The sequence below is a fragment of the Prorops nasuta genome, unplaced genomic scaffold, assembly GCF_024137725.1.
Source record: "Prorops nasuta isolate Cenicafe-Biocafe unplaced genomic scaffold, Cenicafe_Pnas_1.2 PNAS00051, whole genome shotgun sequence".
NCBI classification, from domain to species: domain Eukaryota; kingdom Metazoa; phylum Arthropoda; class Insecta; order Hymenoptera; family Bethylidae; genus Prorops; species Prorops nasuta.
In genome coordinates, this window is record NW_027116848.1 from 283,793 (window position 1) to 355,881 (window position 72,089).

The 72,089-nt window shown below is 35.0% G+C and overlaps 2 protein-coding genes and 3 long non-coding RNA genes across 5 annotated transcripts; 3 read left to right on the top strand and 2 right to left on the bottom strand.

Annotated features, from left to right (window-relative positions):
• The first annotated feature begins 18,931 nt into the window (after window positions 1-18,931).
• Window positions 18,932-19,547, top strand: LOC136784325 (uncharacterized). Its single transcript, XR_010824405.1, has 3 exons — window positions 18,932-19,079; window positions 19,172-19,345; window positions 19,437-19,547. It is a non-coding gene; the product is annotated as an uncharacterized lncRNA (long non-coding RNA).
• Window positions 19,548-24,316: 4,769 nt separating this feature from the next.
• Window positions 24,317-25,244, top strand: LOC136784322 (uncharacterized). The gene is made up of 3 exons (XR_010824402.1): window positions 24,317-24,445; window positions 24,583-24,728; window positions 24,809-25,244. It is a non-coding gene; the product is annotated as an uncharacterized lncRNA (long non-coding RNA).
• Window positions 25,245-25,894: 650 nt separating this feature from the next.
• LOC136784304 (uncharacterized) lies at window positions 25,895-28,074 on the top strand. The gene is made up of 5 exons (XM_066744884.1): window positions 25,895-25,998; window positions 26,092-26,313; window positions 27,000-27,357; window positions 27,439-27,639; window positions 27,709-28,074. The coding sequence occupies exons 1-5, from the start codon at window positions 25,895-25,897 to the stop codon at window positions 28,072-28,074; spliced, it is 1,251 nt and encodes a 416-aa protein (XP_066600981.1).
• Window positions 28,075-28,864: 790 nt separating this feature from the next.
• On the bottom strand, window positions 28,865-29,843 carry LOC136784320 (uncharacterized). The gene is made up of 3 exons (XR_010824400.1): window positions 29,664-29,843; window positions 29,381-29,526; window positions 28,865-29,300 (listed from the first exon to the last, which is right to left on the bottom strand). It is a non-coding gene; the product is annotated as an uncharacterized lncRNA (long non-coding RNA).
• Window positions 29,844-37,788: 7,945 nt separating this feature from the next.
• LOC136784286 (E3 SUMO-protein ligase ZBED1-like) lies at window positions 37,789-40,467 on the bottom strand. Its single transcript, XM_066744867.1, has 4 exons — window positions 40,322-40,467; window positions 39,902-40,083; window positions 39,639-39,831; window positions 37,789-39,389 (listed from the first exon to the last, which is right to left on the bottom strand). Exons 2-4 carry the CDS (start codon window positions 39,977-39,979, stop codon window positions 37,870-37,872), a joined length of 1,791 nt encoding a protein of 596 aa, XP_066600964.1. The 5' UTR covers window positions 39,980-40,083; window positions 40,322-40,467; the 3' UTR covers window positions 37,789-37,869.
• Window positions 40,468-72,089: the final 31,622 nt, after the last annotated feature.

The following is a 72,089-nucleotide window of genomic DNA, read 5'->3' on the forward strand; positions in this document are numbered from 1 at the left end:
CAATATTCTTTTTGGTGTTTTGAACCTAGACCCTAAGCTCAAAACAGCAAATTTTCTTTGCAAAATACCAAAACACCTCTCCACCATGCAGCGAGTACGAATGTGAGCTTCGTTGTATAATACTTCTGATGATGTTTGAGGATTTTAAAGTGGCGTCAATAAATATGGCAAAGAAGGGTATCCAGAATCACCTAATAATATTCCGTCTCCAAATTCTAGGTTTTCAAAGCGTGCTTTAATTCTTGAGTTGTCAAATATTGTTGAGTCATGTGCAGATCCAGGCCAACGGGCAACCAAGTCTAATATTTGTAATTTGGAGTTTACAATTGCCTGCACGTTTATCGAGAAATACCCTTTTCTATTTCTGAAGAGTTCACTGTTTTCTCCACCTGTAATTAACAAATAAATAATTTTAATAGATTGGTGTTATACACTTAATGTTAGTAATTATACAAAATTAATATTTTCCAAACCATAAGATTGAATTTTCACATGAAAACAGTCTACTGCTCCTATAACTTTGACGAACCCAGACAATTTAAAATTTCCTATTTGACACTGTCGAATATCATTGTTGTTTGTTGGAAACTTTATGAATTCCGAATGTAGCTCAGCAATTGCAATCGAAACTTTATGAATACTTCTCAGTGCACTTGAAACACTTATGCCTATAAAATCTGCTATAGCTATAACAAATGAGCCTGTTGCTAAAAATCTAAGAGTTACCAATAACTGAATTACTGGTGGAATGAAATTATTTCTAGAATTTTGAAATGTACGTAATATTAATAAGAATTTTATTATTTTAAATGAATGGATTTACAATATTATTTTATTACCTATTTGTTCTATTAATTATATTACATTCAATTTTATTTAACACCATATTGAATTCTTCTTTGTTAAGCCTAAATCTATTTTTAAAATCAAAATTATTCAACATTTGAAGCCAATTGTTCCTTATCCTTATTACTCTAGGTCTTCGTGCAGATATTATTTGAAAATTATGATCGTCTTCGTCCAACCAATCTTCAGCTAAATCTTCTATCCTATCCAAAATATCCATAATGCGAAAATAAGAGCACCTACAATGTTTATTATATTAATTACTTTTATAGTTATACATAGGCTATTTAAAATTATACATTAAACGCAGTATTAGTCCTTTTTTTAATTTACCTGTACTTGTTGTCAATTTAAGGGGAAAAGAAATTGAAATTAAGAAGCAAAATTTCAATTTTTCTATAATTTATATTTTTTACGATTTTGGCCAAAGTAAGAAAAATCTATGTGAAGTACAGTTCTTATCAGTATTTCGTGATTGCCAACAAAAATTTCTATCTTTTTCATATGTTGGTAGCCCTTTTTAGCTGGCTAACCGTAAGCCGGGCTTGGTGGCGTTGGGCCTTAGAATTATGCTACGCTGTATTCGCTGTCGCACGCAAAGGTCAGCGCCAACTGGTGGTGAATTCAGAACTGACTTTGAAAGGAAAACATTGGAAAAATTTTTCACAGAAATTAATATTTAGTGTGTCCAACATATTGCAAAAGTAATTCCATTAATGGTGACCTAATAATTATATTTATTCTATTTTTTCTAACTTGCACTATCTCTTTTTCTCTAATGATTTCCTTTTTAAGCGGCCATTTTTTCACGATTCGATGCGCCACCTAGTGAGTGTTGCGATGGCGAATAGTACGTGGCTATCGATCGAGAGTAGCACAAGTCTCTATAATAATCATGTCTATGGTTTTTGTATGTTTTATTCTCTTAGGTTGGTAGCGCTTAGTTAGAAAGGAAATGACGTAAAATATAACCAGGTTCGAATTAAAAGCGAAAGTAGCAGAAGTATATACAGGGTCTTTTCCTAACGGCGGGACATAGGAAGATCGTGTTAGTTGACTATAGCACTCGGAATGATGGAATCTGAGACCGCTGATTGGTCAATTTCATGTAGTGCCAACCTAAAATAGGTCACTACCAACAGTTTGGTACGAGAAATGAGACCCATACGCCATTTTGGTGTGAATGAGTGTTTTCATACTCATCGTAAACAGAGAGAAGTGTAAAACGAAGAACTGTCAAAAATAAAGAGGTTATCTGTCAAACGAAAACAGTAAAGCCAGTGATAATAATGTAGTGTGTGGTGTTTTGGTATTATTTGCTGATGAATTGATTGATTCAAACGTTAAATTAACAGCAATAAAATCTCTTGTTGGAATCAAGCTTGGTGTTACATCGTAAATGTTCTCTAAAACTTACCAAAGAGTTGACAAAATTTGTTTTGAATATAGAGAGAATACAGTGGTTGAGAATAGTCATTCGATGATTGAGCCATTAATCAAATTATTACAATAATAAAAAACCTTATTTTAAGCAAATTGTAGTGCTTGAAACATTGTTGCTAATTATAATTTACTTTATTATAGGTACTTAAAGTGTGATGCTATGACTGCAAGATTAGCCCAATTAGTTAACTGTGGAAGATTAAAAATTATACTTGAGTATTATAAGATTTTATGTCGCTGGATGGAAGATACACACAACTATGTTGTAAAGAACGTTAGCTGTAACGAGGCCTTAAAATCTCTGTTAATAAAATCAGAGTTGAAAATTTGTATACTATTAATAAGGTAATCGCATCAAAATAAAAGTTATAAGTTTTATAATAGGACTAGCCTATTTCATTTTTATAATATTCTTTATTATTCTTTGTTTTTAGTGAACTATATTTGCATTTAGCAGCAAGGATCATACGTGTTAAAAAAATTAATAAATTTTTGTCCAACGCAATTGGTTTAATGGATGTAAAAATAATAATTTTGTTATAGGTACTTATATATCACTTAATATAATTGATTTCTTAATTGTTTTTCTAATTTTTATAAAAATAATTGAATTTTATATAGGGTCTATGCAAACAATTCAAACGTTAAACTGCAATTTGAATTCCAAAAAGCTGAAAGTGCTAGGTATGATGTTAAAATGCGATCATCCAGAAGAAATTTCTACAAGTGGAACAGATGCAATACAATCTGCACCTCGTGTTTACACAGTTCACAGTGACCGGTCTTATTATCAATTAGGAGTAAGCACACACGTACACACACACACACACATACATTTATATATTTACAACCAGAACTTCTAATGCTATATTTAATTTTTAAATAATGAATTTGTATACAATATGCCTCTACAGGGTGTTTCACGTAAGGCGCCCCAGCTCGAAAAGAGGACTTAGAGCGCATGGTGGGGGCAGATGCATCTTATTGGCCGCGGTTGGAGAGAGAGTAAGAGAAAGAGGATAATAGTTGACCAAAGATGACTGATGTGAGCGGGGAAGGGAGGGGCAGCGATACGCTAGGCGTATTGTCTAGTAAAGGATAGCTGTATCCTTCTCCACGTTAATCCTTCTCTCTCCCTCCGCGGCCAATTAGATGCATCTGCCCCCACCATGCCCTCTGAGTCCTCATTTCGAACTGGGGCGCCTTACGTGAAACACCCTGTATAGTAAATACATAGAAGATGTTTTAAAACGAATTTTGATTTTTAGGATGTAGAAGGCATAATAACTTTTATATATTCCTGCCAACAATATGCTGTTTTCCCATGCATTATATATTTAATAGCTTATTGCATTTTACTTTATGGAATTTTACAGAAAGAAAGCATGTGCTTGATGTATCTGTTTAAGAGATGTTAATATGTTAAAGAATTTTAATGTATTCTAAACAATTTTTTTTTGTCGGTAAATTAACTTAAGAAGCCTGATTTATTAAATATGCGTTTTTATATAAATAAGTGTTATTGTTCATATAAAACACACATATTATACTTTATTAGTAATTTCTAAATTAATATAATTTTAATGAAAACGAACAGATCATTTGGAAACACGTAAATACATAAATTATTCTTATTTACAAGTATTGTTCAAATACACCTCCAGCAACTGCAGAACAGAATTCTAGCCTTTTTTCAAAGCCTTCTAAAACATTTTGCAGTTGCTGAGGTGTTATCCTTTCGCATCGTGCAACAATTGTTTGTCTTAAATCCTCGAGGTTTTCTATTTCAATACCACTATAAATGGAATCTTTTAACATTCCCCATATCCCAAAATCAAGGGGTGAAAGGTCCGGCGATCTTGGAGGCCATTCAATAGGGCCTTTCTTTCCGATCCACCTTCCTGGATACTTGGTGTGCAAATATTCTACAACGTTTCTTGCTGTATGGGGAGGAGCGCCGTCTTGTTGGAACATTATAGGCCTCTGTAAGGTAAACAGAAATTAAACAATCATTTTAAAATTTATTTAGTAATATTATGTTAGCTTAAATATTTTAAAAGTAAAATTACATTTGCCGCTATCATTCGGAGCCTAGGGTCTACTTCTTCTCTCAGCATTTGCAAGTATTTGTCAGCATTCAAATTCCCGTCAATAAATATTGGGCCAATTATGTTATCTCCCAATATGCCAAGCCAAACATTTAATTTTTGCTGATATTGGCTGTGAGATTCTATACATTCGTGTGGGTTTTCTTGAGCCCAAAATCTGGTATTCTGTTTATTCGGCGATTTTACCAGTACGAAAGTAGACTCGTCTAAGAATACTATATTTTGCAGCAAAATAGACTTATCATCTATTTTTTCCATCATCGTCTTACAAAATTCCAATCTCTTTGTATAATCTGTCTCCTTTAGCTCCTGACAGTTGAAAATCTTGTATGCATGAAATTTTTCCTTTTTTAAAATTTTGTGCACGGAAGATACGGAGACTCCGATTTCTCTGCTCATATCGATAAGTGATTGGCAAGGATTATTAACAGCAGAATTTTTAATAGTATTCCTTACATACTCGGATAATGCTCTTGTCGATCGTTTATACCTAAAGTGGCTGCAATCAAGGCAGCCTGTATCTTCAAATTTTTGAATAACTCGATGAATTGTACTCTTAGAAAATGCTGGTCGGTTAGGAAATTCCCTTTCAAACAATTCCATTATTTTATTCAAGGAGGTGCCACTATAGTACCATTTTACTATTGCAATTTTTTCTTTCACATTCATTTTTTATCAATGGAAAAATTGATTAAAAATTTGTTTACACGATGGAAGAAAAAATGTAATAAATTTCTAGTTTTTACGTGTTAAAATTAGAACCAAAGCAATAATTATCGAATATTTTTCACAATTTTATGAATTTATTCAATAAATCAATGAAATGCTGCAGTAGCAACTTCATTTGTTTAAGCAATTTAGTACTACTGCAGCATTTCATTGATTTATTGAATAAATTCATAAAATTGTGAAAAATATTCGATAATTATTGCTTTGGTTCTAATTTTAACACGTAAAAACTAGAAATTTATTACATTTTTTCTTCCATCGTGTAAACAAATTTTTAATCAATTTTTCCATTGATAAAAAATGAATGTGAAAGAAAAAATTGCAATAGTAAAATGGTACTATAGTGGCACCTCCTTGAATAAAATAATGGAATTGTTTGAAAGGGAATTTCCTAACCGACCAGCATTTTCTAAGAGTACAATTCATCGAGTTATTCAAAAATTTGAAGATACAGGCTGCCTTGATTGCAGCCACTTTAGGTATAAACGATCGACAAGAGCATTATCCGAGTATGTAAGGAATACTATTAAAAATTCTGCTGTTAATAATCCTTGCCAATCACTTATCGATATGAGCAGAGAAATCGGAGTCTCCGTATCTTCCGTGCACAAAATTTTAAAAAAGGAAAAATTTCATGCATACCAGATTTTCAACTGTCAGGAGCTAAAGGAGACAGATTATACAAAGAGATTGGAATTTTGTAAGACGATGATGGAAAAAATAGATGATAAGTCTATTTTGCTGCAAAATATAGTATTCTCAGACGAGTCTACTTTCGTACTGGTAAAATCGCCGAATAAACAGAATACCAGATTTTGGGCTCAAGAAAACCCACACGAATGTATAGAATCTCACAGCCAATATCAGAAAAAATTAAATGTTTGGCTTGGCATATTGGGAGATAACATAATTGGCCCAATATTTATTGACGGGAATTTGAATGCTGACAAATACTTGCAAATGCTGAGAGATGAAGTAGACCCTAGGCTCCGAATGATAGCGGCAAATGTAATTTTACTTTTAAAATATTTAAGCTAACATAATATTACTAAATAAATTTTAAAATGATTGTTTAATTTCTGTTTACCTTACAGAGGCCTATAATGTTCCAACAAGACGGCGCTCCTCCCCATACAGCAAGAAACGTTGTAGAATATTTGCACACCAAGTATCCAGGAAGGTGGATCGGAAAGAAAGGCCCTATTGAATGGCCTCCAAGATCGCCGGACCTTTCACCCCTTGATTTTGGGATATGGGGAATGTTAAAAGATTCCATTTATAGTGGTATTGAAATAGAAAACCTCGAGGATTTAAGACAAACAATTGTTGCACGATGCGAAAGGATAACACCTCAGCAACTGCAAAATGTTTTAGAAGGCTTTGAAAAAAGGCTAGAATTCTATTCTGCAGTTGCTGGAGGTGTATTTGAACAATACTTGTAAATAAGAATAATTTATGTATTTACGTGTTTCCAAATGATCTGTTCGTTTTCATTAAAATTATATTAATTTAGAAATTACTAATAAAGTATAATATGTGTGTTTTATATGAACAATAACACTTATTTATATAAAAACGCATATTTAATAAATCAGGCTTCTTAAGTTAATTTACCGACAAAAAAAAATTGTTTAGAATACATTAAAATTCTTTAACATATTAACATCTCTTAAACAGATACATCAAGCACATGCTTTCTTTCTGTAAAATTCCATAAAGTAAAATGCAATAAGCTATTAAATATATAATGCATGGGAAAACAGCATATTGTTGGCAGGAATATATAAAAGTTATTATGCCTTCTACATCCTAAAAATCAAAATTCGTTTTAAAACAACTTCTATGTATTTACTATAGAGGCATATTGTATACAAATTCATTATTTAAAAATTAAATATAGCATTAGAAGTTCTGGTTGTAAATATATAAATGTATGTGTGTGTGTGTGTGTGTATGTGTGTGCTTACTCCTAATTGATAATAAGACCGGTCACTGTGAACTGTGTAAACACGAGGTGCAAATTGTATTGCATCTGTTCCACTTGTAGAAATTTCTTCTGGATGATCGCATTTTAACATCATACCTAGCACTTTCAGCTTTTTGGAATTCAAATTGCAGTTTAACGTTTGAATTGTTTGCATAGACCCTATATAAAATTCAATTATTTTTATAAAAATTAGAAAAACAATTAAGAAATCAATTATATTAAGTGATATATGAGTACCTATAACAAAATTATTATTTTTACATCCATTAAACCAATTGCGTTGGACAAAAATTTATTAATTTTTTTAACACGTATGATCCTTGCTGCTAAATGCAAATATAGTTCACTAAAAACAAAGAATAATAAAGAATATTATAAAAATGAAATAGGCTAGTCCTATTATAAAACTTATAACTTTTATTTTGATGCGATTACCTTATTAATAGTATACAAATTTTCAACTCTGATTTTATTAACAGAGATTTTAAGGCCTCGTTACAGCTAACGTTCTTTACAACATAGTTGTGTGTATCTTCCATCCAGCGACATAAAATCTTATAATACTCAAGTATAATTTTTAATCTTCCACAGTTAACTAATTGGGCTAATCTTGCAGTCATAGCATCACACTTTAAGTACCTATAATAAAGTAAATTATAATTAGCAACAATTTTTCAAGCACTACAATTTGCTTAAAATAAGGTTTTTTATTATTGTAATAATTTGATTAATGGCTCAATCATCGAATGACTATTCTCAACCACTGTATTCTCTCTATATTCAAAACAAATTTTGTCAACTCTTTGGTAAGTTTTAGAGAACATTTACGATGTAACACCAAGCTTGATTCCAACAAGAGATTTTATTGCTGTTAATTTAACGTTTGAATCAATCAATTCATCAGCAAATAATACCAAAACACCACACACTACATTATTATCACTGGCTTTACTGTTTTCGTTTGACAGATAACCTCTTTATTTTTGACAGTTCTTCGTTTTACACTTCTCTCTGTTTACGATGAGTATGAAAACACTCATTCACACCAAAATGGCGTATGGGTCTCATTTCTCGTACCAAACTGTTGGTAGTGACCTATTTTAGGTTGGCACTACATGAAATTGACCAATCAGCGGTCTCAGATTCCATCATTCCGAGTGCTATAGTCAACTAACACGATCTTCCTATGTCCCGCCGTTAGGAAAAGACCCTGTATAAGTATTTGTAAAGTGAAGTTATTTTAAAACACTTGAGAATGGTTATTCTAGCTTCTTGGTAGCAAGGATCATATATTACATTGAAATATCAGCTATTTACATTTCTGTTATATTGCATTTTGATAAATATGCCAAGAAAATAAGAGAAAGGAGAATTAAACGGGTCTATTGTCTTTATTAAGTTAAGAGATTCATAATTTGCATTATCATTTGATTATTATAGAAAGAGTTAATACTTTGTGATGATTTAATTTCAGATATAAATTTCTTATTGCTACATCAATTATAAGTTCAATTTCAATTTGACGACAACCAAATGGATTACTAACAATGAAAGCTGGCACAACAAAAGTCCAATTTAAAATAAGTAAAGTGTAAAGTGAAATGTTGAGATAGGAATCTGCACATTGCAAAGCCGACTCTTCACTAACATTAAATATCATTATGTATTTAATGATTGGTATAATTATAAGCTTAAATTATTCAATCTAGTTTGAGTGATTATATTTAGAAGTGAATATTTTATATATACTGTTTATCAAAAAAATATTTGCCATATACTATTATTTAATAGGTCTAAAAATATTCCATAAATAATTTTTTTGTTTTAAATAGAGCTCCCGAACTAGTAGAATCATTTGACTCCTTATACACTGTCTTACTAATGAAACGATTTACTGACTGTTTTAAAAGCTATTAACTTGTCTGTATTTATTGATCTCTAAACCCAATAAATTTTTTGTAGTATCATTTTGATCGACATGTTGACTGTTTTATATGCATCATAGCTTTGCAGATAACCAAGAGTTCAATGGCTTTAATTAGTGCCTATTTGTAGTACTGCTTATTCGATGAAACAATAATCGTAGCAAATTGCTTAGTGAATATTAAGAGTTTATTTTTTGGAAGTGTAAAGTTGGTAGATTAGTTGAAAAGTCAAGCCCAAACTTTGCGGACACTTAGTAACAAGATGATGATAGATTGAATATATTAAGGACTGATTTGCTTCACAAGGATGTTACAGTATTATCCAGATAAGTATTTCATTAATTATATTTATATATTTTTATAGATTATACGAAAGTTACTACATTATAATAATTTCTTTTTAGATATCAAGTTCTGTATTGACTTAAATCTTTCAATAATAGTCATAAGTTGTAATCTATCATTATATAAGCTTCAATCAGACAGTAAATGAAGGAATCGGGAAAGAATGCAATTTGTTGGAAGAATAATCCAATATATTCCCAGTGAACCATGTTATATAACATATCTGTATATGCTACAGTATAGAAAATTTCATGTAATACTGCTTGTATAGATAATTGTAACATACTGGTACAGCTCTACTTCAGCATCAATCAACTGGATCAGATACGTATGATATACAGCGCAATGTTACATTGCTGTAATGTAGGATATATAGATATGTTATATAAAATTCCTTTTATTTGTTGCATAATATAAACGTATATGTTCTATCTTCTTGTAAGGGAATTGTAATATATGTATACGTGCGTGTGTGTTTGCATTTAAAGATTACAAAAATAAATGAGCCAATTCTATAAATTGGAAAAGTTGAGAAAACAGCCTAAGAAATTATCAGCACCATTCTAAATTTTTATATAATTTTCCTCAACTATTCTAATCTAAAATTAACTCATTTATTTCTGAAAAAACAAATGAATTATATGTATCAATTTTTTTATTTTTCATTTTTCGGAAAACTAATTAATTATTACATTTTAAAGTGTCTTAAAACAGTATATATGTATGTGAGACAAATGAAATTTATAAATATAATAATTAATGTAATACTATTTGTTTTGAAGAAACTATGAAAATGCATACGAAATTATATGAAAATCGCTTATGTGTTAGTTATATGAAAACATAACATTTTTTAATATAATAGTCATTTTTAAAGAAATTATAACATTGATTTAAAACAGTTATCACTCCAGGTAGGTACTGCACTAGTCAGACATGTGGTAAGTTTGAAATAAATGATTTCCTGTTTTCCATTTAAATAATTAATCCAGAAATATCAAATAGTCCAAACACAATATATAACAAAATTTGTCACTTTTATTCTCGCATCAAATGTCAATTTGTCATCTATATTTATTCATTCTCTTTTAGAACTTAGTTTTTCTCTTCAAAAATTTGTAGTTTTTAAAAGTCATTTTAATCTTTAATATATGTACTCTACAAATTCACTGTTTCGATTTTTCGATTATTTTACGAAAACAAATAAAACTTTTATTTTTCCATTTAAATAACTATACTAAACAAAAAGTAATACAGACTGGTAATTACATTGAACATTACTTTAAAAAATCGAAACAGTGAATTTGTGAAGTATATATTAAAGATTAAAATGACTTTTAAAAAACTACGAATTTTTGAAGAGAAAAACTCAGTTCTAACACAGACTGAATAAATACATACAAAGATTGGCATCCAATGCGAATATAAAATTACAATTTTTACTGTACATTATGTTTCGACTATACTTCTTGATATTTCAGCATTAATTAACAGACAAATAGGAATTCATTTATTTCAAATCTAAGAAATGTTTGGTTAGTGTAATAGATATCTATGGTGATTGTTCCTATTTGAATCCGATGAGGTTATACTCATTAAACGAATTTTTTACAGAAAGGAATCAACAAATTAGATAAGCATAACAATGAATTTTATAATATTAAATGTAATATATTTTGTGGTACTTTGTGGAATTTTATTTCAGATTAAATTATTGTGATGTGTTTATTGTATCATTGCTGAGGATACAGCTGACGGGATGAAGTAAGATTAATTTTCAACACTGTGCCAAGGAGAAGTATACTTTCAATATTTATGTGCATCGGTGATTGCCAAGATTGTAAGAAATTGTTAAGGTATTTGAAAATCATATGCTAAATTTCCAGGTACTGAAATCATTAACAAAATACATGTTTAGCTATTTATTTTCTTTAAACTGATGAGGATATCAACTGTTTAATAGGTTTCAGATTAAATTAAGGTAAAAAAAATGCTTATTTGGATGATGTGAAATTCCAAAAAAATATTATTTACGTAGAATACAAGTTGACCAGTACTTGGATTTGAGCTAATTATATGATAGTACATTTTACAAAAGAAACAAAGATATAATATATATGTCAAGAACAAATATTGAATGCTTTGTAACAATTAATTAGATTAAATAAAAATATTACTTCATTTGAACAATCTTAAGATATATATCAGTTTACAAACTGATCAATTTGTCGTGTAAGATTATAAATTTCTAAATTGCAGGAATACAGTGGATGAAAATAGGAAATTGGCAGCAGAATATTTATGAACTAGAGGCTTCAATCATCTTATCTGTGGTATTTCCTGATACAGAATGCTAGAGGAAGATAAAAATGATCTTAGTTTGGCAGAGGATATGTCAGAACTCTTTGGTGATGTTGAGACCTGGAGTATATAATAATATGAAAAAAGGAGTAAATTTAAAGTAAAATTTTGAGAAAAGAAGAACTTGCAATCAGTTTGGACTGAAATTCTTTAGAATATGAGGCTGATAGTTTACAAATATTATGACCAGAACATCTGGAAGCTTATAATTATGAAAATACTACCAATTTATCATTTTTCATATTATAGGCATACGGTAGATAAAAGTAGGAAATTGACAGCAGAATTTCTTAGAAACTGAGCCTGCAATGATATTCTCTTTGGTATTTCCTGATACAGAATGCTCAGAGGAAGATAAAAATGATCTTGGTTTGGCAGAAGATATATCAGAACTCAATGGTGATGTTGAGACCTAGAGGTCAAAACAATATGAAAAAAGGAGTAAATTTAATGCCAAATCCTAACAAATAAAGCACTTCTAACGCTTCTAACTCAGTTTGGACTGAAATTCTTTAGAATATGAGGCTAATTAGTTTACAAATATTATGACCAAAACATCTAGATGCTTATAATTTTGAAAATACTACCAATTTATTATTTTTCATATTACAGGCATACAGTAGATAAAAGTAGGAAATTGACAGCAGAATTTCTAAGAAACTGAGGCTTCAATGATATTCTGTGGTATCAAGAGACACGGTAGTGTCTCGACGGCAAGTACATATAAAAGTAGATAATGACATGTCTATACCGCCGAGCACTACCATTTACTTATACAGTAGGTTTGGCCGCCTCATTTTTCAAACCGATTTATTTCCGTGAATGATCCACTGTCATGATTTAAGTAAAGCTTTCCTTAAACTAGTTTGGAACAAGCTTTCATTTAAAACCATGAACATTAAAAACGGTTCATGCAATCCAGAGATCTTATACAGTTGGGTGCAGAAATCTTGCGTCAGGCGAGGGGTACTAGGGAACTGAGGAGAGAGGGGTTATCTAGGGAATTATTGTCGGCACCGTAGAATTCTAGTGTTGTCCTTCTCTTTCACAGTTGCGCCATGTTGACAAATTTTAGTATCTGTCAAATTAACTGGATTAACCTCAATTAACCTGTTATCGAAGCTTTGAAGAAGATTGACAATTTTTTAAAATTGAAATAATGACAACGATAGGAAAGACAAATAAATAATGCAAAGGAAGAAGATATCAGATGAGTATTAATTATAATAAAGAATTGTAAAAGTAATTGTAAATTGTAAAGGAAATATGCTTTGTGGTTATTTAACTTTTGTTACAGGGATTAAAACTTTTTTCTGACAAGACAATTATTAGAAAGCAGTATTTTTCTCCTGTTTAATGGAAAAATTTCTATTATTGAGTACTCTGACGTGGCGCAGTCATCCTAACACTTTCAAACTACATATAATATTGAAAGTGGTAACGTCTACCTGTCAAAAGGAAAAGAAGTTTTATTATAAGTTCATAATAATAAGGTCATTTATTTTTTATTGTTTTTAGTGGTTGAATTTTGTTAAATTATAATATAAAATTTACATATATTTATATCATACAGCATATATATTATAATAATTTTTTTTTATTTTTTTAGATTCAAGTGCATGAGGAAATGCTTTTACGCATACCCTAGCCTTGGCAGACTAGGAGTATGTGGAAAGACCCCATTAAAGGTCAAGACTCTCCTGGAGGGAGTGGTTTTTTGGTTGTCTTGAGAGAGACATCCTCAACCAAGCCGCCACCTCCAGGAATACCCACTAAAACCCCCTGCACCATCTGAAAGTAGGAAACCAACAAGAAACATTACGATTAATAATGTGTAAGCTCGTTGGACTCATGCTAATATTTTAAAGCATACCCATTTGTTGTGATGACCTCATGGAGTCGACATGGCACAGAAAGAACTAAATTTTCACATATATGTGGCTGATTTGAAAGCTCGTCCCACATTCTTGTTACATGCGCTTTCAGTGCTTCTTTTGATCTTTCATTTTCTGGCCTCCAGCGTTTAACAATAATTCCCCAAATGTTTTCAATCAGATTTAAATCTGGTGATTTGGCTGGCCAATTAATTCTTTCAATGTCTGGATGCTTAGCAAACCACTGTCTTGTTATATTGGATGTATGTACACTGGAATTGTCTTGGATGAACTTGATGGTGGGTACATCCTCAATCGGATATCTTCTTCGTACACTTGGAAGCATATAGTTTTCTAACATGTTTGTGTACACAATCGAGTTCATTTTGGTATCTATTTCAACTAGATCACCTACACCATGTTTGGACATCCATCCCCAATAAGCTACACTTATTCGGTTACTTCGATTCATAGGTAACACATATCTGTCTTCATATCTTGTTTTAACCGGTCGCCAAACATGTATCCTGCCATCTTCGCTGGACTGAAAAACTTTTTCATCTGTCCAGATGACATCTTCCCAGAAAGTTTCGTTTTTAGACAGATATTCTAAGGCAAATCCTATTCTTTGCTGTCGATGTTGGTCGCTCAATTTAATTTTATGTGCTGCAGGGTGGCAATGAATTCCTGCCTCGTTTAATCTTCTTCGCACAGTCCATCGGGATATATTAACATCCAATTCGTTTAGCACAGTAGACGAAGGTCGAAACGGATCCTCGTTCATGACACTCACAATATGCCTGTTTTGTTCTTGAGTTGTTTTCCTAGGCCTTTTATTATTACTTCTTTTATCCATTAGACCTTCATATCCCTCTTCACCATACTTTTTGATCCACCTGTTAATGGTAGATCTATGAACCTGTAGCTGTTCAGCAATATGTTCGGAGCTTTTTCCTGCCTCCCACAAACCAATTGCCTTTCCCCTTTTAATTAAATTTATACTGTTATCACACATATTTTGCACTGAATTTTTCCAAAAGCAGTTAAGGAGTTTTATAATAAGGTTAAACAAAAAAACAAGTGAATAAAGCAAGCAGTTTGTAATTTTATTTTCTTATAACAATAATTATAATAATCACTCATATTAGTCTGTCATTTGATTTGCTTAAACATTGTAGAAAGTTTTATAAGTGTTTCTCAAAAAAATCAAGATAAAACATGTCAGATAATCATTAAATATTAATTAAAAGGAGAAAGGCTACTGCTTGTAGAAATAAGGAAAAAATTTAGAAAATATTGCCGAACAGCTCTGCAAATTCATATATCTACTATTAATTGACGGATTAGAAAGTGTAGCAAAGCATTTAGTTCTTTCTGTGCCATGTCGACTCCATGAGGTCATCACAACAAATGGGTATGCTTTAAAATATTAGCATGAGTCCAACGAGCTTACACATTATTAATCGTAATGTTTCTTGTTGGTTTCCTACTTTCAGATGGTGCAGGGGGTTTTAGTGGGTATTCCTGGAGGTGGCGGCTTGGTTGAGGATGTCTCTCTCAAGACAACCAAAAAACCACTCCCTCCAGGAGAGTCTTGACCTTTAATGGGGTCTTTCCACATACTCCTAGTCTGCCAAGGCTAGGGTATGCGTAAAAGCATTTCCTCATGCACATGAATCTAAAAAAATAAAAAAAAATTATTATAATATATATGCTGTATGATATAAATATATGTAAATTTTATATTATAATTTAACAAAATTCAACCACTAAAAACAATAAAAAATAAATTACCTTATTATTATGAACTTATAATAAAACTTCTTTTCCTTTTGACAGGTAGACGTTACCACTTTCAATATTATATGTAGTTTGAAAGTGTTAGGATGACTGCGCCACGTCAGAGTACTCAATAATAGAAATTTTTCCATTAAACAGGAGAAAAATACTGCTTTCTAATAATCGTCTTGTCAGAAAGAAGTTTTAATCCCTGTAACAAAAGTTAAATAACCACAAAGCATATTTCCTTTACAATTTACAATTACTTTTACAATTCTTTATTATAATTAATACTCATCTAATATCTTCTTCCTTTGCATTATTTATTTGTCTTTCCTATCGTTGTCATTATTTCAATTTTAAAAAATTGTCAATCTTCTTCAAAGCTTCGATAACAGGTTAATTGAGGTTAATCCAGTTAATTTGACAGATACTAAAATTTGTCAACATGGCGCAACTGTGAAAGAGAAGGACAACACTAGAATTCTACGGTGCCGACAATAATTCCCTAGATAACCCCTCTCTCCTCAGTTCCCTAGTACCCCTCGCCTGACGCAAGATTTCTGCACCCAACTGTACTGAGTTAGCTATACAGGGTGAGGCACTTAAGCCGCCCCAGAATACGAATGCCGAAAGAGGTGTATCTCTTTAACTATAACAGATATTCAATTTTTCCATAGGACATTTTCGAAGCCTCTTGTTATTTGCTTTCAGAAAGGTTGTATGCAAAAATTGAATATCTTTTATAGGTGAAGAGATACGCGCCTTTCTGCATCCATATTCTGGGGCGGCTTAAGTGCCTCACCCTGTATATATATATCGAAAATTGAGATTCTTCTCCTTCATAATCTTCTTCTTCTTCTTCTCCAGCCAGAGTGTATGTCTCGGGCTGAAGTTGGCTGCTTAACGTAGGTTTAGTGACGTCAGTAGACGTAAACGTAAATATAGTTGCACACAATCGTAAACAGTGTGTCTGTGTGTATCTCCTAGATATATGTTTTACTTCGTTTATTACGGTAAATCAGGTTAAGCTGCAAGATTGACAGTATTAACCTTAAAACAATTTGAACCTAATTATGAAATAAATAAATGAAAAAATATGATTAGACTGTTCTTATTTAAATTTGATGAGGTTATACTCATTAAAAGGATTTTTAATTACATAAAGGAATCAACAGATTAGATAAGTATAAAAATGAATTTTATGATATAAAATGTAATATATTTTCTGGTACTTTGTGTGATTTTATTGCAGATTAAATAGTGATGTGTTTATTATCTGCCTGCTAAGGGTCGAGCTGTGTGGAGTGAAAGATTAAAATATAATATACACCGTGTCTCTTGATTGCTGAGGATGAAACTACGTGGATTGAGTTGCTGAGGATAGAGCTGACTGGATGAAGTAAGATTAATATTTATATATTTTTAACACTGCCAAGAAGAAGTATACTGTCAACATTTATGTGCATCGGTGATTATCCAGAGTATACATAAATTGCAAGAAATTGTTAAGGTATTTGAAAACCATATGCTAAACTTCCAAGTATTGAAATCATTAACAAAATACATATTTAACTGTTTCTTTTCTTTAAATTGATGTGGATTTCAACTGTCCGATAGGTTATCATATTGGGGGTGAATAGAGTTGACTGGATGAAGTAAGATTAATATTTATATATTTTCAACACTGTGCCAAGGAGAAGTATACTTTCAACATTTATGTGCATTGGTGATTATCAAGAGTATATTAATTGCAAGAAATTGTTAAAGTATTTGAAAACCATATGCTAAACTTCCAGGTATTGAAATCATTAACAAAATACAGTTTTAGTTGTTTCTTCTCTTTAAACTGATGTGGGTTTCAACTGTCCGATAGGTTATACCTTTGTCAAGAATTAGCAGCATAAATGTGACAGTAATTGGTGCTAAAAAGAAATGTGGTATGCAAAACGACAATGTCAGCTTTAATTATATGCTTGATTGTAGTCAAGGTTGCCAAGTGTAGTACTTTCGGTACTACCGTAGTACCCAAAAGCGACATATCCTATAGCGTAGTACTATTTTGGGTACTACGCTATAGTCGCTGCTGATACTACTGGTCGGCGGAAATACGTCAGAGGGTAGAGACTGTAGAGGGACCGCAATATAGATATTTCTAATTACTAATTTCAAAATACATAATGCATGGTCCGTGAGCCAAGACAAATGTTAGTATATACATACCACAAGTTATAAAGTAATATAAAGAAATAAAGTGACAGTTTTAATCTTACTGACAGCTGATGTACTGATGGTATAAGTGAATAAATAAAGTGACGAAATTTGTAAAATGTACATAAAAATAATTTTTAAAAGTATATAAAGGACTGAACATTTTAGATAAGTATAACAATAAATTTTATAATATAAAATGTAAGATATAAATATTTTGTGGTACTTTGTGGGATTTTATTTCAGATTAAATTATAGTAATGCGTTTACTATGTCACTGTGCTGAGGATGGAGCTATGCAGATTTTCAAAATTAAAATAAAGGAATAGACTAAACATAATGTGGTTATTGTGTCATCGTTGAGATTCAAACTATGTTAATTGAGACGGATAATAAAATAAACGAGTGAAAAAACTGGGTAAATACAATAATAAATAAAGAAGCTGACAAATTAGATATATAATATAAAATGTAAGATATTTTATAGTACTTTCTGGGATTTTATTTCAGATTAAATTATAGTAATGTGTTTACTATGTCACTACTGAGGATGGAGCTATGTGGATTGAACATTAAAATGAAAGGAATAGATTCACCATATTATGGTTACTGTGTCATCGCTGAGGATCAAACTGTGTTAATTGAGATGAATATTAAAATATACAAGTCAACACATTGGGTAAATACGATACAAATAAAGAAGCTGACAGATTACATTTGTAATTTCAAATGTAAGATTTTATATAGTACTTTTTGGGATTTTGTTTCAGATTAAATTATTGTAAAGTGTTTACTATGTCAATGCTGAGAATGGAGCTATGTGGATTGAACATTAAAACAAAAGGAATAGATTCACCATAATGTTGTTTCTGTGTCATCGCTGATGAGGATCAAACTGTGTTAATTGAGACAGACATTAAAATAAATGAGTCAGCATTTTGGGTAAATACAATAATAAATAAAGAAAATGACAGAATAGATATATAATATAAAATGTAAGATGTTTTATAGTACTTTGTGGGATTTTGTTTCAGATTAAATTATAGTAATGTACGTGTGTTTACTGTATCACTGCTGAGGATGAAGCTATGTGGATCGAACATTAAAAAAAAATAATAGATTCACCATAATGTGGTTACTGTGTCATCGCTGAGGATCAAACTGTGTTAATTGAGATGAATATTAAAATATACAAGTCAACACATTGGGTAAATACGATACAAATAAAGAAGCTGACAGATTACATTTGTAATTTCAAATGTAAGATTTTATATAGTACTTTTTGGGATTTTGTTTCAGATTAAATTATTGTAAAGTGTTTACTATGTCAATGCTGAGAATGGAGCTATGTGGATTGAACATTAAAACAAAAGGAATAGATTCACCATAATGTTGTTTCTGTGTCATCGCTGATGAGGATCAAACTGTGTTAATTGAGACAGACATTAAAATAAATGAGTCAGCATTTTGGGTAAATACAATAATAAATAAAGAAAATGACAGAATAGATATATAATATAAAATGTAAGATGTTTTATAGTACTTTGTGGGATTTTGTTTCAGATTAAATTATAGTAATGTACGTGTGTTTACTGTATCACTGCTGAGGATGAAGCTATGTGGATCGAACATTAAAAAAAAAGAATAGATTCACCATAATGTGGTTACTGTGTCATCGCTGAGGATCAAACTGTGTTAATTGAGATGAATATTAAAATATACAAGTCAACACATTGGGTAAATACGATACAAATAAAGAAGCTGACAGATTACATTTGTAATTTCAAATGTAAGATTTTATATAGTACTTTTTGGGATTTTGTTTCAGATTAAATTATTGTAAAGTGTTTACTATGTCAATGCTGAGAATGGAGCTATGTGGATTGAACATTAAAACAAAAGGAATAGATTCACCATAATGTTGTTTCTGTGTCATCGCTGATGAGGATCAAACTGTGTTAATTGAGACAGACATTAAAATAAATGAGTCAGCATTTTGGGTAAATACAATAATAAATAAAGAAAATGACAGAATAGATATATAATATAAAATGTAAGATGTTTTATAGTACTTTGTGGGATTTTGTTTCAGATTAAATTATAGTAATGTACGTGTGTTTACTGTATCACTGCTGAGGATGAAGCTATGTGGATCGAACATTAAAAAAAAAGAATAGATTCACCATAATGTGGTTACTGTGTCATCGCTGAGGATCAAACTGTGATAATTGAGATGAATATTAAAATAAAGAAGCTGACAGATTAGATATATAATATAACATGTTAGATATTTTACAATACTTTGTGGGATTTTATTTAAAGTTAATATATGTAAAATAAAATTTTTGTTTTCTTTTTACAATTGTATCTATATTAATTACTATATGTTGCAATCTCTTAAAATTAAGCCTCTGCTTTTATTAGCAAACTAATAGTTCCACACGGCAGTGATGCCAGAATCAAGCTTTTAGCAACAAAAATGAAGATAAGCGCTAGCCAGCAGGAGTATAGAAAATTTAAAGGGAAGCGGTACAAACACAACTATGCCTGGAGAGCATAGGTGTGATTTAGACTTCAGGCAACATTGGCTTTAGAAGAAGAGCGACTACCGCTAACCGTGACGTTTTTACGTGTTATCCGTGTGAAGTGGTGCTGCGTTTACCTAAAAACTCAAAGCAAATAAAAATGCTTTTCCTAAATTGATTTGTAATATTGATAAAATGGTCAAATGTAGCCATTAATTAATTAGATTTGGTAATAAATACAGAAAATGCGTTTTATTATAACAAATGAGTTGAGGTAAAATAAACTCAATGTTTTTATATTAATCTGTTAACAAATGCATTTTTTTATTTATTATTGAGTCCAATAAATTAATGGTTATTAAAAAAAAAATTCCTTGTAATGAAAAAAAAAATGAAAAAATTTTAAACTTCACCAAGACTCGAACACGAGCCCACCGCATGACAAACGACAACCTTACCACCTGCGCTACAGCGCTCACTTGATGTACCAAGAGCAAAACAGCCTTTTAAAGACTGACTACAATTCTTTCACTAACTCGTCATAAACGATCAAGAATTAGCTGCAATAATAAATACATTTATCTCCACAGCATTATTGCACTAAATTTATTATGTTTTTAATTTGAAGCATACATTTTACATGAAGATACGATACTTTAAGGATGTTCATGCAATACTTTAAATACAAAACTATTCATATGCTGGTTTATCATAGTTATTCGACTACATATAACAAATATTATAATATTACTTAATTAATTTATGATTGTTGAGCATATGAATAGTTTTGTATATAGAGTACTGAATGGTTTTAAATTATCATATCTTCATGCAAAATGTATGCTTCAAATTAAAAACAATAAATTTAGTACAATAATGCTATGTAGATAAATGTATTTATTATTACAGCTAATTCTTGATCGTTTATGACGAGTTAGTGAAAGAATTGTAGTCAGTCTTTAAAAGGCTGTTTTGCTCTTGGTAAATCATGTGAGCGCTGTAGCGCAGGCGGTAAGGTTGCCGTTTGTCATGCGGTGGGCTCGTGTTCGAGTCTTGGTGAAGTTTAAAATTTTTTCATTTTTTTTTCATTACAAGGAATTTTTTTTTTAATAACCATTAATTTATTGGACTCAATAATAAATAAAAAAATGCATTTATTAACAGATTAATATAAAAACATTGAGTTTATTTTACCTCAACTCATTTGTTATAATAAAACGCATTTGTTGTATTTATTACCAAATCTAATTAATTAATGGCTACATTTGACCATTTTATCAAAATTAAAAATCAATTTAGGAAAAGCATTTTTATTTTATTTATTCACTTATACCATAAGTACATCAGCTGTCAGATAGATCAAAGCTGTCACTACTCCTTATTTCTTTATTACACTTTATTTTTCCGTATAAAAAACATTTGTCATCGTTCACGCCGTTCACGGTGACAGGCTGAGAATATAATATATATAATTTTTGATATATTACGTTCTGCATTTAAGATGGCTACTGACGTATTTCCGCTGGCAGTATACTTTGTGCAGTCTGCATTCCTTATATCAAAATTCACTTACTATAGAGCGTAGTACTATTCAAGATGGCGGACTTGGCAACCTTGATTGTAGTTTATTTAAAGCTTTGCGAATTGCTTGTCCAGTCATGCCCCTGTATCACCCCAAGCAGCTGATGGAGTTACTGAAGTTTCGCAAAGTCAGATGTTGGTAAAAAGTCAAATGTTGATTAACAAATGGAATGATTCATGTTTCTTTAAAATATTATTTTCTTTGAAGAATTGAGATTTTTAAATGATGAATTTGATTTTAGGTTTACTCAGATGTTATCATTTAGTATTTTACAGTCACTGTGCAAGTGTATTATAGCAAATAGTAATACTTGTGCTTTGACTTAAATACATTTGGTATAATTGAATTAAAAATCCAAGGAGGAAGGTTCGCACACATACTGACTATTGGAGTTGAATCAACAATTGGGCTTTTCACTCCTGCATTCTGGTACTAGAAACAGGCAAAATTGCAAGCATTGAAAGATTGGCAAAGTAAGAATAAGCCAATATTCAGAAAAACGTCATCCATTGCTCAGCCATAATTTAAGGATGAGACTCATTGGATTATATTCTGTAAAATTGAGTTAATAACTGTTGATTGTTTTCCTCTGTTACCTATGCTAGTATTCTAGGCCAAAGGCAGTATACTGGTCATTGGTATGGATGAAAAAATGCACGTTTATTCTCAATTGAAACTCAGTCCAAAAATTAATGGTTTCCACTCCATTTTGCAGCACCAGAAATCCGACCAGTTTCAACAGTGTATAGAAATTAACGAAACGAATATTTGAGGACTCTGGCACAGGAAATGTTATAAGGACGACTCGCCAATGTATCTCCTATATCACCTTTGTCAAGAATTAGCAGCATAAATGTGATAGTAATTGGTGCTAAAAAGAAACGTGGTATGCAAAACGACATTGTCAGCTTTGAATATATGCTTGATTGTAGCTTATTCAAAGCTTTGCGAATTGCTTGTCCAGTCTTGCCCCAATATCAACTCAAGTAGTTGATGAAACTAGTGGTCTGGCAAGGTCAGATGGTGGTAAAAGTCAAATGTTGATAAATAGAAAATGTAAATTAATTAAAACATACATTTTACTTAATTATTTTTATATGTTTAAAGTATGTTTATTGATTATGAAAAATTTAATCAAACTTTTATTATAGTGAAACTGAAAACATTAAACAAGTAGCCGGGGCATTAATTATGAAGTTCATTTATGCAGAATGCATTACAAATATCAATAAATTCAATGTGTTGACTGTGATATTTTTTCAATATTAATATATATTATTTTATTAGTTAAGCGCTGCTGTTTCAAAAAATGAGAAGTGTGGAAATTTTCTTTAAATTCTGTAGGAAAATTAAAAGAATTATTTAATTTTTTAAATATTATACTCTTACAAAAAGTTATGAAATCCCACAAAAAACCGACTTCGCCTGTAAAAAAAGGCGGCAAGTACATAAACCATTTAGCATAAATAATATAGTAAAATTATCCAATTAAAAAAAGTAGTGAAATCCAAATATTAGGCAAGTGTATTTTTTCACCTTAGCAAAAGTTAAATTTTTGAAAAAAAAAAAAAGGAACAACAAAGTTACTTGCCGGGCCCGTAATGTCCATGCACACTGCACAGTGAGAAATAGAATCGTCTGTGGTTCGGCTAACTTCACTCTGTATTTTAACATGAAATTTGCTGTACACAGTGGGAAATTGGGTACTCGGAAATCAGACCTACAAAATTTTTTAAGCGGAGTAGTCTTTCTATACATCCTATGAATATGACTGAAGTAGAGGGATATTCGAGCATGCGCATAATATTAATGGAGGAGTTCCATAGGAAAGAGGCAGTTTCATGCTGCTTTAGATGTGTTGGTTAAATTCTGTTTACATTTACGTCAATGTGTGACAGGTACATTTTGACAGGTCTGTTATGCTATATGAGAGTTAAAGTCAGATAAGTAATTTACTTTCATTATTTAAGTCTAGCTTATTTAATGTAAAAGAAGTTGATTCTTTGCTTTATATACTTTTAGATTATTTTGATAGAACGTAATGTATTATATGCGTAGAAGAAATCGTTATTTCTACTGAGTTATAATAAACTCCTTGGAACTGGAAGATTCAAAGAAGGAATAAGATTAAGGAAAGAAATACAAGGTATAGTATATTATTGTTTATTAATCATGAAATTTCACAAAACTTTCTTACGCTTTATAATTATTCAGTTTGCAGATTTATTATGAAAAGCCATTGCTCCTTATTTATGAATAAAAAATGATAGAGAATTGGGGAGTAGATAATTGTGCGATGGCCCAGTGATATAATATTAGTGAGAAAAAGTCAACTGTCAGGCAACTATATACAAATTTTGCTGGTTTATTAATTACTTATAAGGAAAACTTTGATTACGTCATCACTTTCTGTAAACGTGCATACGTTTCAATGTATAAATATCAGATAAGGGTTTTATTTATTTATTAATGTAAAATTTTAACTTTACAATTTGAGGAATATTTGATTCTTTGTATTATATCTCTTTTGCAGATCTAGTGTTTATTAAACCCTGATACAGAGGAAATGCAGGTTGATTATTTTCATGTATAGTTGCTTTCATTAACACCATGCAAATAAAACTTCATAGGGAAAGGTTAAAATAAACAGCATAACTGGTCACTGGTTCGAATGGATGATGGATGATCTGGTTTAGTAAAATATACCACAGTCATAACGCAGCACTTGAGGCATGTATCAATTTTAAAGCGAAACTGATAAAGTTAGTATTAATAAAGTAGTTTGTGTAATTATTAATCTATTTTCTATTGCTATTTTTGAGAATATTTTAACACTCTTTCAATATTTTTTATTGTACTATTCGTAGGCTTTATCTGAAAGACTGCTACGGATGGTACATTGCAAAAACTGCTGTTTCACATAAATTAAAGCTGGAACCGACAACTAATGTGCAATTTGTCAGTTGGATCAAAGGAGCTTTTTTGTGTAAAGTTTCTATTTTGGATTAAATAGGTAAAATATTAACACAATATAAATTTTAGTGAAATTGTATTATTTGTACATTATTATTATTGATATGGTAAATTTTTCAGCTGGCATTCCTAAGTAAATCTCTTTATATATATGTATGGAGTAATTTACAAAATTGGCACATTAATGGGCTTATCGTTAAAAGAGCTTGAAAATTGGAAGAGCTTAATCATGCAAGCTTTATCATCTGCTTACTCTTCCCATAGCGACACAAATCTTTACTCCTACGGTCTACAAACTCTTCCAACGTGCGATAAATATCTGTGGCCATGATTTGACGATCCAGAGCAATAACATGAAGATTTATTACAAAATAGCAATGGAGTTCCATTACATGATAGTAAAATAGAATTCTTTCTTCAACTCTTTCTAATTTCAAAGACAATTTCGAATACCTAAGATATACAGAAAGAATTATTTTTCATTATCATGCAATTAGACTAAAAAATTCTCTTACTCTCTCTAAGCTATAAGGATTTGTTTTTTGAAAGATCTTTAATACAAGATATTCGATTTTAAGGTGGCTTAAGCGTTTTATTATAAAAGTACAGATACAATTCATATTAAAGCAAACATTTGTTTAAAACTAATACTTTAATTTTACATAAAGAAGATGTACGGTCATCGATCAAATTATAGAGAAAAAAAAACTTGAAAATGGTGTGTGTTTTAACATGTAGTCTTATGGGAGAAAGAATGAAATTACATTGTATTGGAATTTAAAAATATAGGTTTTTATGAAAAAAAAAAGGTATTTTGAATTCGTTTTTCACAGATAAGATTAGTTTAATAAAAATAGCGAATTATCGAACAAAAGAAGACATCGAAAGTAGAAGTATGATAAACACGAATCATTGCCCTCAGCGATTACTTCAGCTTGTATGCACTAACTTATTTATAACGTTTTATGTGTAATAATTACTTCCTTATAAGAAATAATGTTTCAAAATATTTTAATCCATTTAAATAGATTTACTAAAATAAATTGCAGTTACTGCATCTCCTGTAAGGCGAATATATTATACGGCACTGTACGCTCGAGCCAACCACCTTAATTCAAACAAATGAAGTTTTATGATGCAGTTCAATTGTTTTTAAATGGTGGCTGGTTGCGAAGTTTCTTGTGATTTATTATAACTAAACCTATAATGGATAATAATAATATTAGAAAAAAAACAGATATAATTTATCCGGATGGTTATTTATACCATAGAATAAAATCATACACCAAAAGAGATGGAACCTGCACAACGTAATTTATATTTTTTCATATTAATTCACGTAGTTTCAGTCCTTGTAAAGTAAAAGAATGAATAATTCGCTTATTAACATTTTAATGTTTTAGGTATTTAAAATGCATTTTAAAAAATTCCTGTCCTGGTAGGGGAAAACTTGTTAATATAAATAAGAAGGAAATTTTTGAACAAATTAAAAAACATAATCACAAAGCTGATAAAGATAAAAGAAAAAATATAATTTTCAAAGAAAAATTAAAAGAATTTGCTAGATCGGAAACATTATTGCCCTCAACGTCAGCGAGAGATATTTATGATTTTTGTGCTTACAAGTAAGGCTTCCATACGATATTATCATATTTAATTGATTTTAATGAATGCCCGCTTATATATAGCATAAGATAAAGTATATATACATACATATATATATATATATATATATATATTGTCAGTTGAGATATAATTTTGATGTATAGAATAACATTATTTTATTTATATGCAATTAAACAAACTCTTCAAAACTTCTTTCAAGCCATGGTGGAATTTCAAAAATAAACTGCAGACCTCAACCATAACTTCTGTTTGTAACATGGAAGGATATTTGGCTTTAAAGTCTATATTGCAGAAGTTTACCGACAATACAATTTTTGTAGCTATATTAGGCTTTGTTTAGCAAAGTATTATTATTTTACAATTTATATTACAGCTTTTAAATAAATAAAAAACGAACAATAATCACTTAAATAAGTATGTTAAATGTAGATGATGTAAAATTCATATTTCGTATTTTTTAATAATATTGATACCTTAATTCTCTATCGAGTTGCAATCATTTGAAATTTGTCGATTATTTTTTTAATTTTCTGGATACCTGTTTTTCAGAAATTCATATACCGCGACAAGTGTTTATAATACTCTGAGTTTATTATGAAGATTCTACCTTATTGATACAATTTTTGGTGCTTTTTGCAAACAAATCAAACTTAACTGGAAAAATTGTTATTCATTTATTCTACAGAGACCCTACAGGAGCAAAAACAGTAAATTTTCAAGCAATAGATCGTAGTATTAGAAGATGGAAGCAAAAAGATTTTTTAAAATTAGACATTACACTAGAAAATATGGAAAACGTCTTAAACGATAAGAAATTGAAAAACTTTTTAAGATTTTATGTAAAGAAGAATAAACACAGATTACGTGTGTTTGAATACATTGAAAATGAAATCATAGCTATTTTCTTCTACGATAAAAAGTTATGCCAGTCGCTTAAAACGTTCGAGGAAATATATGTCGATGGAACGTTTGAAAGTACTCCTCAATTAAACAATATAAAAATTTACCAGCTTTTAACTTTTATGACTGAGCACAAAACAAAAGTAATAATTCATTGAAGTATATATTAATAAAATGCTTTAAAAATATGCTATGAAATAATTATTATTTTAAAATCAATATAGGCAGTCCCATTTTTATGGGTATTAGCTACTTCTAAATCACAGCAGTTGTATTCAGCAATATTAAATTTTATGAAATTGAAGATCATACCCAATTTGGAACCTGATATAATCCATGTTGATTATGAAACTGCTTTGCAGAATGCTTTATTCTTTCATTTTCCAAGAAGCATAATAAGAGGCTGTTATTTTCATTTTGTTCAGGTAAAAAATAAAAAGTAGCTACGATAATGCAGTTTCATATGAAATTTATTTCTAAATCTCTATTTGTAGAGTATAAGGAAAAATGCAAAAAAATTAAAAATTTTTAAAGGCTTCAAGAATTTATTACCGGAAACACAAATGGAAACTTTATTTCATTTGAGGCTTCTTTACAATATTCCCTTACTTCCCAATTTTTTGTTACAAACTGGATTTCATCTAATAAAAAGAAAAATAGAACAGTCGAATGTCCGCAACAAATTTGATAAATTACTATTGTATATAGAAAGATACTGGATAAACATTGTGGATCCTAGAACAGTATCGGTGTTCAATGAAAAAACCAGGACAAATAATGTCATAGAACGTTACCATCGAATATTAAAGGAGAAATTCGGATCACATCCTAACTTATTTAATTTTATTAGTAAATTATAATTTTTAATTATATACTTATAAACCCTATTTTCATAATGTTATAGATACATGGAAAAGCTATATAGATGTTTTAATAATGAGGTTTTTATTCCTATTTCATAGACGAGTTAATAAAACTAATAAAAATATACACAATTGAAATTATTAATGGAAAACAAATTATAAAAAAGCGAATTAAAAGCAAAACAAGAAAATATGAAAATAATTTACAAAATATTTCGAAGAGAGCTTTCGTAATCGTCACACCCGAAAATGAAAATCAAATTGTTTATAATTTTCTAGTGCAAATAGCTTTTAAAAATCCAAATTTTAAAAAAAGTATTGACAAGTTAATTTCCACAAATACTGCAGGTTTGAATACAATAAATCATTCTTTATAATTGCCTCATTAATAATTGTTTCTATAATAATTTCTCTTACATTTACAGATTCGACTGCAATTGAGGAAAAACTATATGAGCTATACTATAATAATTTTGAATAAAGTGTATTATATTTATTTTGATTCATTAATGTTCTATTTTATTGAAACATACATAATATGTTCTATTATATACAAATAAGCATGAAGAAATAAATATAAATAAAATCTATGAGAATATGTATTAATAAGTAGTGGAGAATGTATTTAATAAAACTGAAGTAAATTTTCAAATATCCTTTCAAAGTGAAACCAACAACAATGGAATAACTTCCTTGAAGCTGTAGAAAAATTATCAAACATATTTTTGTTTTCAAAATCTTTCCACAAATATAGGCGAGTGATAAATTAAAATCGAATATCTTGTATTAAAGATCTTTCAAAAAACAAATCCTTATAGCTTAGAGAGAGTAAGAGAATTTTTTAGTCTAATTGCATGATAATGAAAAATAATTCTTTCTGTATATCTTAGGTATTCGAAATTGTCTTTGAAATTAGAAAGAGTTGAAGAAAGAATTCTATTTTACTATCATGTAATGGAACTCCATTGCTATTTTGTAATAAATCTTCATGTTATTGCTCTGGATCGTCAAATCATGGCCACAGATATTTATCGCACGTTGGAAGAGTTTGTAGACCGTAGGAGTAAAGATTTGTGTCGCTATGGGAAGAGTAAGCAGATGATAAAGCTTGCATGATTAAGCTCTTCCAATTTTCAAGCTCTTTTAACGATAAGCCCATTAATGTGCCAATTTTGTAAATTACTCCATACATATATATAAAGAGATTTACTTAGGAATGCCAGCTGAAAAATTTACCATATCAATAATAATAATGTACAAATAATACAATTTCACTAAAATTTATATTGTGTTAATATTTTACCTATTTAATCCAAAATAGAAACTTTACACAAAAAAGCTCCTTTGATCCAACTGACAAATTGCACATTAGTTGTCGGTTCCAGCTTTAATTTATGTGAAACAGCAGTTTTTGCAATGTACCATCCGTAGCAGTCTTTCAGATAAAGCCTACGAATAGTACAATAAAAAATATTGAAAGAGTGTTAAAATATTCTCAAAAATAGCAATAGAAAATAGATTAATAATTACACAAACTACTTTATTAATACTAACTTTATCAGTTTCGCTTTAAAATTGATACATGCCTCAAGTGCTGCGTTATGACTGTGGTATATTTTACTAAACCAGATCATCCATCATCCATTCGAACCAGTGACCAGTTATGCTGTTTATTTTAACCTTTCCCTATGAAGTTTTATTTGCATGGTGTTAATGAAAGCAACTATACATGAAAATAATCAACCTGCATTTCCTCTGTATCAGGGTTTAATAAACACTAGATCTGCAAAAGAGATATAATACAAAGAATCAAATATTCCTCAAATTGTAAAGTTAAAATTTTACATTAATAAATAAATAAAACCCTTATCTGATATTTATACATTGAAACGTATGCACGTTTACAGAAAGTGATGACGTAATCAAAGTTTTCCTTATAAGTAATTAATAAACCAGCAAAATTTGTATATAGTTGCCTGACAGTTGACTTTTTCTCACTAATATTATATCACTGGGCCATCGCACAATTATCTACTCCCCAATTCTCTATCATTTTTTATTCATAAATAAGGAGCAATGGCTTTTCATAATAAATCTGCAAACTGAATAATTATAAAGCGTAAGAAAGTTTTGTGAAATTTCATGATTAATAAACAATAATATACTATACCTTGTATTTCTTTCCTTAATCTTATTCCTTCTCTGAATCTTCCAGTTCCAAGGAGTTTATTATAACTCAGTAGAAATAACGATTTCTTCTACGCATATAATACATTACGTTCTATCAAAATAATCTAAAAGTATATAAAGCAAAGAATCAACTTCTTTTACATTAAATAAGCTAGACTTAAATAATGAAAGTAAATTACTTATCTGACTTTAACTCTCATATAGCATAACAGACCTGTCAAAATGTACCTGTCACACATTGACGTAAATGTAAACAGAATTTAACCAACACATCTAAAGCAGCATGAAACTGCCTCTTTCCTATGGAACTCCTCCATTAATATTATGCGCATGCTCGAATATCCCTCTACTTCAGTCATATTCATAGGATGTATAGAAAGACTACTCCGCTTAAAAAATTTTGTAGGTCTGATGTCCGGGTACCGGAAATTGAATCGTGTGTGGTTCGGCTAGTTTCACTCTGTAATTTAACATGGAAAATGATATACTACACTATAGTTAAAAGCACACTCGATTCAATTTCCCACTGTGTACTACGCTATAGCTGAATCTCACACACGATTCGGTACCCGGCCTTTGTTCCTATAAAATTTTCTGAATGGCGTATGCTTTCATCAGTTCGACCGAAACCGTTACACGGCTAAGTAGGATTTGTTCTCTCCGCAGCATATAGTTTATTCAAGTCATTTTATTCAGCTATTTGACTATGTTTTGAGTGATATTAGGTTTTTTCTGTGACCATACGCTACAATACTCTGCGGTTCCTTTACCTTTGTTATCGCCGGGCTAAAATAAGATACCATACACATCAAAATAACCTATTTGGGCCTATACCCTGTCTTCTACTCCAAAATTCGAATATAGAGGTCTATTCTATATAACCAATTGCTAACTCACCAAATAGGTAATTTTACATAATAATTGACCGGCCATACATTAATTTTGGATATACCACAGTTGAACGATTAATTAAGTTGACTAGGACTATAAATCCTTAACATTGACGAAACTATGGATAATCCAAACACTACAATAAACAAAGACAGGTCACAGGGACCTTATCAACAAATAAGCATAGAAGACCGGAGACAAAAACAAATAGTTTACGCTAAGGAGCAAACAACAAACCGATACAAACAAATTCACACTGGCCCATTTGTGGTTAATGTGACCTCTACAGATTTAAAAGAAAATATCGGTAATCTACACTTAATGAAAATTAGCAAAACTATCAAAGAAGTGTTCAAGGAACCATTTAACATAACAAGAATGAACACCTACACAGTTAAGATAAAAACCAATAACAGCACGGACGCCAATAGACTGCTAGAAATGCAAGACAAACTTGCTCATAAAAAATGGTTATTTTATATTCCAAATTTTGCCATAGCTAAAACTGGAATAGTAAGACACGTATTGCAAGATCTCAAGCTGGAAGATATCCAAGAAAACATCAATACAAACAACAGGAACACCATCACAATTAAAACCGAAAGACTCAACAGATGGGATAAAACAAACCAAGTCCAAATTCCAACAAACTCCATCAAACTCACTTTCCTAACCAACTCACTTCCATCATGGGTCTACATCTTTAATGTCAAGCTAAAAGTAAAACCATATATTGAAAAGGTCAGTAAGTGTTTTATATGTAAAAGGTTCGGCCACAACTCTATTCAATGCAGAGGACACAAAAGATGTGACAACTGCGCGGGTGAACATGATGAAAATAACTGCAACAATGTAACCAATTGTGGTAACTGCAACGGTGACCATAACTCCTTAAGCCACGAGTGTCCAATATTAAAATTCCTTACTCTGATAAAAAAAATTAAAGCTTACAAAAATTGCTCTAACTTTGAAGCAAAAAAAATATTACTTGACAATAAATTCACCACTGAAAATGAAGTTGAACTTTACTTCGAAGGCCTTAACAGAGACTCTAACAACTTTCTTTATAATTGGATCGACATTTATATTAATAAACATAATAACAGAGTCAGTAGTAATAAACGTAAAGCCACCTCATACGCTGATATTGCTAATAATGAAACTAATAAACATAAAACTCAGAAATCTTTGAATGAGGTAGACATTGTTCACGATAATGTTGGTAATCCTTTTCGCTCTACACAGGTACTGAATGTGAAAACTGCCTACGCTGATCTGGGGGTTGAGAGGATGCCGGGTCCGGAAAATGGTGACTCGGGGGGCGACGTGATCTGCTCTATCCCGTCCACCCCTGGCTGCTGCAACGAGGTCATGGTCTGTGAGGAGCTGAGTGAGTCAAGCTTAATAAGCCATAATATGCCTCTCTTAAATAAATCTCCTATCTCACTGGATAAATCCAGAGCAACATCTCATAATATTGACACTAGTAATACACCCACTACAGACAAGCTCAGGAACAAGTTAGCCCTGCAGAATACAGAAACCAAAAACAATCCAGGAGAAGGCCAGATCAGGAGTTATAGCAACAAAGACGTAACAGTCAGAATCAAACATAGAAACACCGGAAATATCGAAAAAATATACAAAAAGCAAGAGGTAACAAAAAAGAGAGATGTTAGAGATTTCCTCAAAACAAATTCTAACCTCAAATAGCCGATATAATAATAAGTTCGCCAGAATGATCATATCAGTATTCAAAATAAAAAAAAAAAAAAAATAAACAACATAATAAATACACATTCTATCCAACAAACTACATAACATACAATCCATAGATATTCCCTCCATACCCTTTAACTTACAATGGAATACACAATCACTCTCTGGAACAGTAGAAGCGTTAAACACAAAAAGAGTTCTATCTTTCAGCTCATTCACAAATACAACCCGGAACTGATAGTCATTTCTGAAACATGGCTGTCTCATAACGATCACTTCATCATTAACAACTATAATATAATTAGAAGAGATAGAAATAGTAATGGTGGAGGTGTTGCCATACTGATGAAAAACAATGTGATAGCCTTTCACATAGAAAATAAAATCATCAATGACATCATCCCTGAGTCAATAATCCTCAAGACGAAAATATATAACTATTCAATTTTCATTCTGGCAGTATACAATCCTCCTTCTAACACCATCATGGATGATGACTGGGAACGCATCCTAAAACAAATGAAGTCTCTTACAAAATGTGAAAACAACTATATAATCCTAGGTGACTTAAACTGCATACACACATCGTGGGGATCAACAGTTAATAACAGAGGAGGTAAAATTTTATCAAAAATACTTCACAAATTCAACTTAAAAGTAGTTAACAAATTTGCTACTACCATAAACAATAGACCCAACTACAGAAGTATACCAGACGTACTAATATGTAACAATACATTTCCATTTAAAATAGATTTTTCAGTGGACAACGATAATTATGACAGCGATCATTTCCCCATAATATATTATCTCTCACCAAACCTAGTTACAACAGAGGATTACGAAAACACCATTTCCAGAAAAAGAATTCACACAAAGAAGGTGGATTGGCATATGTTTAATTCCAAACTTGCCCAACACGACATTACCAACATAGATAAGAATAACTACTTAGAGAAGTACGGCCTCATAGAATCTACCATACTTCAAACTATTTTGGAAGCTGGAGCTAATATCAATACCCCAACACAACATAGAAGGAACTCCAACTTTAAAAATAATAAAGCCACTAACTTCTGGTGGGACAACGAACTCCAAGAAGCTTGGTATGACAAAAATCTAGCCTTCAAAAACTATACTAATTACACATCCGTAGAAAACTTGGAGCTGTTTGAAAACAGCAATAAAAAGTTCAAACTCCTATGCATGCAAAAAAAATCCAACTCTTTTAAGTCCTTCGTAAACAAGCTTAACCCTAACACATCTCCCAATACAATCTGGAACACTATTAAAAAGTTGAAGAACTCAAAATTCTTAGATATACCTAAGATTAATGAAACACTCAATGAAGATGACGTTAAAAATTTGATCAACAAGTTGCTCATCCCTGGACCCATTCAGCGGCCAGACTTTCGCGACTCATACAATGTTTACAAACTATGATTTCAACGCTAGCCAAATTAACTATATCGAGTTCAACAACACTATCAAAAACCTAAAACCATCTTCATCCCCTGGTTCAGACAACATAACCAACACTATGATTAAAAACTTGCCTGCAAACATACAGCATGCGGTCTTAAAAATATTTAACCTTATACTACTACACAGTGACTTCCCAGATAGTTGGAATAATATTGACACATTACTTATCAACAAACCTCACAGTAATAAACTTAGACCAATATCATTACAAATATGTTTCAGAAAACTGTTTGAAAAAATCCTGGCTAATAGGATAATAGAGTATACAGAGAAAAATAGTATACTCCCTGAGTTCCAATACGGATTCAGACCTGGAAGAGCCTGCTTGGACGGACTTATCTCACTCTCTAGCCACATCTACTCTACATTTATTAATAAATCCAATATAATAGCCACATTTTTAGACATCGAGTCTGCTTTTGATAGAGTCATACCTGACCTGCTGGTTGATGTTCTCACTCAGATACTCAAGTTTCCGTTAAATATAGTTAAATATATATTTTACTCGCTAACAGAAAGAAAGCACACATTCTACATTAAAGACAAATTCATAGGAAAAGGATCGGCACACAGAGGTCTTCCCCAAGGATCTGCTTTAAGTCCCATCTTATTCAACTTATACCTATCTAAGCTCTCAAACTCTATCAACGAGAAATGTGGATGCATTCAATTTGCAGACGATATCGTTATTTTTAGCGAGAATAAAGACCAGAAAGCTGCTGTTGAGTCAGTCACTAAATCAATAAACAATCTAAATACATATCTTAAAAACCTAGGTATGAACCTATCTGGTGAAAAATCCTCTCTTATTCATTTTACTAGAAAACTATCCACTAACAGAGTCAACTTCCTAAACAGTGACATTGGAAAAATAAACTTTAAGAGAGAACATAAATTCCTGGGTGTTATATTCGACGAGAAACTAATATGGCAAAAGCACCTCAATTACACCAAAGATAAAATTAAGAAAACTCTAAATATGATCAGCTGGCTAACGAACACCAAGTGGGGTGCCCACCCCGAAACACTACTAAAGATTATCTCCTCCTACGCAAGACCGAGGCTAGAATGGGGCTCATGTATCTATCTCAATCCTACAAACAAAAGCTACTTGAATAGCTACAACTCATTAATACTAACCCTGTTAAAAAAAATATTAGGACTAACTAAATCAGCTCCCAACAAGATAACCTGGATAATCTCTAGTAATCTGGATATTCTCACACTAACAAAAAACAAACTTTCCAGATTTTTGCTAAACAGATTATCTGTCTCCAGACACCCATCAATAATCTTACTTAAGAATTTCCAAAACCTAGTTAGCAGTCAAAATAAAATATCACCAAGATACTCTCCAATATTTCTGGATATGTTTAATATAATTTCCAACTGGAACAGATACATATATAAGTTAGACCATCCTCCTATGATATGTTACGACTACAGCTCTAAACAGAATGTACTAACCACTAATATAGATATAGGGAAAACCTGTGAGCTAGCTCCCGACCCTGACTTGGCCTTCAGGCAGGAACTTCTTAAACATAATTTAAATTCCAACCACATCCACAATATCTACTATACCGATGGATCGAAAGTGGAGGGCTCACATTGTTCCGCAGCTGTCTTTGACTCTAATAACAATAACAAAATTCGAATCAGTCTAAATCCTCATTCCACAATATTCACTGCTGAAATGTCAGCTATATGGCTCTCACTCAAACTAATAAAAAAGGAAGTTACAAAGCATGTTTTAACTAACACAGAATTTGCGATTGTCACTGACTCACTCAGTTCCGTAAACAGACTAGCTAGCGCCACATCGGGACGGAACGTTGACTTTTTTATATCTCAATCTAACGTTATACTTAATGCCCTCTCGAGTTACAACATAAGGATCTTGCTCCTTTGGGTCCCCAGTCATAGGGGTATCTTGGGGAACGAAATTGCTGACTCCATTGCTAGGAACAATAGTCTCCCTTGCCTGGTCAATGTGTCGCTGATGAATGTTGATACCATTCATAAAATAGTTGCTTCTAGCAATTACTCTGAATTCCTGGTAAATATTACAAAACCAGACAACAACTCTGTAGCCAAATTTTTGGCTCAATATAGCAAGGAAAAATTCAGTAAACCATGGTTCATTGGGCTCCAATTCACTAGAAACGAAATAACCATTGCAAACAAGATATTTGCTGGTCAGTTCATATGTAATCATTATCTTCACAAAATAGGAAAAAGAAATGACCCTTTCTGCGATTGTGACCATAAATCAGTACAGAATCTGGAACACATTATATGGGACTGTCCCAAGAAAAACAAAAATCGACACATACTGGTCGATCTTTTGAAGAAAGCCACTTATAATAAAGATGTCGATCCAATAGTACTTATTAACCAACTACATAAAGAAGACCTAAGACAATTTATAAAATTCCTATACTTAGACGTAATATAACAAGTTCATAGAACTTATATCACCAATTACATATAAACGTTTAAAAAAAAAAAAAAAAAAAAAAAAAATAGCTACTATTCCAAACCACTTTTAAATTAAGCGCCACAAACATCCCATAACCAATATTCCTCCATAAGTACCAACCAAAATGTGATAAACAAAAAAAAAAAAAAAAAAAACATAAAGCGACCACTTCATAGAGTCCTCCTATAGCACTTGACCATCTAGACATCGTACCATCAATGGTAAATCGCTCTGGAAGCGGAAACCAATCAAAGAAAGAAAGAAGAAAAAGGCGTATGCTTTCTATCGATAATATGAAAATGATTGATTTGGGGGAATATAGGCGCATGCGCACAGATATAAGAAATTGCTCCATGGGAAAGAGACAGTTTCGTACTGATTTGGTTATGAATTACGTGTTTACATTTGAATGACAGCTTGCGACCAGAACAGGTTATATAGAAAGTGAAAGTCGAATAAGTATTTTGTATTTCTTTTTAATGTGTTGTGACGCTACTGGCTATCCCTGGGGATGGGATGGAAGGGGAGGGAGGAGTGATCCCTCACCGATCGCGTTCGCGTCCCAATAGGCGACTTCCTACTAGACCCGGGCGCCTTCGATGTACTTTTGATAAGACCCGAATATTTATTTATACAGAGGGGGTTCTAACTAGTGATGCTGATATGATCCAATTGTATCGATATTTTGTATCGATATGTATTTTTAGGTACAATTTTGATACAGGTAATATATCGAACTAAAAGTATCGATACTTCTATATATCGATACAGTAACATATATAGTTTGAATATCGCCCATTATGTATGTAGTATGTACGTACAATATTTATTGTAATGAAGTCTATACATTTTAATTGATTGTAAGTAAACTGTAAATAATGAATTTATAAGTGACAAGCAATTTAATAAAGGAAAATTTGTATAAAATTAAGAAATACTTTTATTGTTTCTTTTTATTCTACAGAAATACCCAATAAATAAAGATTCTGAATTATTAAGTGGTGATTTAGACAATTATATTTTAATTACAACAAAAACATCCAATCTTGGATAGATAGTGAACCTAAAAATATTAATTGTTGTAAATGTTCTGCGCTTAAACGATTCCTGCTTTCTGTGATAATTCGACCAGCCTTAGAAAACAATCGTTCACATGGTACAGACGAAGCAACTACTGTCAAATATTTTCGTCCTAATTCACTTAATTTTGAATTATTAGATTTCCAAAATTGTATTGGACATTCCTTAATATCAATAGGAGGCTGGCTTAAGTAAAATCTGAAATCTTCAGGCATTTGGCTTGAATTAAAGGTAGTTCGCTCTTTTGATTTTATTTCATGGATTAAAGCTTCGTGATACGACCAAAAACTGGTATTATTTAAATTAATACTTTGCACATTGACGTTTTCAATTTCTTTTGCAACTTCAATATTTAATATCATATTTATATCACTTATAATGTTAGAGCATGCTGTCTCATTATTGAAATGAATTGATTTAAACCGTGGATCAAGAATTGTAGCCATTGCCAAAATTTTTTCTTCTTCAATGTTTTGAAACCTCAATTCAAATTGTTCTAACAACAATTGCTTCATTTTATTTCCAACTTCAGTAATAGGTATTAATTGACTTAACGTTTCTTTTAAAGTACTCACTATTGGTAACGACTTACTTGCTGTCATGTAAAATTCTCCACTAATGATTTTTGTTGCATCCTTGAAAGGTTTTAATAAGTCTACAAACTCTTTTGCAGTCTGCAATTCTGTTGATGTTATCATCATTGGAGCTGTTGGTAAATTTAGAAGAATTGACGCAATCTTATCTGATAACTCTATAAATCTAATTATCATGTCATGTGCAGAGTTCCATCGAGTATCAATCGACTGTATTAATTTCAAACTTGACACAGCTCTCAAACTATCCATAGCAGCTACAGATTTTTTGAAGAATGTAACGATAGCTTTTATTTTCTTAAATATGACATGCACATCATCACTTTCTATGATTTTTGCAGGAATTAAATTTAAAGTATGTGCAAAACAAGACAACTGTTTATTTACACCAAACACATCCTTGACAGCCTTTTTTATGTTAGCTCCGTTATCGCAGACGACCGTCACAACACTTTCCTGTTTAATTTTCCACTTTTCAGTGACATCTAATAGCCACATTTGAATATTATTGGAGCTATGTCTATCACAAAGTTCTGTTACTCCTATGGTCACAGTTTTGTGCTTATCTTCATGGATAAAATGAGCTGTCAAACCCAAAAAACTCTTAACATTTAGGGGATCTGTCCAAATATCAGTAGTTAACGACATATATTTTGTATTAGACAGAAGCGATTTTATATTACTAGATAAAACTTGATATTTTTCTTCCATTAATCTAGTAATTGTTGCTCTGCATGGAATTTTATACAAAGGTGCTATTGTTTTTACAAATGTTGTAAAACCTTCCTTTTCCACCGTTGAGAAAGACATATTATCTTTAGCAATCATGAACAATAAATTACTGGTTATTTCCAATGCTTTTTTACCTCCATCTAAAATAAGATTAAACTGATATTATTAAATAGTAACTTATATCCATTTAAAATTGTAATTTAACATTTTTCACATTTTAAGACCCCAATTAATAAAACTTATTCTAATGAAGTCAAAACGACAAAAAATTGAGCTATTTTGATATCGTAAGGACTAATTTTATTATATAGAATGTCAACTGGTAAATGAACATCTAAAGCAATACAATAAGAGTCCAAAAATACAGCCAGAATAAACAAATACTTAACCTTGGAATGAAGTTTGATTACGCAATGTTAAATCAATTCTTGGCTGTTTACTTGTAGAGCCTTCTGTTTCTTCCAATGCATAATAAGCTGACAATAATGTTGTAGAAGATGTTGACATGGAAGTAGCAGTGCCAATACTATTTGCACTGTCAGGATCATCCGGGTTACTTGATGGGTCATCATCTTCGAGTACCTATTTTATTTTAGTAAAAAATAGACTATAATGATATAAACTATAAGTGTAGTCCCATAATTAATATTACCAATGCACTTCTTTTCGCACTTGTACAATTTACTCCCATTTTTAAAGTGGGATGAGCTCGTTCCAAGTGGAATCTCATGTTTGTGGTGTTATTGCTTCCCTTTACTTCTTTTTGGCATATTTTGCATTTACCGCCAGTGTTTAATTTTACAAAATATTTCCAAATGTTACTTTTTGTTGGCACTATAATAAAATAATATCAAATAATAAATGATATCAACAAAAATAAGTTTTCATGACAAGGAATGAGAAAAATAAGGTAAAAAGGAAAATATTGCGTACTGGTATATCCAATAGGATGGTATAGGGAAGGGAATGTCTGTAGAAAAAAAAGCTTATATCAACAGCTGAAGAAATTTATAATATCCATTCTGCACAAAATTGCTAAAACTATGCTAAAATATTGTGCATAATTGCTTACCTTTTTGGAGTTTTATTGCCCGCAAAAAAATATGCAGTAAAATAGCTTTTAAAATTACTTTGCCGCATGTATTGAAACGAAAAAGTATTAATATTACGATATATCGCGGAGCAAAGTATCGGTACAAAATATCGAAATATTGACATAAAAGTATCGATATTTCAATATATCGATACAGTATCGACATCACTAGTTCTAACCCTCGTACGCGGCTATCGGGAATGGGGTGCTAATATAATAACTCGCTACGTTCGGTAAAACTCTCTTTATTATAATATCAGTAATCAATACAAGGTCCGTTTCGCGTTACACGGTAGTGGGGAGTTACGCTGGGTCCTACGTGTGGACGCGGCCTAAGTGGTGCGAACGCGGCTGAAGTCCCGATGACGTACTAGCTAGCCTCGCGCTCGAGCCACTAGTTGGCGTTCGCGGCGGCCCCACCGAGTCGCGCGGTACTCGCGCGCCACCGGCGGATCCCTAGGCTAACTAGTACTCGACACCACGCGGATAAGTCCCTCCTTTCGCGCGTGCGCGTCCCGCGACGGTTACCCGCACCCGCTCCGTTCCCGCGCTTAAACACCACAATGACCCGGATTGTTTACTATACGACGCCTAAGGTCGCGAGTCCTCACGATAACTATGCAAAGTCCGCGGCCTTGAAATGACTGAAGGGAACGTCCCTGTCAACGGTCAAACTCACGCGGAGTCGATGTAATCGCGAACACTTTTACTAAGTCGCGCTTTCACACTCACTGACGCGATGTACAGGTCCGACGGAATGACCCCTCCGCTAAGTTGCCCGCTTACCCTTGACAGGTGAGCGGGGCCAGCGGTTCCCTATAAACCGTTCGGTGCTACGAGCCCTAAAGCCCTAGCACACCCCGGGACGTCACAGGACTATAATACACAACGAATAATCACCCTTACTTCAGCTTTCTAGGGCTGGCTCTCTTCTTCCTCTCCTTGCTCTCTCTCTCTCGTTCTCGCTCTCGCCTCTCTCTCTCTCTCGCTCTCGCCTCTCTCTCTCTTTCTCCCTGGACACTGGCCCGAAGGGTGGATAGTCTCCGCTGTCCGGTATGGTTTCGCGGCCGGGCTGCAGTCGCTGCACTCACTATCACTGGGTATGATGTTATATGTAGCGGCTGTGGCTTTGGTCGCGAAATTTTATCGGCGGCGGGGAATTTATCAAGCACCAAGTGTCACCTTAGACCTCTAAACTACGTGTGTCGGGGCAGTCCGCGGGAGCAGGTAAGGCCCTGCGCCTGTCCCGCCGCTGCCCCGCTACACCCATCGCGCGGCACTAGGGAGCCGACAAGTTATCGATCCTAGATCAATACCTATCGGTTGATAACTCCCTAGTTCGTACGCGACCCGCCTATCTAGCGCTTGAGATTAGCAAAGCGCTAGATGGCAGCTATAGTAACGTTGCGAGAACGCAACGTTACAACTCCCCCCTCGTTAGGACCAACGTGGGGGTTGGTCAACTTCCTCCCGGTTGAAGTCGACCCTGGGGTGTCTCTGATTCAATTTAATTTCCTCTGGTGCGCGCAATCCTACAATGCTACAATAAAAAAACGCTCGCTTCGCACACACATACTTTATTACACACACACAAAATAATTCGGCCTACATAAACAACAATAATAATAAAAAAAAATAATTATCCGGCTCGATACAAAAAAAAAATATTAATCATAAAAAAATAGACTCTATACACAAAAAAAAACTTAAACACTAGACACGGACAGACATTAAACGCTCAGGAGGAGGAGGTCCTCCTCCATAGCCTCCTCCTTCCTCTTCTTTTCCTCTTCCTTCTCCCGATCCTTCCTCTCCTTCTCCCTCTTCCTCGCCTCCTCTTTCTTCCGTTTCTCCCGTTCCTCTTCCCTCCTCTTCTCGACGGCAGCGCGGATGCGCTGTCGCCGAGCCTCATCTTCTTCCTCCTCCTTCTTCTTTCTCTCCTCCGCCCGCTTTCTTTGCTGGGCCCTTCCCTGGCCCTTCCGGCCACCCCGTCTGCCACGGTGGGCCTTCTTCTTCGGCTTGGGTACAGCCGATCCGATTCCCGCCGGTGGTGGCACAATGGCCGCCTGCGAGGGAGGGCGGATGCCCGTACGGGTGCGGGGTTGACCCGCTACCCGCCGGAGCATCTCGTTCTCCCTACGCAGCCGGCTCATTTCAGCCTCCCACGCGGCAGGCTGCGGGTCGGTGTACCCAGAGGCCGGGAACGGGTGGTAGGCCGGAGGGTAGGGGGTACCCTGCGCAGAATAGCGGGACGGAGGGAGGGAATAGCCCTGGTGGTGGTGGCCGGGGAGGAGCTGTGGGTGGTGGGAGGGTGGCTGGTGGGTGGATGGGCCCACTGCTAGCAGGGGTCCTGGCAAAGAGATTCCCTGAAACCAGCAGTGGGTCACCACCTGCTGCAGGTACGGATCCATCTCCTGGAACAGGAGGAGGCATCCGTCATCTCTCCGCAAAAAAAATAATAAAAAAAAATCACGCGACACACACATTCATCCATTCGTCACACATACATGTCCGCACTCAGGTTCGCGAGGGTTAGGTTGGGTCTCGACGTGGACGCAGGCGTGCCGTCCACGTAGACGGGGCGGAATCCGACGAGTCGCTCACGATCGACATTTTCCGTTTCCCCGGAGTCCCTTTCCGTTTACCGGTCGGTTTTGGGGAAGGTGCAGGGTCGTCGTCCCCTTCCCCCGCCACGGTTTCCTCACCCGGTTCATCGACGTCCGGAACGCAAAACGACGCGACAAACGGTTTTAGATCCGAAACGTGGACCTTCGGATTACTACGGCCTTGATTTTCAAGCTCGTAGACGACCGGCGATATTACGCGAACTATTTTAAACGGACCCTCGTACGATGGTGCTAGCTTCGCAGCAAAATTATCAGCAGATGACGATAATGGTCTGCCGCGCCGCCATACCACGTCTCCTACCTGATACCTGACATCGCGCCGGCCACGATTGTAATAGCGGGCTTGACGGGCACTCGCTTTTTCTATCTCTACCTGCACGATATCATGAATCAAAGGAAGACGTTTTAGTCGCGCCACCCAATTTTCGGGGTCACTCCTAAGTATCGTACGAGGACCTTCAATCTCTCGCCGTAGATTCGGAGTAATTACTGGGTCTCGACCGAGGTTAAGTAACGCGGGAGATACTCCAGTCGACGAATGCATCGCGGAATTAATCGCGAAACGGAATTCTGCGAGATGAACGTCCCAGTCTCGGTGGTCGCTCTCTACAAATATCCTAATCATCGTTTTAATTACCCGATTCACGCGTTCTACCGGGTTAGCCTGCGCGTGATACGGCGGAATAGTAAATTGCCTAATCTGATGTTCATCTAGAAATTTGGTCACTTCCTTGTTTACGAACTCGGTACCGTTGTCGCAAAGAAATATTTCCGGTGATCCCCAACGGTAAATAACCAGCTCGCTAAAAGCTTTCAAGATGCTTTTGGCGTCAGCTGTGCGGATCGCTCGCATTTCCACGTAACGACTGAAATTGTCGAGGAAGACTACTACGTAACGCTGTTGGGCCTTACTTGGTGGAAAGGGGCCCATTATGTCTCCCGCGACCACCGTCCATGGTCGCTCCACTACCCGAGTTCCCATAAGTCCTACAGGGGCAAGCTGTACAGCTTTATGTTGCTGACAGACTTTGCACCCGCGTACGAGTGCTACGACGTCTTTGAAAACTCCCGGCCAATAGTAATCTTTGCAGATTCTAGCGTGAGTTTTCTGAACGCCAGCATGTCCTGCGGAAGTATTATTGTGAGCTTCCTGTAGGGCTAAAAGTCGAGCCTCTCGCGGGAGGACTAACTTCCACGCGTCATAATCGCGACCTATCGATTCGAGTATCACGTCCGGCCGGTGGCAATACAGCCGGTTTCCCTCAACTTTCCAGTCTGGGTAAGCCCGCGGTCGCTGAATTACTTTTCCGCGTCGTGCTGTATACCACGGGTCGCTCTCGAAGTCGATACGCGACTGTGTGACCAAATTTTCGCTATTTTCTTCATTAACCGCGGAGACGCATTCATTTTCGGTGCCTACTGGGAGGGCGCGTGATAATGCATCGGGTACGTGATGCAATGCGCCTTTACGATGAACCACCTCGAACGAATGGTGTTGTAATTCGAGGGCCCATCGACCTAATCTCCCTACTGGATCTTTCAAGTTATGTAGCCAACGCAAACTACTGTGATCCGTGACAACCGTAAAATGATAGCCTTCTAAATACGGTCTTAGTTTCCGAATTGCCCACACGACAGCAAGACACTCCTTCTCGGTCGTCGTGTAATTCCGTTCCTCTTTGGATAGTACTCGATTAGCGAATACAATCGGATGCTCTTCAGTTCCGTGTCGCTGTGTTAATACTGCTCCTATTGCATAGTCGCTAGCATCTGTCTGTACTTGGAAAGGTCTCGAAAAATCGGGCCTTGCCAAGACCGGGGCCGAGCACAGCGCTTCCTTCAATCGCTCAAAGGAAGTCTGTTGCTCTTGATCCCAATGCCAGCGCACGCCTTTATGCAATAACAAGACGAGTGGAATTTTGTCCTTCGACAGGTTGGGTAGGAACCGCGCATACCATCCAACCATCCCTAGGAATCGGCGCAGTGTTTTTAAATCTTTTGGCGGCGGATAATTCATTAACGGTGCGGTTCGCTCGGGATCCGGAGCTAAACCATTACGATTGATCAGATACCCAAGGAACCGAACCTCCGACCTGCAAAATTTACTCTTTTCGCGATTGATTTCTAAACCCGCGAATCGAATAATGTTTAACACACGCTCTAACCATCCTAGGTGTTCCGCGAACGTGTTCGTTACGATGATGATATCGTCCAGATAGACGAACACATACGGATCAAATTCAGGTGGAATTAACTGATCCATCATTCGCTGGAACGTCGCAGGAGCATTCGTGAGACCGTACGGCATACGCCTGAATTGGAAGAGTCCTTTTCCGGGTACTATAAACGCTGTAATTTCCCGACTCTCGTCTCCTAGCGGTATTTGGAAGTACGCTTGACTTAAATCTAACGTCGAAATGTATCTCGCGTGGCGGAGTTTATCGAGAATGCTATCGATATGCGGAATCGGGTACGCGTCTTTGCGCGTTACCTCATTCACGCGTCGAAAATCTATGCAAAATCGATATTTCCCGCCCGGTTTTGGTACTATAACCGGACAGCTGGCCCACGCGCTCGTGGAGGGTTCGATAATCCCTTCACCCAATAATTTATCGACCTCTTCGTGCGCTACTTTATAGATCACCGGCGACACTCTCCTTGCCGCTTGGCGGATTGGAGCCTGACCCTGGACATCTATATGATGTTTGACCAGGGTAGTCGCCGGGACTGGTCCAACTATCTCGGGGAAGTTATCACTTAGAAACTTCTCTAGTACCACGTTTTGCTCGCTAGTCATTTCAGCGATAGCAAAACATGAAGATACGTGTGTCTCATTTGAGCTTGCCGCGTTTATTTTCGCGAATCTCAAATTTACTCGGTCGCGCGTTTGCCATAAATCGCGCGAAGTATCAATTATAACTCCGAATAATCGGAGAAAATCCATACCGAGGACACAGTCGTAGTCTAAAACCGGTACCACGCGGAAATACATTACTTTCTTTGTTTTTCCTAACTCCAATTCTAGCGCAATAACCCCTATTACTCGTGTTTCCGTACCATCGGCAGTACGCATTACTCTATCTTGCGACCGGTCAATCTTCGCTTGGATTCTTTCCAGCGTTCGATGTCCGAGGTACGATCGCGATGCTCCCGTATCTATTAGTGCAGGAAAAATTTGTCCAAATAATTCTAGCTGCAAATAATAGCGGCCATCGGTATTCGGTTGATTAGGGAACACATCACTCCGAACACAGCGACGAGTTCGGATTGTGATGTTCCCTTTCCCCCCTACCTGGCCAAGAGTCGCGGTGCGCTCCTTGGACAATAATTCGTCCAAAGCACACAAATGATCGGATAAACTACTCGGTTCCGTTTCATTTATCGAATCTTCAGGGTTACTTTCTAGTGAAGGTCGTCTTCCTACTTCTGAGGTAAAACTACAAACGCTCTCTTCACTAGAATCTTCAGCGCTAAAGTCCGGTCGCGTCGAATTAGGCTCATCTTCTGACTCCGAGGTCGAAGGGTCCCGCAAATCTTTTTGTTCGCTTTCCGACGCGTAATCTTCGTAATCCGTGCTACTCACCGATGAGTCCCTCCACGATTCGGGGTCAGTAAATCGTACTGTCCTACCCGATTTACGAAGATTATCAGCCGGGCCCGCGCGAGCTTCCTCCGCGAGCCCTACTGTCCGTTTCCCGGATTTCTCGCATTCCCGTATACATTATTCAATAGGCTCTGACCTATTGTCGACGCGGACGTTGTTGGTGGCCACTGCGCTTGATTATAAGACAGCGCGGGTGTGGTCACCGTTTGCGGTGGCATCGGCGCCTGCATCCCGGCGGCCTGTTGGGCCCACCAGGGTGCAGGCGCAATCGCGGCTTGAGTCGGCTCACGCGAAGGACACTCTCTCGCGTAGTGTCCTCTTCCTCCACAACGATGGCATATCGCTGCGTCGCGGAATTGACCCCCACGATCCTGATATCGCGACTGACCCGCTACATGTCCTCCCGGCGCTCGTGAGGAGGAGGTTGGTCTTCTCTGACCTTGTCTTGGAGCTGCAGCGATAGCACCTAGCTCGTCCGACGAATTGCTACGGTGTCCGCTATGGCTTGAGCTCCCTTTCCTACTCCCCTTGTCAGAATATCTTCGGGACGATCTCCCAGACGATTTCTTAGGAGATTCCCGCGAACTATCTGACCCCGAGCTAGAGTCGCTGGTCGATCCAGACGAGCGTCGTTTGGATTTACCGCGTTTTCCTCTCCTTGAACGCGACTTTTTCTTTTTCGGCTTCTCCTCGTCCGATTTCTTCGCGTTCTTGCCGGTTGCGTCGCTTTTTGTCTGTTTTTCGGGCTGTTTTTCGCTTTTCTCGGAAACTGCAGAGAGAGCTTCATGATTTTTACGCGACGATTTATCCTCTTCGCGCGTTTTCGTAGCTCCAGGTGGTGGTTTAAACGCCTTGTCTATCTCCGCGTTCTTCTCTATTTCCCGACCTATTTCGCGCAAACCCGTGAATGAATCAAAATCCCTACGAAACATTCTACGGCGGTAATTGGGACGTAGGTTTCGATAAACCAGGTCCAATTGAACCGAGACGGAAGGGGTCGGCCTAATTTCTTTTAGAATCGACCGAATACGCACCAAATACGCCTTGATCGATTCGCCCTCCCTTTGTGTCTGTTGTCGCGCCTTCTCCCATTTCGCGTCGTTATCCTCCTCATCCCCGAATTGGCTGAGGAAGGCCTCGCGGAAGTCACGCCATGTTGAGCAGGAGCTGCCTTCGACCTTAAACCAGGCTTTGGCTTCCCCGCTCAACACGACGGGGAGGGTTTCCCTGATCTCGCTAAACGTTAGGTCGGAAACATTGCGGCAATGTTCTAAGTTCTCTATAAAGTCTTCGGCGTCGTCAGCATCGTGATTCCTAAACCGAATACCCCATTTCCGGAAAGCATCTATTACCCGTGTTCCTCTCCGGCTGGAGTATCGTGAGCTAGACTCGCTCGATCTTTCCGAACTCGATGATCTATTTCGCGATCGGTATTCAGAGGGTTGTCGACGGCGACTAGTCGCACCCCGGCTTGTTCCCGGCGAATCTCTACTAATTTCGCGGGGTTGCGGCATCTCCGGTGCCCTTTCGACCGGTGCAGACCCTTGCGCTCCTGCCGACTGATACGCAATTACTAATTGCACGATGCTAGCTAGTAGTTCGGGCGGAACCGCTCCTAATGCGGAATTTCCCACTCCTACCGGCGCATTTCGTTCCCTCGAATACTCCGGGTTCGCTGGGGTTCGGTTGGGTGGTTCCGAAGACCGCTCGTCAAGATCACGCCTTCGGAAGCCCGACCTGTCTGAATCTGATTCAAACGTAACCCCTCGTTTCGGTTTCGGCGTTAGTTTGCGATTTTTATCAATACATGTCAAATTCGAGTCGCTACTCTCTTCTGACATGTTTATCTGTCGCGAAGTTTCCCCTCCCCGAGGGGTCTCAAACAATTCACGAAGCGCATCTTCCGATTGCCGACTTAATTTCGGGTTCGTTTTCGGTGTCGCTAATTCGTCCTCGTTGGTTTTTATCGCCGAAGGTGTTGGAAGCGGCTGAGGTGGGACGGCGGGGTGGAATGGTTCTAATTCATCCACCCGCGGATTCCACTGAGCTGCTTCCGGTCCGAAACTCTCACGTAACCTATGACGCACAAATCGATCGCGTAGTTGATCTTCCGAGCTATCGCGTGTATTTAGCTCCGCGTCCGTCAGCGCCATGATTAATTTACTACGCGGCATATTTTTCGCGTACCGTCGTAATTCGTTACGTTCCGTTAATATTTCACGATCGCGTACTGACATTCCACTCGATTTGTCGGAATCCGACATAATTCTCTATTTCCGCAAAAAAAAACAAAAAAAAAATTCTATCCGCGATAGGGGTGCGAGAAAAAAAAAATTTTTCCGCTACTCGTCCTACAAAAAAAATTGTTCTCAATTCCCAAAAAAAAATCTTACTCTCGCCAAAAACTATTCTCAAATCTAAAAAAAAAATTAGCACTCTACCACGCGTACGAGACCTCACTCCGTGGGCCCCACGTTGGGCGCCAAATTGTGACGCTACTGGCTATCCCTGGGGATGGGATGGAAGGGGAGGGAGGAGTGATCCCTCACCGATCGCGTTCGCGTCCCAATAGGCGACTTCCTACTAGACCCGGGCGCCTTCGATGTACTTTTGATAAGACCCGAATATTTATTTATACAGAGGGGGTTCTAACCCTCGTACGCGGCTATCGGGAATGGGGTGCTAATATAATAACTCGCTACGTTCGGTAAAACTCTCTTTATTATAATATCAGTAATCAATACAAGGTCCGTTTCGCGTTACACGGTAGTGGGGAGTTACGCTGGGTCCTACGTGTGGACGCGGCCTAAGTGGTGCGAACGCGGCTGAAGTCCCGATGACGTACTAGCTAGCCTCGCGCTCGAGCCACTAGTTGGCGTTCGCGGCGGCCCCACCGAGTCGCGCGGTACTCGCGCGCCACCGGCGGATCCCTAGGCTAACTAGTACTCGACACCACGCGGATAAGTCCCTCCTTTCGCGCGTGCGCGTCCCGCGACGGTTACCCGCACCCGCTCCGTTCCCGCGCTTAAACACCACAACGACCCGGATTGTTTACTATACGACGCCTAAGGTCGCGAGTCCTCACGATAACTATGCAAAGTCCGCGGCCTTGAAATGACTGAAGGGAACGTCCCTGTCAACGGTCAAACTCACGCGGAGTCGATGTAATCGCGAACACTTTTACTAAGTCGCGCTTTCACACTCACTGACGCGATGTACAGGTCCGACGGAATGACCCCTCCGCTAAGTTGCCCGCTTACCCTTGACAGGTGAGCGGGGCCAGCGGTTCCCTATAAACCGTTCGGTGCTACGAGCCCTAAAGCCCTAGCACACCCCGGGACGTCACAGGACTATAATACACAACGAATAATCACCCTTACTTCAGCTTTCTAGGGCTGGCTCTCTTCTTCCTCTCCTTGCTCTCTCTCTCTCGTTCTCGCTCTCGCCTCTCTCTCTCTCTCTCGCTCTCGCCTCTCTCTCTCTTTCTCCCTGGACACTGGCCCGAAGGGTGGATAGTCTCCGCTGTCCGGTATGGTTTCGCGGCCGGGCTGCAGTCGCTGCACTCACTATCACTGGGTATGATGTTATATGTAGCGGCTGTGGCTTTGGTCGCGAAATTTTATCGGCGGCGGGGAATTTATCAAGCACCAAGTGTCACCTTAGACCTCTAAACTACGTGTGTCGGGGCAGTCCGCGGGAGCAGGTAAGGCCCTGCGCCTGTCCCGCCGCTGCCCCGCTACACCCATCGCGCGGCACTAGGGAGCCGACAAGTTATCGATCCTAGATCAATACCTATCGGTTGATAACTCCCTAGTTCGTACGCGACCCGCCTATCTAGCGCTTGAGATTAGCAAAGCGCTAGATGGCAGCTATAGTAACGTTGCGAGAACGCAACGTTACAGTGTATAATTAACACGATTTGAAGGAAGTATTGAATTTAACATACTGGAATAAAGGATGCTCTGTTTTTGCCTAAATATAAAACGATTCTTTGAGTTAGAAAATTTAAGGAATAGATGAAATCGAAGGAGGAAATATTAAGTAAAAACTACTTTCTTAGTAAGGAAACACTACTAATACGTTAAGGTTTGAAATCATTTAATTTATAGATTTTATGCCTTTCATTACGAAGGAGATTCATCAAGTTATTAAAAAGTGAAAGATAGTTGACATTGTTACAGTAGAGGTAAATAATAATCAGTTCTATGGGATTACTGTAAAGATGTCTATGGCTTGTTAATGTGCTGCGTAACTTCTGTAACCGTAAATATAGTTACAATGTACGAATATCAGATAAGTATTTTACTTTATTATTAAAGTAAGTGTTTCTTAATTTAAAAGAAATTGATTCTTTGTTTTATATTGCAGATTAATTGGATTAATTTCTAATATATTTATCATGAATAAAAGGGAGCTCTATGTCTACTAACTTTAATTGAGACTTTGACTTCAAAATATTCTGCAATAGGACAAAAAAAAGTATCGTTATATGTTTTATTAATTTCATGTAATTAAGCCTACCTGCAATATATACAATATGGAAGTTTCCTTCACAAATGGTAAAAATGTGTTTTACTTAAAAAAAATTGCACTACTGATGATACTATGGATAAATTACTTATTCAATGAACAATTTTAATGTTCAATAATTTCGTTTTGCAGGTAGAAAAAACTATTTGTGATTGAAGGATACAATGAGCTATGCTGCGATCGAGTATTATAGTTACACAAATTTCTTAGCAATGAGGAAGCAGCGAACCAATAACTAATATATTACTTTGCCATGTGCAAGACTTTCGTCAAAGTAAGCAGTTGCTACATAATGTAATTGCACGCAGTTTATGTTATACAAACCACACTACTTCTTATATATCTTCTATTAAACCATCTCCTTTTAACGTAAAGGTTTTATATTCTTTTCTTTTCATATACAGAGCTCGTAGTAATGTCTCGATAAGTGTAGGAGAAATCAACAAGAGCTACTGAGGTGTAGTTGAAATAAGAGGGAAGGAAAAAGATTGATCAAAAGTTTTATTTAATAGAGATCAGGATATCGATAGCTATTTATACTTGACATTCGAATTGCAGCCTGACTTGTCTCTGCTTATCTCCGTAATGTCAAATTTTATTTCCACTTCTGTGTACCTACCAAATTTAAAAACAGGAGCAGGATAGTCTGAAAATGACTAATTTGGAAGCAGTTGCTGTAATATATATTAAAGTGATAGCACAGATCTCATTATTCTGTAATCTTTGGATGTTATACTTAAAAAAAAAAGATATCCAAATTTTTTAGTATCAACGAGATTACAATATTCTTTAAGTATGAGAAGAGGCATATATTGATTTTGATATGAGCTTACAAAGATATGAATTATAAATTTAGATTATTATAAGTTTAAACAGCTAATATTGAGCCTATTCGTTGTAGCTGTATGTTTAGCACTTACAATATATTTGTCAATATTCTTTGTATTATATTTTGAAACAATACCTATTTCATAAAGCATGGCTAAAGTGAACAAATTGATTTGTAGTTCTATTCTTATTATCTAAAATTTCCGATTAATGCAAAATTTACATTGTAATTATATTTATGCTTAATGCGAAATTCGTTTAAATATGAATATTAAATATTGTAAAAAGAATAATCCGAATTGATCCTGTAGAATCGTACATATATGTTCTTTCACATTAAGCTACAATAAACTTGCCTCTACCAGGACACACTTTTTTTAATGAGCATTTCAAGAGTCTGGAAAATAATAATTATTTAATCATTTAACTTTCATAATTTTTCTTGTAAAATTGTGTAATTACGTAGTAGAGGTCCCATCTTTTTTCTTATATGTATTGACTCTGAGATAAGAATACCCGTCAGGATAAATGATGCCTGATTTTTGTCTAGCTTTTTTTGCATCCATTACTAATGTTAAAAATATAGAGATAGAATATCTTTAAATTAGATAGATTAATTAATCAGATACTGAAAAAAAAACAAAAGAATACCACAGAAATTCTTGTTTTTTCTGTAATATCTGATTAATTAATATATCTAATTTAAAGATATTCTATCTCTATATTTTTAACATTAGTAATGGATGCAAAAAAAGCAAGACAAAAATCAGGCATCATTTATCCTGACGGGTATTCTTATCTCAGAGTCAATACATATAAGAAAAAAGATGGGACCTCTACTACGTAATTACACAATTTTACAAGAAAAATTATGAAAGTTAAATGATTAAATAATTATCATTTTTCAGATTCTTGAAATGCTCATTAAAAAAAGTGTGTCCTGGTAGAGGCAAGTTTATTGTAGCTTTAGAAGGGACGAAAACTTTTAGGAATTTGAAAATTCATAACCATGCAAAGGTGAGCGAAGAAACAAAATTGAAAAATAATTTTATAAATGAATTAAAATCATTTGCTAAATTACCATCCCTGATGCCCTCAACATCAGCGAGGGAAATCTATGACCATTGTGCTTTGAAGTAGGTTAATAAGCCAATTATTAAGCAAAGTGATGTTAAAAGTATTAATTATGTTTAACATAAAACGTGTTTCTTATTCTCCACTCGCAGAAATCCTGCAGGAGCCGAAACAGTTCCATTTCAGACCATTGATAGAACTATACGAAAGTGGAAGGCGAAAAAATATTTAAATTGTTCCATAACAATGGAAAACATAGAGATGATTTTGCACGATTTGACTTTTAAAAACCGTTTAAAATTTAAACTAAAAGAAATCAACCACAAATTGATGATAGAAGAATTGATAGAAAACGACATAATATTCGTGGTTATACACGATAATAGCTTTGTCGAGATCTGTCACAATTTGACAGAATTTATATTGACGGAACTTTTGAGTGTACTCCGAATGTAGAAAAGGTTTATCAGCTTATCACTTTAATGACAGAGCACAAATCGATGGTAACAGTTTCTTCTCCTATATTAACGCAATTTAACTCATTATCACTTTCCAAAGATACCTCAAATTGTATCATTCAATAATCTATAATTTAAATAAAAAAAGGTTCCTTTTTTCTTTTTCTTAAATCAGGCAATCCCATTCATATGGATTTTAGCTAACAGCAAGAAACAAATATTATATGAAACTGCATTTCAATTTATAAAAGTAAAAGTATTGCCAAAATTAAATCCAAAATTGGTCCACATGGATTATGAGCGAGGGCTGCACAATGCCATAGCTCATAATTTTCCAGCGGCAAAGATTATAGGATGTTATTTTCATTACGTTTATGTAAGAAAATAGTTAAAGTATTCTCTAATATTGATCATCAATTAATTAAATTTCAATTAATCGTTTCAGAGTGTTAGGAAAACCGCGAAAACATTCAAAATATTTAAAAATTTTACAAGTCATTTGCCTCTGGTGAAAATAAGAATTTTAATTTTTATGAGGCATATCTTTAATATACCTCTCCTCCCATCATTTTTAATGGTGGAAGGTTTCATTATTATCAAAACCAATATACAGCAGTCAGGATTAATGAATTTATTTAAAAAATTATTGCTGTATATACAAAGATATTGGCTGAGTATAATCAACCCTGAAGTACTTTCAGTATTTAACCAGAAAAATAAAACTAATAATTCTATAGAACGCTATCACAGAATGCTGAAACAAAAATTGGGCTCACACCCGAATTTATTTAAATTTATAGGTAATAATGTCATAATCCGATATACAATAACCGAAAAATTATTTGCTTTTCACATCTCTGTATTAAAATAATGTTGCCAATATTTTGTAAGAAAATAATTCATTGAAGCAACTGGGCGGTAGTGGCTTGTCTTGAAAATATTAATTTGTGTAAATGACATTTTACGTCTATGAATCATTGATATATTACAGAGAATTGATAATGTTAAAAATAATAAGTGCATTTATGCTTATTTTGTAGATGAATTAAAAAAAATAATACATCTGTATTATGTAGATAATATAAATAGAAAAATTTTATTGAAACCAATTATAAAGAAACAAAACATGGAATATGATCGAATTTTGGTATCGCAATGGCAAAAAGCTTTTGTAAAAGTAACAATAAAAAATGAAAAGGAAGTTATTAAAAAATTTCTTACAAGCATTGCCAAACAAAATAACAACTTGAGGACGAAGATATCTAAAATTTCTCAAAATACAGGTGTCATTTAAAAATATGTGATATATATTATATAAAGGAGATTATTTCTAATAATTAATTATGTTTACATTTACAGACCATAATATTAGTAATCAAGAATTATTTGAATTATTATAAATGCAATATATTCTGTATACATGTACGGATGTTTAAAGATATAATATATATGGAAAAAATATTACTTGTCTGTGTTAAATAAGTTACTTTATTTGACTTTATCAAGATGCAACAAGCAAATATAATTATTAAATCCATGTTGAGATCTATTATTTATTTCAGTTTCCTTTACAGAATATATTTAAGTGCAATACGACAGATATTACTATGTGAAAGAACATATATGTACGATTCTACAGGATCAATTCGGATTATTCTTTTTACAATATTTAATATTCATATTTAAACGAATTTCGCATTAAGCATAAATATAATTACAATGTAAATTTTGCATTAATCGGAAATTTTAGATAATAAGAATAGAACTACAAATCAATTTGTTCACTTTAGCCATGCTTTATGAAATAGGTATTGTTTCAAAATATAATACAAAGAATATTGACAAATATATTGTAAGTGCTAAACATACAGCTACAACGAATAGGCTCAATATTAGCTGTTTAAACTTATAATAATCTAAATTTATAATTCATATCTTTGTAAGCTCATATCAAAATCAATATATGCCTCTTCTCATACTTAAAGAATATTGTAATCTCGTTGATACTAAAAAATTTGGATATCTTTTTTTTTTAAGTATAACATCCAAAGATTACAGAATAATGAGATCTGTGCTATCACTTTAATATATATTACAGCAACTGCTTCCAAATTAGTCATTTTCAGACTATCCTGCTCCTGTTTTTAAATTTGGTAGGTACACAGAAGTGGAAATAAAATTTGACATTACGGAGATAAGCAGAGACAAGTCAGGCTGCAATTCGAATGTCAAGTATAAATAGCTATCGATATCCTGATCTCTATTAAATAAAACTTTTGATCAATCTTTTTCCTTCCCTCTTATTTCAACTACACCTCAGTAGCTCTTGTTGATTTCTCCTACACTTATCGAGACATTACTACGAGCTCTGTATATGAAAAGAAAAGAATATAAAACCTTTACGTTAAAAGGAGATGGTTTAATAGAAGATATATAAGAAGTAGTGTGGTTTGTATAACATAAACTGCGTGCAATTACATTATGTAGCAACTGCTTACTTTGACGAAAGTCTTGCACATGGCAAAGTAATATATTAGTTATTGGTTCGCTGCTTCCTCATTGCTAAGAAATTTGTGTAACTATAATACTCGATCGCAGCATAGCTCATTGTATCCTTCAATCACAAATAGTTTTTTCTACCTGCAAAACGAAATTATTGAACATTAAAATTGTTCATTGAATAAGTAATTTATCCATAGTATCATCAGTAGTGCAATTTTTTTTAAGTAAAACACATTTTTACCATTTGTGAAGGAAACTTCCATATTGTATATATTGCAGGTAGGCTTAATTACATGAAATTAATAAAACATATAACGATACTTTTTTTTGTCCTATTGCAGAATATTTTGAAGTCAAAGTCTCAATTAAAGTTAGTAGACATAGAGCTCCCTTTTATTCATGATAAATATATTAGAAATTAATCCAATTAATCTGCAATATAAAACAAAGAATCAATTTCTTTTAAATTAAGAAACACTTACTTTAATAATAAAGTAAAATACTTATCTGATATTCGTACATTGTAACTATATTTACGGTTACAGAAGTTACGCAGCACATTAACAAGCCATAGACATCTTTACAGTAATCCCATAGAACTGATTATTATTTACCTCTACTGTAACAATGTCAACTATCTTTCACTTTTTAATAACTTGATGAATCTCCTTCGTAATGAAAGGCATAAAATCTGTAAATTAAATGATTTCAAACCTTAACGTATTAGTATTGTTTCCTTACTAAGAAAGTAGTTTTTACTTAATATTTCCTCCTTCGATTTCATCTATTCCTTAAATTTTCTAACTCAAAGAATCGTTTTATATTTAGGCAAAAACAGAGCATCCTTTATTCCAGTATGTTAAATTCAATACTTCCTTCAAATCGTGTTAATTATACACATTAAAAAGAAATACAAAGTACTTATTCGACTTTCACTTTCTATATAACCTGTTCTGGTCGCAAACTGTCATTCAAATGTAAACACGTAATTCATAACCAAATCAGTACGAAACTGTCTCTTTCCCATGGAGCAATTTCTTATATCTGTGCGCATGCGCCTATATTCCCCCAAATCAATCATTTTCATATTATCGATAGAAAGCATACGCCATTCAAAAAATTTTATAGGACCAAAGGCCGGGTACCGACTGTATCTCGTTGTGATGACTCGTATTACCGGCAGCCATCGAAGCGATCAAAAGTCTCAAACGTTCGATCAATTCATTAGGATCGTTCCAATGTACGTAGTTGATTGGTCCCTCGGTGACACGCATAAGACCTTTACCCTCTTTTTTTGATGATGTTGACGCTTTACTGGCGCCTGATGTTGACGCGTCAGACGTTGACGATTTTCTTGCGCATGATGTTGATGGTAACCGATCAGGCGGTAACATTGGTTTTCCCACCAGCAATGGTTTCATAATTTCTGTATATTTTACACCTTTATTACCCTTGGTTTGTTTTAAACTATCGTTTAACAGTTTATGCGCCTTAGTTTGATTGAGAATACTCTTGTATTGTTCCAAATCGTCGGGTTTTATAATAGCTCGATTGGGTTCTCTCATGAAAACTAGTTCATAAGTACCTACTGTACCGGTGTATAGCGTCTTATCGAGAATAATATCTCCTTCATGACTAATATCAAATTTACATCTACCAAGCGTCAGTTGTTCTTTTTCATAACGAGGTCCAAAAGCACGATCAATCAAGTTTTCCCTATCGGTCAGAAGTAATTTAACATACTTGCCAGGGATCGGATGTATTCGATTATGTTGAAAGGTATATTGTAACAAGGCTGGTTCTTTGTTTTCATCAACATTTAATTTATCTAGCAAACTTTTTTTTGAATCGGGCGACGATTGATCAGTTATAGAAGACTCGTCGTCGGTCATGAAATTCGATGGATTCGTAATAGTTTCATCACTACTACTAAGATTCTTCGCTCTTTTAGCAACTTGATGCGGTGTCGATGTGAAGTAGGGTCCCCTCCTCAATTTATCGTTGTATTTGAAAAAAGAATTATTATTATTTATGTTATCCCTATCCTCCGTTTGCGAAACGAGTTTCTTCAATGGCTATCGGCTTGAATGTCTCGTTCAAACTGCTCTCCATTATCGCCTTCTCCGATTTCAAGGCACAATGCTTATCGCGAATGACCTCGCTCGTCTTGGCGATCCTCTTCAGAAGCGATTTTTCATCCATCGAGATGCTGTTTTTTGGAGGGGGGGGGGGGGGTTTTATTAAAACAGTTAAAAACCGATCTAACTGACACGGTTTTTAACAGATCCAACCGACCTGTTCAAACTGGCGCTCGATTATCAACTGACGCGGTTTCTTAACAGATCCGACCGATCTGTTCGTCGATCAAAACTGACCCTCAAGGCCATTCACTCGATGGTGGCGTACTCGTTGAAACCTTTGCAGTATCGACCGTTCTTCAGAGAGCTATCCTTGTCTATTACTAAGAAACCGTAATCGTGACTCCAACAGATCGAACACAATGTGAGAAATTTCTCATACGACATATCACTGTTGACGTGATCGTTGAAAATATGCTTCAGATTAGTTCCATCCTGCTTAAATATTATTAGTAAGTTTGGGTTATCTCGTATCAGATGCTTTGGGGTTTTCGCATAAGTCTGACAGAGATAGAAGCAATGGATGTTGGAATGTCTACCCATGCAAAAGTAGTCCCTTATATTGTCGTGCTTGTCGTTGGCTACATCGTCAAATATGAAAATAGAATTCGGCTTTGCATCCGCGACGTTCGCAACCTCGTAATTGTTAGAAAATTGAAAGTAACCAATTTCCTCCGTGTCTTTCAGAAGCTGTTCCAGATATCGATACTTCGGTTGCTGCAGCGATTTCGAGTAGACGTACAGGTTTTCGAATCTCACACCGTGCGGACTCTCTATGAGGCTCAGCAGCACGTTTGTCTTACCGTAATTCGACGGACCGCAAACTATGCAGCGTATCGTAGATGGTAATAGCAATCCGTGGCGTTTTTTTATTTGCGTAGTAGCATTGTGAGCATGACTATCCAAATTTGTCACGCGAATAGTCGGCACATGTTTCACGAAATGCATCCTCGCTATTAACCTTCGGGAACAGCTGTATCGTTCATTTATATTTCGCGAATTACTGAACTATTCACTCAGTTACCATTATGATGGCGTTCATGATAGTTGTCGTCGATTCCCTGCAGAACTTGACGAATCATCAGCTCGAACACATACCGAAGATCGTATTGCTTAAGTACTTTCCAGATAGTATCGCGAGTGTGTGGGAAAGATTACCTCAGCACATTCGCGCGGACTCGGATGTGCAGCAATGTCAATATTGTTTGCAACACTACAATCTACCTAATACTACTCACCACGACGGACCACCGAGACGGATGAAAGACTGTTACCTTTGTCAGCAAGAAGAGAGAGAGAGAGAGAGAAAATAAAGCAGTTGCTCTAAATGTCTGGATCGTTCTTCAATAAAGTCTTAACAAAATTGCCATTTGAGCTGCACGTGCCCGGTTACAATTATTGCGGGCCCGGCACTCGACTTCGCGAAAAATTGGAGCGCGGCGATCGTGGTATAAACCCGCTGGACGAGGTCTGCCTCGATCATGACTTAGCATATTGGCATAACGAGTATCTACCGGAGAGTCATCAGGCCGATAAAGTGCTAGCGAAGAGAGCGCGTGAACGTATTACCGCAAGAGACGCCACCTTGGGTGAACGCACGGTCGCCACAGCCGTTAGGGCATCTATGGATGCTAAGCGTAAACTTGGCTTGGGATTACATAATAATATTGTCGGGATGAAGAAAGCAGTAGCGGCTAAAAAAAAGAACAACAACAAGAAAAAAATTGGTACTACGAGGAAGAGAAGAATTCGAGTGCCGAGGAAACGGGGCGGTATAATGCCTATACTCCCACTGCTAGGTGCAGTCCGAGCACTGGCAGGTGGAGCATCGGGTATAGCGAGGTTTGTAAACCGTTCAAAAGCTGAGGAAGAATGGTTGCAGGAAATGCAACGTCACAATCGCACGATGGAAGCGTCGGCAAAGCGCGAGAGAGGTCGAGGTCTTTACCTGAAACCGTACAAGCGAATCGTTGGAGAGGGGAATCATAGAGGTATAAAAAAAACGGTCGGAGAAGAGTAGCGGGAAGAAAATGAATTAGGGGAAATTTCGTCGCAATGTACAAGCTCTCCCAGATTCTGGTGCTACTAGTAACATACAATTGGCACGCATCTGCCGACGCATACCACATTTCCGTGGAGTCATTATGCGCACATCTCTGCTGCTCGACGGGCCGCGGTACAACGAGTGCCCGATCGTGAATCTCGACGATCAATGCGGCCCTGGTACCCACTGGGTAGATTACGTCAAGCGTAACGACTTCTTCGTATATTTCGATTCCTTTGGAAATTTGAAACCGCCGAAAGAATGTGTGCGTTACTTTGTTCCTAACGTTACAATCTACTACAATCATGATCAATATCAATCGTACCATAAAAGCGATTGCGGTCAGTTGTGCGTTAAATTCCTTTGAGAACAGATACTTTGAAAAATGTCTTTCACCGTGACATTATCGGATCGTAAATCAGTATTAAATTCAGATTTCTTTCCCCCGATCAATCTGCAAGACGATCGCTACGAGATCGGTCTTGTGGACATGCAAACGTTCAACTCGATAGCCAATGTGGACGAGACAAATAATAAGTTTTACTACGATAACGATAAGGTACTGACGATACCCAGAGGCTGTTACGAATTGAGTGGAATAAATGAGTTTTTGCAGTATTAAATTTCTATGAGACACGAAATTAAAGACGACATTATCAGCGTTATTCTAGTACGAGCGAATAATAATACAGTGAAGAGTGAAATATTGTGTAAATATTCGATTGACTTTGGAAAACCGAATAACATTGGCTCACTACTGGGCTTCTCGTCGAATCGCGTGATCGGACCGAACCCCCGGGCTGAATCCGACGAAACCGTGAACATTGTAAAAACAAATATTCTACGCATCGAGTGCAACATTGCGGGTGGTGCGTACACCAACGGTAGACCCCGACACATTATTCACGAGTTCTTTCCCAGCGTACCACCGGGCTATAAAATCTCGGAGGCACCGAAAACCGTCATTTATCTACCGATCATCGTCAGAGTAATCGACAGTCTCACATTACGTATCCTTGATCAGGACGATCGTCTCGTAGATTTTGGACGTGAAGAAATTACAATAAGATTACACATTAAGAAATGTTAATTTACAAAAGTAACGAGGATTATAAAGCGGTGAAACTGGATGAAACGTTCGCTAGTCGTTCGTCCTACGTGGAGTCGAATACACCGGTTCAGAGTGAAATCAGAATCGCGACAAGAGGAGCTTCTTGCTAACGAGAAGAAATATCGAATTTGTACAATCATTGGGATTCACCGTGAAGAGATTGGGTGGAAAAACATAGTGGAACAATGGCAGATCCCTTGAACGTCACCGCACCGCTGACCTACGACAATCGCATCACCGAAATGGAGATGCATGCCTACAATCCGTATGCGAACGCCTCGTTGGCGAACAGCGACGAAATTCGCATTCCCATACAGCAGCAAGATTTGATACTCCTGCCGTGCGAGAGTTATCTCTACGTCGAGGGTCAGCTGGTGGAGGGCACCTGTGACGCAAGCGCCAACAACGAGGATATAGTTACATTCGACTGCAATTCCGCGGTTTTTCTCTTCGACGAGATTCGTTATGAATTGAACGGTATCGAGATCGACCGATGCAGAAATGTCGGTATTACCAGCACTCTGAAGAATCTCGTTTCCCTGATCATCGAGTAGAGCGGTAGTCTACGTCATTCCGGATGGTTCGTCGCAACGGCCAAAGACCGGCTCAAGAAGGCTGTTAAGAATTTCAGCATTTGCGTGCCCCTGAAAATGCTGCTGGGATTCTGCGAGGATTATCGGCGAGTCGTCGTTAACGCGCGTCACGAGCTCGTTCTCATTCGCGCGCGCGACGATACAAATGCCACTTACTCATCAGTCAAAATCACCAATTCGTCGATCAAACTGCTACGAGTGCAATGGAGAATACCCCATGTGACCCTGAACGAAATTACGAATCTCCAATTTCTGAGTATCGTCAAGCAGGACAAGAGTCTGTCAGTCGATTTTCGCACCTGGGAACTTTACGAGTATCCGCTACCGCCCAAGTCGCAGCGGCACACGTGGTCCGTGAAAGCGTCCACGCAATTGGAGAAACCGCGATACGTCATTCTGGCGTTCAGAACAAACAAAAAGAGTAATCAGCACGAGGATGTGCTCAACTTCAGTCATTGCAAAGTACTCGATGTCAAACTTTATCTGAATTCTGAATCTTATCCGTACGATCGTCTCGACAATGATTTCACGAAATCCCGCTATTCCGTCCTCTACGACATGTATGGAAAGATTTTACCTCCTATTACGCTGGTGAGAAACTCGCGAGACCCATGCTCGACTATACGGACTTTTTGACGTACGGACCGCTCTTCGTCATCGACTGCTCGCATCAGAACGAGTCCATAAAAACCGGCACGGTCGACGTCAAACTCGAGATCGAGTGTATGGAAATCATTCCAGATAATACTACAGCCTATTGTTTAATCATACACGATAAAATTGTACAATATAATCCTCTTACGAATATTGTTAGAAATGTAAGTTAGAAATGTAAGTTAAAAATAAGAAAACAATTTTTTATTAAATAAATATAAAATAAACATCAAATTTATTCATTATTTATTTGGATACAAAATACCTATCAAACGACTTAAATTCCACGTTGTGATATTTTCCTCATTTGTATATCATTATCAAATTATTGGAAGTTGCAGCCTTTTGCAGCTGCTGCAGTTCCTCGGTATCTTCCGCCAATTTTGCCATTCTCTCAGGTAAGAATATCCAATTGGCAGTCGACAGCTTTACAATGATTTTAATTCAATAATTTGTTTTAATTTTTTCCACTTCGGAAATTTCGTACTCTTGATTTTCCGTCAAGCTATCTAATTTCACGAAATTTTTTGGAATAACGCATTCCAATGCATTGATTTTATTGAAATTCATTTTTATCTCTATGGAAAAAAAATGATTAGTCTTATTAGAGTTAAAAAATCATTTAAATAATGCTTGTACTAATCGAATGAAAAAAAAATATCCTTACCTTTTTTTATGTAACAAACAAGTTTCTGATACACTTATATATACAGGGTCTTTTCCTAACAGCGGAGCATAGGAGATTCGTGTTAGTTGACTATAGCACTCGGAATGATCGAATCTGAGAGCGCTGATTGGTCAATATTACGTAGTACCAACAGATAATAAGCCGATACCAATAGTTGGATACAAAAAATGAGATTCATCCGCCATATTGGTGTGGAGAAATGTTTACATGCTAATCCTAGCAGAAGGAGGTGTAAAATGGAGAAATGTCAAATGGTAAGGTTACTAAAGTAAAAATTGAAAATAATGAATGGAAAGTACGAATATTCTTCATTTTCATTCAAAGTATTCAATTTTTACTTTAGTACCGACATTTGACATTTTTCCATTTTACACCTCTTTCTGCTACGATTAGCATGTAAACATTTCTCCACACCAAAATGGCGGATGAATCTCATTTTTCGTATCCAACTATTGGTAATGGCCTATTATCTGTTGGTACTACGCAATATTGACCAATCAGCGCTCTCAGATTCCATCATTCCGAGTGCTATAGTCAACTAACACGAATCTCCTATGCTCCGCTGTTAGGAAAAGACCCTGTATATACTTTTTTTAATGCGTTTAATCACACACTTATTTTTTCTTAATACGTCAACTGTCAAGCACCCGTGGTACTGCTATGCAGCTCTCGTTTAACAGACTGATTTTTTATACGAACGATATTATCGTATGTTAAGCGTATATAATTTCAATGTTTGGAAGGGGTAATTTTCAAAGAATTTTTTTCTTAATTGCGATGAGTTTCCATTGTGATTGACCTATAGGTTTATCACAGTATAACTCAATAGAAAAAAACTATATTATCATATGTGATTTCAATGCTTAGAAGGAGTAATTTTCTAAGATTTTCTTACTTACGATGAATTTCCATTGCGATTGTAACCTATAGGTGTAAGACAATAGGAAAAAAATATCTCTATATGGAGATTATTCAGAGGGTACGGTTTACCTTTTTTTGATTAAGAAAGAATGGACTTATTATCAAATGTAACTTTATATTTTAAAAACCCATAAAGACTTTCTCTCGACGGGATATCTTCAGAGGAGCAGCATTCAGTCCTCAAACCTTCAACAGTTCATTACACATTAAAAAATCATAGAAAATTAATCGATCGTTGGCATTATGGATTTAGCGCTTCGTTATTTTTTCTGGTAGCATTTAAATTTGCTTTCTTTAAATATTCGTTACTCTCCTGAATAACTTGGTGCATTGTAATGATCAATCTAAAGAAGGAGGAGGATGAAACTCCATCTGTACCTCCTACTTCTTCTTTTAAATTTTCGTTACTTTCCTGATTTACTTGGTGCATTGCGAGGATAAATCTAAAGAAGGAGGAGGATGAAACTCCATCTGTACCTCCTACTTCTTCTTCGAGGAAATAGGTGCTGATTTTTGTAAGTATACTTACTTTGTAAAAAAAAATATCTATTACTATGTGAAAAAGAAAAGTAACAACATGTTTTCAAATATGTGTCTGAGGTGAGAAATGTGGCTACGCAAACGGAGACTTTTGTCACGGGAACACAAGCTGCGCAAATGGAGCCCGAGGGAGACCTTATTTCGAAGAGTCGAAGTGGACCATTTTGATTCTAGATGGAAGAACGAATCAAAATGGTACGAGTATCAGCAAGTGGAATAACAACACGCAGAGCCCCGTGAGGAAGTTTGCAGGCACAGTCCAGTTTTCTCGCTGCAGATTGTTAGAAAAAAAAAAAAAACTTGAAAGTTGTGAAAAATATGTATTTTAAATAATAAAGTGGGTTTTTTTATGCCGAAAGGCTTTTTCCAGAAATCTGCGTGTATTTTTAATTAACCGTTCCCTCAATTCCTTTCATAAATAAAAAAAATAATGTTAAAATATGTGTTCTCCTCTCTCTCTCTCTTTCTCTATCTCTCTCTATCTCTCGCGTCGAGGGCTGGCACGTTTGGGTGGTTAGGGAGGGGGGCTTGAGAGGGTGTCACGTGCTTAATTTTCCCCCACCACCAGGGTATCACGTGCTTAATTTTCCCCCAGTACCCAGGAGCGGGGGAAATCCCCCCTTCCCCCTCCGCTAAGGAGTGGGGGCATTTCCCCTACCTCCCCTCCCCCCGCGAAACCCCGACCCCTTCGCCACCCGGCCATAGAATCCCCTTAGCCACGCTACTAGTGTTCACTTTAAAAAAACTTGATAACAATAAATTATTTCTAAATTTAGAAATATTAGTTAAAATGCTCGTATCTTTGCTCCATTCTAATGCCGAAGTTGAACGCAATTTTTCAATTGTAACAGATGTTCGATCGAAGAAACGTAAAGCAATTGGTGGCGACTTATTAAACGCCATTTGTAAAATTCGTTCGTTATTTCAAGCACACAATAAGAATTGTTTGTCTTTTCAAGAAGATTCGCGACATTTAGATCTGCATAACGCAGCTAATTTATACTCTTACTAATATATGTTACAATTTTTTTGTGACTATATTTTCTAAAAAATTATTTGCACTGACGGACATTGCATGTGAAGCTTTGGGTTTATTTATGTTCATTTTTATATATTTTTTGCATGAGTGTTTTTAATTTTTGAGTTTGATTTTATTGACTACGCTTTCGTAGTTTTGTGAAAAAATATACTGTATTTTATGCTGTGTATTTTGTCATTGAAAATTGTAATAGTGCAGTTAATAAAAACAAACATAATAAATTATTATATGTTTTGCATGTTCCCTCTCTAAAGATTGCAAAACCTTGTCGTTGGTGAGAGGGCTTTCATCTCCACTCAAATATCAGATATTTTTTAATATTTATTTAATTTAAGGATTTAATTAATTCCTATCTTTTAAGATTCCATTTAAAATATTTTATAAGAGCAGAGAGATTAACTAACAGGCAATCCAGTTTATACAGGTTCTTTTCCTAACGGCGGAACATAGGATTGTGTTATTTGACTATGGCATTGAAGCACTTACTATACATTAACATAATTAATGAAAGCGTAGTTAGTTAACGGGATCCCTCAAACCCTCTGTAGCCAACATTACGGAACGAAAAGTGAGGGAGAATCGTCCAGCGCTATTTCCCAACCGATTTCAATGATTTTGGGCTTGTTGGAACTGTTAAGACTCGCACCTTGTCATAAAAAAGCCTTATTTTCCAAAAAATGAAAAAAAAAAACAAATTGTTTAAAGATTCGCATTAATAATATTTCATCGCAAAACAAATCGAAAAAACGGTCTTCTTTATGACGAGGTGCCAGACCTAACGGTTCCAACAAGCCCAAAAACATTGAAATCGATTGAGAAATAGAGCCGTACCATTGTCCCGCGTTTCTGAGGTGGACGAAAACCAAAAATTTTTAGGAAGGAACCTAGCCTTCCGCCCCTTTCGCGGCTCAGGCTAACGTGTTCCCCCACTCCAGCATCGAAACTTACTGCGAAGCTTTCCTCATATTTACGGTATTCGTATTCCCCTATCTGTAGCTATACACATATAAATACCGCTAAAATAATGTTGAGAACATTTCATTTCGCCGATATAATGAAATTGCTAAAAATGCAATTATCATTTTGAAATAAAATTGTAGAAAAGGAGATTTCGTAATGCTTGAAATATAAGGTATACGGCGAAACGCGGGACAATAATACAGTCGTATTTTTCAACAGAATTTGATGAGACTAGTAATAATTAAAGCCATTCTTCATGTAGATTGTCCTAAAGAGCTCGCATTTTCAATAAAGCTTATAGTTTTTCAGCTAAGAACGATTGAAGTTGCACGGCGCACTAATACTTATTTCTTCTCTCGCGGAGATCAGTTGTTGCGCACGTCCATCTTCAATCGTTCATGACTGGAAAACTATAAGCTTCATCGAAAATGCGAACCCTTTAGGACAATCTACATGAAGAATGGCTTTAGCTATGACTAGTCTCATCAAATTCTATTGAGAAATACGCCTGTACCATTGTCCCGCATTGTGCTATAATTTCAGGTCTTCAAGCGTTACTGCTCGTTCATTCTGCTATTTATTTCGAGCAAAGTAAAAATGCATCAACAACTTGGGTGGCATCATTGAATAGACCGTGAAAAGGGGAGACGCTTTTATAAAATTTCAAAATTTTGCAACGCTTCTTTTGTTCATTATAACGCAAAATGTAACAAGATGCGTACTCGGAGTAAATAAAGTTGGCTTCCCCTCTCCCCTCTGCAACTTGTTGTCTTGTCCAGCGTATGTATGTACACTGGCCTTCATCGATTCTGCTCCTGGGGAAAATGGCGGGCGGAAGTATCGTGCGCAAACTAGCACATAATAGCAGTATACAAGAAATTGAACATATTTATGTATAGTTTGTGCCGTCTGATCCTCATGCTATTCCACAAAATATAGCTCTGAAGCAGAAAAATGCTATAGAATGTCGAATCGCTCTGTCTTCGTTTACTCGCTTAGGAGCGAGAGAGAAGGATATATCGGACCCCATGGGATCATCGATTTTGCTCGATCAAATCTGAATATATTGTGTTATACAAATAATAAACTGTAGCAGACTGTAGCTTCTTATTACGGCCGTATATTATGATTATAAATTTTAAAAGCGCGCATCTCAAATTTATGACATTCAACATTTATAGTAATATCGGTGTTTCTTTATTAGTCATGTTGAATGATTTAATATGAATGCTGAAGCAAAAATAGTCTGAGCACAGGAAAAATATAGTAAGATGGAAATTAAAAATAAAATAATTCATTGACAATGTGAATGGAGAGAAGGAGGTAAATAAATTTAGTGTAATATTTTATTTCGCATAATTCTTATAAAATACATTTCACTTAATTTTATTAGGTAAATTACATTGAAGTAATTCTTATAATGTAATTGTTTAGTATTATTAAATAAAACAGTAAATAAATACGTACTAGTAAAATGTAATGTTATTTGAAAAAAAAACTCTTAAATATTGGAAGAAATGTATCAAATTAATTCCAAATATAATTTATGGGTTTTTTAATATGCCAAATGTTACTAATAAAAATTTTATGAAAATCTACTACGAATAAATTTGAGCTTCCGAGAAAGGAATAATTACTCTATAAAGGATGGTGAAGTATCTTCGTACAACTTATAAGTTTCATATTCTTTCTCTCTAAACAGATTCATCGCTGCCTGGTTGATAAGAGATTCAACAAACATGTTTCGCTGATTGAATTCTCTTGAAAAAAGAGTATGAATAATGGCCTGCAACAATGGAAATGATAATCCAGTGCTTTTCCTCTTACCCAGCCACTCTGCTCATTGCAAATTCATGTTTCTACAAAAGTAAGATTAATCAGTAAACATTTTAATTTTAAATAAGTTGATTTATTTGGCTAATACCTTTTTTTTGTTTAGTTAGCATCTTTCATATTATAGCTTCTCCTACCAGCTGCAGATTTACAATTTCTAGGGCATCCAAATTGCAATGAAGTATGCAATATATCCTGGCATATCCCCCATGAAGCAATTGGAAGAAATATCTATAGATATTGGAGTGTAAATCAAAAATTGCAATTTTGAGAAACCTGCAATTTTTAAATTTATTTGGAGAATATTCAAGATCTACTACACATGCTTCTTATTCAAGAGAAAACATCAGTTACGCATGACATCCCTTTTATGGGAATCCATTGCTCTTCCTCCACAAATAGCCTTTCCTATATATTTATGAAGCTTCTTCAAAAGCAAATAGTAAAATAATATATTTGCCAGGTAAAATCTTTATCTCCATAGAGTTAACTTATCTGGTCAGCCTATATCTTACTCATTTTTCTCTTATTTTTCCCAATAAGCAGATTCTAGATTGGTAAAATATAGGTTGACCCGATAAATTAACTATATGGAGATAAAGGTTTTTCCTGACAAATATATTATTCTGCTATTAGCTTTTGAAGGAGCTTCATAAATATATAGGAGAGGCTATTTGTGGAGGAAGAGCAATGGATTCCCATAAAAGAGATGTCATGCGTAACTGATGTTTTCTCTTGAATAAGAAGCATGCGTAGTAGATCTTGAATATTCTCCAAATTAAGTTAAAATATTGCAGGTTGCTTAAAACTGCAATATTTGATTTACACTCCAATATCTATAGATATTTCTTCCAATTGCTTCATGAGGGATATACCAGGATATATTGCATACTTCATTGCAATTTGGATGCCCTAGAAATTGTAAATCTGCAGCTGGTAGGAGAAGCTATAATATGAAAGATACTAACTAAACAAAAAAAAAGGTATTAGCCAAATAAATCAACTTATTTAAAATTAAAATGTTTACTGATTAATCTTACTTTTGTAGAAACATGAATTTGCAATGAGCAGAGTGGCTGGGTAAGAGAAAAAGCACTGGATTATCATTTCCATTGTTGCAGGCCATTATTCATACTCTTTTTTCAAGAGAATTCAATCAGCGAAACATGTCTGTTGAATCTCTTATCAACCAGGCAGCGATGAATCTGTTTAGAGAGAAAGAATATGAAACATATAAGTTGTGCGAAGATACTTCACCTTCCTTTATAGAGTAATTATTCCTTTCTCAGAAGCTCAAATTTATTCGTAGTAGATTTCCATAAAATTTTTATTAGTAACATTTGGCATATTTAAAAACCCATAAATTATATTTGGAATTAATTTGATACATTTCTTCCAATATTTAAGAGTTTTTTTTTCAAATAACATTACATTTTACTAGTACGAATTTATTTATTGTTTTATTTAATAATACTATACAATAACATTATAAGAATTACTTCAATGTAATTTACTTAATAAAATTAAGTGAAATATATTTTATAGGAATTAAGCAAAATAAAAAATTACGCTAAATTTATTTAACTTCTCTCAATTCACATTGTCAATGAATTATTTTATTTTTAATTTCCATCTTATTATAGTTTTCCTGCGCTCAGACTATTTTTGCTTCAGCATTCATATTAAATCATTCAACATGACTAATAAAGAAACACCGATATTATTATAAATGTTGAATGTCATAAATTTGAGATACGCGCTTTTAAAATTCATAATCATAATATACGACCGTAATAAAAAACTACAGTTTATTATTTGTATAACACACTATATTAAGATTTGCTCGAGCAAAATCGATGATCCCATGGGGTTAGATATATCCTTCTCTCTCGCTCCTATGCGAATAAACGAAGACAGAGCGATTGGACATTCTATAGCACTTCTCTGCTTCAGAGCTATATTTTGTGGAATAGCATGACGATCAGACGGCACAAACTGTAGATAAATATTTACAATTTCTCGTATACTGCTATTATGTGCTATAGTTTGCGTTCGATACTTCCGCCCGCCATTTTCCCCAGGAGCAGAATCGATGAAGGCCAGTACACAGTGGGAAATTGAATCGTGTGTGGTTCGGCTAGTTTCACTCTGTAATTTAACATGGAAAATGATATACTACACTATAGTTAAAAGCACACACGATTCAATTTCCCACTGTGTACACCAGCATAGTAGGCCTACATACATACGGGTGCGACTGTGTTAGTGACTCGTGGAGTGTACTGTAAACAAACACACATAGCGTTTACCATGTATGTACGTGGGTCTTATTTTCAATCGCGAAATTGCCCTTCTAAATTTATTGCATTGCACCTTCTACGACAAGCTTCATAAGATTAAGAAATACTCATAGCAGCATGTACAATGACCGGCAGAAATGGCATCCCTTGATGTGTTTAGGAACCGTGTTTTAGGATCCTTCACTATATACTCTATTCTGCTAGGCGGAGATAGGGGAATGGATAGTGATGGCGATATTGTATCGATATTTGTCGGTATCGATATTTTCATGACGATACCATCGATTTTTGTATCGATACTTTACTTTTCGATATAGGACAGTATCGATACAAATGCTCCAATCGATACATATGTACATCAGAGCGGTTTTGAAATAATCGGATTTTGGATTCGAATTGTTTTAGCTGCAGTGATGCAATTGACATGAAACGTCTAACAAAAAATCCCTATATTCTTATCCTAAACTTTTCTTGTTAACCACAATTCGATTTCGAATGGAGATTGAGAAGTTGATGGAAGGTTTAGGCTTGCTCGTAGCTAAAGACTAACTAGATTGGTTTATCATGCTTTTAAATTAATTTAATGGATGATGAGAAATAATGGAAATTCATTCAAGGTAATATGATTATATATTTTTAATAGAAATATGCGCTGCAATATAATTAAATAAGTATAATAATAACTAAATAAAATTAATAATCATAAAAATAATAAGATTTAAACAAGGGAAGTAAAATATAAGTTCAAATTAGTTAATAAATTAAAATGTTATTGCTATAATATTTAACCATGAGAAATAAATTATATTTTTATTAATTTCATTTAGTTATAATTATACTTAGTTAATTATATTATTTTACTTATTTCTTACTTTTTTAAAAATTGTTTATCATTTTACCTTCAGGAAATTTCTATTATTTCTCTCTTCGGTTCGAATTTAAAAACACAATAAACCTTTTTAGCTATTTTATAGAGCCACGTATAAGCCTAAGCCTCCATCAACTTTTCAATCTCAATCCAAGATCCTCATGTGATAATCGCGGCATTTTTATGATGAGAATCTAGTGATTTTTGCGCTAGGCCTTCGGTTTTGGTTGCATCACTGCAGCTAGATTAATCGGAATATTCCAATTACAAATCGGAAACTCTCAGAATTATGTTATTTGACAAAAAGACACTTACTATACATTATCCGTCTGAAAAAATCAGAAACATTAATTTTCTTCCATAGCTCCTTACAAATATTATTTTGTTTCGTCTGATCTTCTTCAGTTATATTTAATTTTTAACTTAAATGTAATA

Coding starts and splice junctions, on each gene's coding strand:
- LOC136784304 (XM_066744884.1), top strand. CDS start 25,895: ATGGATAATAATAATATTAGAAAAAAAACAGATATAATTTATCCGGAT. Junction 25,999..26,091: donor AGAGATGGAACCTGCACAAC/GTAATTTATATT, acceptor TTAATGTTTTAG/GTATTTAAAATGCATTTTAA. Junction 26,314..26,999: donor TATGATTTTTGTGCTTACAA/GTAAGGCTTCCA, acceptor TTTATTCTACAG/AGACCCTACAGGAGCAAAAA.
- LOC136784286 (XM_066744867.1), bottom strand. CDS start 39,979: ATGAGATTCCACTTGGAACGAGCTCATCCCACTTTAAAAATGGGAGTA. Junction 39,832..39,901: donor GTGCGAAAAGAAGTGCATTG/GTAATATTAATT, acceptor AAAATAAAATAG/GTACTCGAAGATGATGACCC. Junction 39,390..39,638: donor TAATCAAACTTCATTCCAAG/GTTAAGTATTTG, acceptor ATCTTATTTTAG/ATGGAGGTAAAAAAGCATTG.